Source organism: Erpetoichthys calabaricus, chromosome 3, assembly GCF_900747795.2.
Source record: "Erpetoichthys calabaricus chromosome 3, fErpCal1.3, whole genome shotgun sequence".
Classification (NCBI taxonomy): domain Eukaryota; kingdom Metazoa; phylum Chordata; class Cladistia; order Polypteriformes; family Polypteridae; genus Erpetoichthys; species Erpetoichthys calabaricus.
In genome coordinates, this window is record NC_041396.2 from 268,452,987 (window position 1) to 268,522,878 (window position 69,892).

The 69,892-nt window shown below is 37.2% G+C and overlaps 1 protein-coding gene across 1 annotated transcript; it reads left to right on the forward strand.

Annotated features, from left to right (window-relative positions):
* Positions 1-830: 830 nt before the first annotated feature.
* Positions 831-36,721, forward strand: LOC114648910 (polyunsaturated fatty acid lipoxygenase ALOX8-like). Its single transcript, XM_051925254.1, has 14 exons — positions 831-994; positions 2,219-2,423; positions 2,992-3,073; positions 3,522-3,644; positions 7,107-7,210; positions 8,151-8,324; positions 18,355-18,494; positions 19,944-20,147; positions 21,038-21,124; positions 24,567-24,736; positions 25,737-25,858; positions 27,640-27,740; positions 34,583-34,753; positions 35,782-36,721. Exons 1-14 carry the CDS (start codon positions 839-841, stop codon positions 35,959-35,961), a joined length of 2,019 nt encoding a protein of 672 aa, XP_051781214.1. The 5' UTR covers positions 831-838; the 3' UTR covers positions 35,962-36,721.
* Positions 36,722-69,892: the final 33,171 nt, after the last annotated feature.

The window sequence follows — 69,892 nt, forward strand, 5'->3', positions numbered from 1 at the left end:
TAACCTGCATGTCTTTGGACTGTGGGAGGAAACCGGAGCTCCCGGAGGAAACCCACACAGACAACATGCAAACTCCACACAGGGAGGACCCGGGAAGCGAACCCAGATCCCCAGGTGTCCCAACTGCGAGGCAGCAGCGCTACCCACTGCGCCACCGTGCCGCCCTAAAAATTAGAAACAGCATTTTGGCTATTTAGCCACCTTCAGGTGTTTGTTTGAACTTTCTCCTTTTCTCCGTTTTATAATATTCTTTGTATCATATATCAGCAGTATTAAAAGAATGTGCTGATCAGATTTAGTTAGCTGTACCTAAATTAGCAATTAGCTTTTATAGGGACAAATAGCATATCATACTGCCTTAATCAGAAAATACGCTGACTGGGAATGAAAAAAAGATGCTGAGAAACATATCAAATCATGCCACAGCTGCCAACTTGTTGCTAGTCTAAATGTCACGGAAATGTTATGGCCAAAACTATTGCCTTAAGATTACTGGCAAGATGTTGACACTGATCTTTCTGTTCCTCTCCCAGTTAAACACTCTATTAAATCAGAATGGTAACAATAGTTTGTACTATAAAAATGACAAATACAGTTACATGATTTTTAATCATCAAGGTTTTCTTTTCTGAATTGTATATACACACACCTTCACTATAAAGTCGAGATCAAAAATAAAACAGCCTTTTACGGTATCTGTAGGCAGTGCCTCGTGCACAGCCCCGGAAAAAGGAGGTGCCAAAGCACGTTATTCGGATTAAAACAAGCCCGAGGTTACAAAGACTTCAAAGCCAAAGAAACTGAATGCTTAGAGGCTGCTGCGAATCAGCGCATCACGATGCCAGCCCTAGCTAAGTACAATGTTCAGGTGACCACGGGAGACTTCCCTCACGCTGGCACACTTGACAAAATATCAATAATTCTGTTTGGGACGAAAGGAGAAAGCAACAAAACTACTCTGTTCAATCTAGGAAAGATGCTTTACCCTGGAACAGTGAGTAATCTGTCAGAAAAGTGAATATGTCCTGGACAAAATGTAAATGCAACAAATAGGAACGATCAACAAACTATACCTGCATTCGTTCTTTTATGTTAAAATTAATTGTACAAGCCAAAACAGTTAGAAAGCGTAATATTAATGAAAGGCGATTATTTATGTATGTATGCATTTATTTATTTACGTACTCAATACTATTATTTATTTATTTATTACTTATTTGAGTTATTCTTTAACAATATGAAAAGTTTAGATCGAGGCGGCGTGTTTAAATTAATTAACCTTGAGAACATATTTCTAAGCGTTGATGGTGTGATTTTAAGAACATAATATTCTGTGACAAGGGGAAAGTTCAAACAAACAGTTGAAGGTATTAAAATAGCTGAAACGCTGTTTCCATATTTTTTTGTTCATATATGCATAATATAGATATGCATTATATATTAAGAAATTACTCCAAATCATTACCTGTTTTCACCATTTTTTGTCTACATCAATTATCTTAGGTTAGTTTCACATGGAAATCGACCGAGCTTCTTAAGCATTTTCAATATCTTGACAGTTCTTCCGAAGACTTTGGCTTTGTATCAGTTCTTTTAGGCATAGCCACGGTACAGTTTTCTTGAACTGGACTCTGGTGCTTCGTGCAATACTCATATGCCAGGTAGCCTGCTTTCCACTACCGAAAAGGCAGTAACCTTAAAGTAAGACACTTTTAACTTGTATATTGGGAGTGAAATTATCCACAACTTAAAATATTTGATAAGGTAAATTGGTATTGATAATCAATCTTCAAAACTGTCTCCAGGTTAAGATGGACATTTTATTTGGCTGTATACAGAGCCCGGAAAACATATTTAAAATTAGGGGAAAATAAAAGAAAAAATACACTGCTCCGTGGCGGAGAACAACCGCTGCCGGCGGGTTCGCGTCCCATGCCCTCAGTTTCGTGCAGGCAGTGTGTTGTAGTGGTTAAGGCTTCGGAGTTCAATGGCTGAGGTTGTGCCTTCAAATCCCGTTACTGACGCTGTGTGACCCTGAGAAAGTCACTTGACCTGCCTCTGCTCCAATTGGAAGAAATGTAACCAATTGTATCATAAATGTTGTACGTCGCCTTAATTGGATAAAGGCGTCAGCAGAATAAGTTAATGTAAGCAATTTTAAACGCAATGGAATGAAATTTGATATGTTTCATTTATTTTTATGTGGGCTTCTTCTTAGACCTGCTCCTTTCAAGTGCCTTGTTATACCGATCTTGGTGATATTCTGCTGATCAGGCTCTTCAAGGAAAAGCACGTCTTCTTCCCCAGTGATGACTGGTTCTGCTCAAATGTTTTGGTAAAAGACCACACCGGGAAAAGGTTCCAGTTCCCTTGTTACCAGTGGATAGTAGAGAATGGACGTTTTGACCTTATAGAGGGTAAAGGTTAGTTCTACAGCCATTTAAAATCAGCAATGGAAATATTATTTCGAATTCTATTATTTCTATTTATTCATTTAATTTTTTCCAAAACTCTGATCTGCCATGACTATAAAACCTGTTTAGTAAATGAAGGGAACTACCAAATATCTTAAGTCAATAAGCACATCTGCCAAGCTCAAAAGAAAGATTGAACAAATGTTTAACTGTATGTTTATTGTATATTGAAATTGTTTTATAGTAAAGACCAAAAATCAAAATATAGCAATAGAATGTAAACATGATGGGAATTTGAATTCCCTAGACAGGATGACTCCACAATAAAAGGAGTATTGTCCAAGGTGTTGATAACATGCAAGCTGCAGTATCACATTGTTTTGACTGTGCATAAAAATGATGACAATGCTTACATATTTTGTAAAGCAATATCTGAAATATTAGTTGAAACATCATTTACATTCATTGTCTTCAGTCCATTGGCAGATTACAAATTTAAGTCATTCTTGAAATGCGCAGATCCATGTTGTGTTCATTAAAAAAGTACGCTAAGGTTGATCTTACAATCATGTTTCAGGTACATTTTTTGCTGATGTGGAAAATAACCTTCAGATAAAGCACTGTCAAAACAGACTAGAAGCACACAGGAAAAATTTAAGGTATGAGTCAAAAATGAAAGTATTTATGTAGAAAATGGAAATATAGGCATAGTATTTATTAACTTCTGGTATTTTTTTGGAAAGCACATTATACATTACTTATTTTTTATGCCATTTGCCTTTTTCCAAAGACTGGGATAAATAAAATGTGTGTGAGGGGTTATCAAAAAGTGACTCCAGGATTTTTGATTATCACTTTGATTGAGACATCCAAGGTTAGTCAATATTATATAGGGCCATTCTTCTGGCCCAGATTCTTACCTAATGACACATTGTTTCAGAACATGATATTCCTCCATAGCTTGCACTAATAATATAGCAGTTCTTTTAGATTTAGATTATTGCTAATAAGTTAATATATTTTACGTATTTCTGCTTGTCTGAATACAGCAGCAATTGATAAAGAAGACGGAAAAAGCTTTTTAAGATTGGTTTTCTGTTTCACCAGGTGGACCACTTTCGCAGAGGGTATACCAAGATGTGTGGATATCCAAGATCCAAATCAGTTACCCGCAGAGCTAAGATTTTCATTTACAAAGAACATTGAGCTGGGGTTCACATTTGCCACTGCGTAAGTTTATATAATTTTGCATTTAACTTAAGTACTACTATGTGAAATTGCTTTAGGCTTACACATTTCCAAATTCCGCATGGGACAATAAACCTGTCTCCTTTTGCTTTCTATACCCCACCCTGCCCTTCATTCTTTAGGCACTAGGTCTCATTCTATATTATAATATTTAAGAACAAAGTATTTGTTACATGATCAAACTTGGTAGGCTTGCATATAGGACTGATACAGATTTCTGTTATGGAGGACAAGGGCTTCATGAGCCATTCTTTTTTTATCATAATATTATGCCTACAGAATGTGTTTAAGAAATGCAATAATACTGTACTGTTACATATATTTGGTTAAATATTTTGGGGGGGGGGGGGGGGAATAATCCAGAGCTGCAATTCAGTTGGTGACTGGAGTAACTTTGAGTAGTGAGAAAAGCGCTATATAAATGTAAAGAATTATTATTATTAATTATTATGAAGGTACACTGTGCAGTGGAGTATTGTTTGTAACTGTTGTGAAACAGAGTCACAAACATGACAAAACAGGTGTGTGAGGGTCCCAAAAGACTAGCAGGCCAGGAACTTCAACGTCCTGCTCAGGACAGACTCACTCAAAATTCAGCAAACCTCCAACTGCAACAAGCAGGCAGATGCCTACATTGGCCCCAAAATGTAGGAAAAGCCTTTTAAAGTTCACAAACACGTTACAAAGTCTCAAAGATATATCAAGAAATACCATACAAGGGAGAGGACGGGCATAATCATCCAGCTTGAACAAAAGGCAACAAAAATCTTTATAAAATTAAACTATTTTAACCAAATAGAATTCAAGAAAATGCTTAACAGAACAGGAATGGGTTTGCGTAAAAGGCAATCCAGAGTGAACAAATAAAAATGATCAGCAAAACTGAAAAACACAGAATGCAAATAACACAAACTATAATAAAACTGACAATATATGTTGACAGGGGAAAAAAACACCCTGCCTGTAATATAACAATAACCCTGAAGACAAGAAGATGTTATGTTAAGTAATTTGGTCTTCAAAGCTTACCTGCTTATTTGTTATTTCCACAATTTCAAGTTTCAATGAGTAAAAGATGAATGTCCAGATAAACTTAGACAGTTGTTTAGGGCCAACTGTGTTGCTGAACCAACCAATAATGTACCAGTTTTTTAAATGTCTTTTAAATAAATCTGAGATAATACATTATAATAGGAAACTTGTTTCAGTCTACATCTTGCCTGAAGAAGGGGCCTGAGTTGCCTCAAAAGCTGCATATTGTAATCTTTTTAGTTAGCCAATAAAAGGTGTCATTTTGCTTGATTTTTCAGTATAAATGGAAAAAAATAAAATATTGTCCCACAGATACAAGAAATAAGCCATGAGGCAAGAAATTAAATCTGTTTTTACAGTTTTCACAGACATTCAGTAATCTTACATATCGGAATGTTAAATTCTAACATTACTGGAATATATACATATACTGTATATAAAAGATTGAAGCATATCAGCAAAATCAATATGTTGTGATGGACGGCCGGCGTTTCAGTCCGGCCGGGACGTCCCTCAACAGAAGAAACCAGCCTTTTCAGGACATTACATCCCCTGGGACGCTAGATGGCAGCTCCCCTGGATGGAAATGGTTCCTCGGATTTCCGCAGGGCAGTATGGGATATGGAGTCTGTCTCTTCAGCCCTGTTGGGTGCCATGGGTGCCGCCAGGGGGAGCTCACCAAGAACCCGGGGAATATTACTGTGATGCTAACCCGGAAGTACTTCGGAGTCACAAGGACGGAAACCCGCAGTACTTCTGGGATGCTTGAAGAAGGCGCTTGACCCAGAGAAGGAATACTTCCGGGTCATGGACTTTAAAAGGATTGTGGGAAGCCCAGCAGAGAGAGCCGGAGTTGGGTGGGAGTGTGATGGAGCTGCTGGGAGTGGAGGATTGGTTATTGTTTATTTGTATTATTGATTGTTGGAGAATTGTGGAGTGTGCAGTGTTTTGTGCACTGATATTGAAAAATATTATTAAATAAATTATTCTTGGTGTTTTAAACGTGTGTCCTGGATGTCTGTCTGGTGGGTTCAACGGGGCAACAGCGCCTCTAGCATCCACAATGCACAAATGCGGTGAAAAGAAATCCTGCCTGAGGAAGCAAGAAAAAGTAAACCTGACCACTAGTAATATCAAAAGGAGCTTTTCAGATTAAAATATTGGTAGATTCACGTTCAACTGTGAAGAACTATATGTGGCAAAGTTAAAGTTATGTTAAATAATAAATGTATAAATTTAGGATAGAGTTTTCACAGTTAGCAGCGCAAGTTAGCATAGTATCCGTATATAGACATTGCAGTGTAGTACTATTTCATTAAATATTCCAAGTTTAAACTATTTTCAAATGTGTCTTACAGTTTAAATAGTATGAAATGCAACTCTTTACATCATTATGCATCATTACCAGTTTTATTTTTTGGCATAATGTATTTGCATATCACTTCCAGAAACTTAGTTATTTGTGTAAACAGTTTCTATTTCCATTACTGAAATGAAACAGAGCAGAGCAGACCTTTCCTTTTTTCAAATGCAAGTACATAAATTCATGTAATCATGGGGATTATTTGGCCAGTGCCATATTAGCACCGCCATGCTGTCAGCAGTTAAAATGACAAAATTGGAGCAGGGAGTGATCCCTTACCTATTCAAGGCAGAACAAATAATAACATGAAGTTACATGGGGAGTTACATGAAGCTGGAAACATCTACATTTCTCTATTCAAAATACTTAAAGTGTAAAACTCAATTGAAAATATTTACAACCAGAACACAGGATTTTTAACATGAATCCCTGAGTGATTCATTACCATGAGCTCACCATTTCTTCTGGCCTTGAGAGATCTGGTTTTAGCCATTGCTGTATATCTTGCCAACATGTCAAAAAAAAAAAATTGTTATTGTGATGTAAAGGAGAATATTCTATCAAAGTGACTTTTACACATGATACATATTCTTTGGTTGCTTCTAATCAACAGAACTACTGTGTTCAGAACTCTTTAGTTTTGCTTGTTGTGAGAATTGGTGGTAGATAAGGTGTCAAGGACCTTGTTTGGATTGTGTTGCATGCCATATATGTACAGTTTGCATGTTTTACCCAGTGCTCATTATAGTTTTCTCAAAATACTTCATTTTCTTCCCAAATCCCAAAGATATGCATGATCATTTGATTGTGGTGACTTAGGTAGCCTGATATAAATGAACATAGGAGTACACAACAACATGGTTTCTTGCTCTTTGCTTTTTGCCAGAATAGACTTGACTCCTGCAACTCTGTAATGGGATTTGGGAAATATACTTGTATGAGAAAGATGGGTGCTGCATGAACATAATTGCACTTTTTATAATGGAAGTTTCAAACTAAATTAGGGTTATAAAATCTACAAATTAATTGTCTGTATTTTCATTTTACAGAGTGACAGAACTAAAGCTGAAGGGCTTAACTGATATGTGTGAACCCTGGGAAAATTTGGATGATCTCAGTCATGTGTTCTGCTTTAAGAAGACATATTTGTCTGGTATTGTTAATTAAACTATTCAACTTGTTTCAAATGTTTGAGTATCTCTTGAGAAACATGAAAGTACATATTCATCCATCCATTTTCCAACCCACTGAATCCGAACACAGGGTCACAGGGGTCTGCTGGAGCCAATTCCAGCCAACACAGGGTGCAAGGCAGGGAACCAATCCCGGGCAGGGCACAAACCCACCGCAGGACACACACACAAACACCCACACACCAAGCACACACTAGGGCCAATTTAGAATCGCCAATCGACCTAACCTGCATGTCTTTGGACTGTGGGAGGAAACCCACGCAGACACGGGGAGACCATGCAAACACCACGCAGTGAGGACCCGGGAAGCGAACCCAGGTCTCCTTACTGCGAGGCAGCAGCGCTACCACTGCGCCACCGTGCCGCCCCTGTGCATATTCATCATGTCTTTATCTTGGTGCTTGACTTTTGTAGACACTGGCATTAAGGTTTTCTTGAGCCCTGCCCCTTCGGTTCCAGCCTAAAAGCACTACTCCAGATTTGTTTCAAGTTCCAATTAAAATCAAATAATGCTTTTAGTGGATCACTCCCTGCAGCACTTTTATCATTTTAAGTGTTGCTAGCAAGAGTTAAATTTCCTATAGAGGTAACCATAAAAGAATTTTCCTTACAATGTTATGATTTAATTGAGCAAAGCAAGGTATTACCAATGATAGTATGATCATTATTGGATATGTTTTTGCTCTTACAAATCCAACGTTCAGGAGAACTTACCCTTATCAAATTGAATTTTGATAAAGGTGCTTGGAAGAAAACGTGTTTTAAAACCTGTTTCTTCTGATTGCAATAAGACATCTCTGAGGCCCTATATTATAGAGTGAGTGAAGCAAACAGGGTACTTGCCCTTTAAGTTTAAATTTTAAGTATTCTAATGAGTTTTACTGTTTATTTCCCAAACAGAATATACCCATCATCACTGGACAGAAGATTCATTCTTTGGTTATCAGTATCTCAATGGCTGCAACCCAATAATAATCCAGAAATGCATTCAAATTCCAAAGAACTTCCCTGTTACTAATAGTATGGTTTCTCAGTTCCTTAATGGAGGATCACTGGATAAGGAAATAAAGGCAAGTAATAGTAGTCACATTACTAAGTATCATTATAAAGCTGAAATAAATCCCTATCTCATCTAACATAAGCAATAATGGAAACTAATAAGATTAAAGCAAGTAAATAAGTGTCTTCAAACAGAATTGCTTATTCACATATGAATACTGTTAGTATCCTAGCATGTTCATAATCAAAGGGGGCCATGCAAACACGGTATAAACAGCAAACTCCACACGGAAATAATTTGTCTTGGGATTATAACCCACGATGTTGGATCTGTGAAGCACACACATGCTAACCATTGGACCACCATTTCTTTTAGTTTTGAATTCTTTTACTTTAGATAGATAGATAGAGCAAAACATAGGAAACATAAGAAATATTGGAGTCTCGGGTGGGAAAGTCTTATTTAACCTTAATGATTTGGGATTTTGAATAAGTAAGAGGGTGCATTAGCACACCACCTACAATAATTATTGCACTTACTCTTTCAAACAAACAAAATTTTGTACTCCAGTCATATATGTTAAGTGTCTGGATAAAGGGATCTTTTATAGTGAAAGGCAGAGCCATTTGTCTGAGGAAATATGCTATGGTTTCTACCTTTACCCATTAGGCTTGAATGATAATGATAATGATGTCATTCACTGTTTAACATACATGATATCTTTGAAAATGTTGAAGACTACATCCTGTCATGGCATGGCAAGGAGATATCACCTGCTGTCTGATCCACTTGTAATGATACGGGTATTATAATTATACATCCTTTTCATTACTCGGACGCTTTCTGTTTATGTTTTAATTACAGTTATAGACGTGTGTGTGGAAGAAATTAACTTTTTTTTTCTTACTACCCTAAAAGAGACTGTTTAACATCATACCCTTGGTTTATTGTTATTATTGCATTAAGACTTACTATGCTTATCCTGGACCACTTTCTAACACCATCCCCTGGGTTTATTATCTTATTACTTTAAGATTACTGAAGATTATATTATATATTTTATGCTTATAGTTTGTTAATGATTATATATAATCATTATATATAATCATAGTTTGTTAATGATTATATTTTAGGCATATAGTATTTAGACTATTTTGGCAATAGATATCTCCACTTTATAATCCTAAAACGCCGCTGCGTGGGGGCTTGTTTTGCTTTGGACATGCTCTATTTCTAGGTATGTCAGAGGACCGAGACCTTGTGAAGTGGGGTCCAGCCTCATGTGGTGAGGCAAACTGGGATGGAATAAGGGGGGGGGGGGGGGGGAAAGACAGTAGGTTATATCTAATCTATCCTTTTAATCCTTATAATTATAACTACCAACATAACAATAGGCTGCATGGCAATAACTCTTGGGGAAATAGGAAATTAAGGTTAAAGCTGTCTCACTTCCAGTTCAGACTATAAAATGACATCTAAAACTCAGAATCAATATCTCCATGATGGGACAGTTAACTTTGTGAGCTGGAATGTTAAAGGCCTGAATCACAAATTAAAGAGAAAGAAGTACTCTCTCACCTAACAGGTTTAAACACTAAAATAGTATTTTTACAGGAGACCCACTTACTAAGCAAGGATCAGTTCCGTCTGCAAAAGGACTGGGCTGGCCAAATGTTCCATTCTAGCTTTACAAAGAAAACTAGATCTGTGGGAATTCTCATACATAGAACAGTCTCATTTGTAGCATCAGATGTAGTATCTGATCCGGAAGGGAGATATGTGATGGTCATGGGCAACTTATTTAACTGTAAAATGATTTTGATAAATGTTTATGCACCTAATGTCGATGATAAGGAATTCATACAAAATGTATTTGCATCCATCCTCAATGTGAACACTCATAAAATTATAATGGCTGGGGTCTTTAATTGTGTTTTAAATCCACTCCTGTCACAGGGGGGATGACATCTAACACTGCAAAGATAATTACACAGTTTGTAACTGACTATAACTTATCAGACCCCTGGAGGTTTCTAAACCAAAACTCAAGAGCAATATACTTTCTACTCACCAGTACATCATTGCTACTCAAGAATAGATTATTTCTTTATAGATAATAATTTCTTGCCTATGATTAAATCTTGCAAGTACAATGCTATTGTTTATTTCCGACCATGCACCTCTGATCTTGGAGCTAAAATCACTATGCCAGACACACTCACCTCATAGATGGCATCTTAACCCGCTTCTGTTAGCAGACGAGAACTACAGTATACAGAATTTATATCCAAACAAATCAGTTTCTTCCTAGAGACAAATACATCCTCAGAGGTTTCTGCAGGAATACTCTGGGAAACTCTAAAGGCCTTCTTAAGAGGACAGATTATTTCATATCTTTCCCACAGGAATAAATTAGAAACCAAGAAAGTATCAGAACTAAAGAGTGAAATTACTAGAATAGATGAAGAACATGCCAGGCTTCCAAGCGAGGCTCTACATAGGAAAAGGCAGGATCTGCATTCAGAACTCAACCTCTTGACAACTAAAGAAACTGAACAACTAATTTATAAATCCAGACATCATTACTATGAACATGGAGAGAAAGCTAATAAGCTTTTAGCTCAACAAATCCACAAGCAAGAAGTTCGCAATGCAGTCCCAGTAATCACCAACATGAATGGAGACAAAATCATTGACCATAAAAAAATAATGCACACATTTAGAGACTACTATAAATCATTATATTCTACTGAGTTTAAAGAAGACAACACACAATCTAACACATTTTTGGATACATTACAGTTACCACAAATAGATACTTTTAGTGCACAGGAACTGGATAAACCTCTGGCGCTATCAGAATTACTAGATGCTATAAAGTCACTTCAAGGCGGGAAAGCAGCAGGCCCTGATGGCTACCCTGCAGAATTTTATAAGAAATTCTCCGCTCAGCTAACTCCCCTCCTATTAGCAACATTTACAGAAGCTAGAGACAATCAAATTCTACCTCAAACTTTTTGCCAAGCATTAATCACCGTCTTTCCTAAACAAAATAAGGACTTATTACAATGTGCATCATACAGATCAATTTCACTTCTGAATAATGATGTTAAGATACTCTCAAAAATCATAGCTAGAAGGATGGAAAAAGTGTTGCCTTCGGTAATCACAAGATCAAACTGGATTTATCAAGGGTCGACACTTATCCTCCAATCTTCAACACCTATTTAATGTAATATACACACAAAACAAAGTCAAACACCCCAGAAATATTATTATCATTGGATGCAGAAAAAGCATTTGACATGATTGAATGGAAATACCTTTTCACTACATTAGAGAAATTTGGGTTTGGCCCGAACATTTGTGCATGGATCAAACTACTGTATACCAATCCAGAAGCTTCAGTTTGTATTAATAATATTTGTTCAGACTACTTTAAACTAGAACTAGAACGCCCCTTGTCACCACTGCTATTTGCAATCGCCATTGAACCACTGGCGGTTCACTGTCGAAATGCTAATCAGATAAATGGGATTATCAGGGACTAGAACAGAAAATTTCTGTATATGCAGATGATATGGTACTGTATATATCAGACCCACAAAATTCTATGCGTGCTGTCTTAACAGCACTTACGGAATTTCAAAAGATCTCTGGTCTCAGAATTAATCTGAATAAAAGTGTACTCTTTCCAGTGAATTCTCAAGCATATAATATTAGATTAGACACCCTACCTTTTATCATTGCAGATCAGTTTAAATACCTAGGGGTAAACATCACAAGTAAACACAAAGCTCTTTATCAACAAAATTTCGCCGTCCGTATGGAAAAAATTAAGCAAGACTTGCATAGATGGTCAACCCTTCATCTCACTCTAGCTGGAAGAATTAACATTGTTAAGATGAATATTCTTCCTAAACTTCTTTTTTTATTTCAAAACATTCCAATATACATCAATATATCATTTTTTAAGCAATTAGATTCAACAATGACCTCATTTATTTGGAACTCAAAACATCCTCATATCCAAAGAGCAACCCTACAATTACCTAAGGCAAAAGTTGGCGTGGCTCTACCTAACTTTCAGTTTTATTACTGGGCAGCAAACATACAAGCTATTAAAACCTGGACACAAATAGATGAACATACGCAGGCCTGGTCCGCAATAGAAGTAAAATCCTGCAGTACTTCTTTATATTCCCTGGTTTGTGCCCCAGTAAATGCAAGGTATCAGCAATATACTAATAACCCAATTGTGATACACTCACTCAGAATATGGAACCAATGTAGAAAGCATTTTAAGATGGAGAAGCTTTTATCTGTGGCACCTCTGCAAGAGAACCATCTCTTTCAACCCTCGCAAACATATGCAGTTTTTAATATCTGGAAAAAATTTGGGATTAAAATACTCAGAGATCTTTATATAGACAACATCTTTGCATCCTACGAACAATTACATTCCAAATTTAACTTTCCAGCTACACATTTCTTTCACTATCTTCAAATTAGGAACTTTGTTAAACAGAACTGCCCGATTTTCCTCATCTTGCACCCTCATCATTGCTAGAAAAAATATTGCTCAATTTCAAGGACTTAGACACCATCTCTACAATATGTAAAATTATTTTACAGTCCCTCCCTTTCAAAGATCCAAGAGGACAATGGGAAAAGGATCTCTTAATCAATATATCAGAAAGGGAGTGGAAAGTAGCAATGCAGAGACTTCACTCAAGCTCCATATGCGCAAAGCATACAATTATTCAACTCAAAGTTATATATCGAGCACATCTGTCTCGCCTAAAACTGTCCAAAATGTTTCCAGGGCAAGATCCAACTTGCGAACGCTGCAATCAAGTCTCAGCCTCACTGGGTCACATGTTTTGCGCCTGCGCCAAATTAACATCATTTTGGACCAAAATTTTTAAGTGCCTTTCAGACAGCCTTGGTGTCACAATCCCTCCTAACCCATTAAAAGCTGTGTTTGGTGTTCTTCCAGATGGGTTTAAAGTGGAGAAGGACAAACAAACTGTGATTGCATTCACAACACTTTTGGCATGCAGACTTATTTTGCTAAACTGGAAGAATCCTAACTCTCCTCTTTTAAGTCAGTGGGTAACCGATGTTTGATACTATTTGAAATAGGAAAATATCTAATATTCAGTTAGAGGATCTGTACAGAATTTTTTTAAAACCTGGCAGGATATAATCAATAAAATTTTAGAATAAGCTCTTAAAGCACCGAGGAAGCAATTATCTCCGCATTTCTTTTTCTTCTCCATTCATCTCTACTGGCCTATTAAACTCATCAATTTAGGTATGTTTACAAGCCTTAAGTTTTAGCCCGTTGGCCATGCTCTCTCTCTCAGGGGTGGGGGTCGACTTGTTTTTCAGTCCTATTTTTTGTAAAAATTGATTGATTTGTATGAATGATTACAATAAAATTAATAAAATTAAAAAAAAAATGTTGAAGACTGGATTAGGTTGCCATAGCCTTCTCTTATTAGGGTTTAAGAGATTTAGCTCTCTTAGCTTGTTGGATTATAAAGCACATGTTCATCAATTCAGTGAAGTGATTGACTGCTGTTACCTGAATTACCTTTATTGCTGCTATGTTTATGTTTGCACAATTTCTAAAATTACAAACTGTTCTTCAGATGCAGATTCACTATTACTCTATTTACACGTAGTTTGATATTTTAATCCCTTTTTATTAAATGTAACCAGTGACTTTCATGATAGGGTAGCCCCTTAAAACTGAATTCTGTCTTGATTACTAACAAAGAGTCATTTCAAACTGGGCTTTCTTTCATGTTGTTAATTTGGGATATTCAATTTATTATCAGTTGCAGACTTCCAAAACTCAAACAGGCTTCACCTTCAAAACTAGAACTCAAAAACTCTGAGATGGCCTCTAAACATACAGTAGGCCTGATCCTAAAACTCAAAAGCATGCATATAGCCTACACACTCTCAAAAACATGGCCAAACGTACACATTCAAAAAGTGAGAGAGAGGAACCAACAGATCCCAGCTCAAAACAGCGTATAACATCTTCGTCGTCTGTTCTTATATAATTATATACTAAATATATAAACTGTATATTAAACTGGCTACTCAGCACTCTTCTGCTTGGTTCATGATTTTTGATTCTCCATCTATTTCATTAAGAGGACTACATCTTTAAAGTCTGCTTTATTTCTTTCGGTTTGGCTAAGACCTTAATACTCAGACACTGCTATCAAGCCAAACTCAAAAATAAATGGCAAGGAGTATTTTAAGAACTATCTTAGGTTAGGTTGAGAATGGAGGAATGTTATGCTAGGATAGCAAAGTTACAAATAAAGTAGGCATAAATATATATTAATAGATGGCGTGGAGGACAGTAACTTAATTGTGAATAAACCATACGTCTTGTTTGTTTTGGTTAATTTTATATAATGTAGCCATTTTTAAGTTGTGAGTTGGTTCTTGATTCTAGCTAGTTTCTAGCTCTATTTGACAATGAAGTTGAATGGATTTTAAGAAGACTGGATACATTTTAAAAGTGACTACCATTACCATAAATCTAAGGCTATGTCCACACTACTACAATTTTGTGTATAGACACAGACATTAGTCTCTGTTTTTGCCTTTCGTCCACACATCCCCAGCATTTTTAAACCCAGAAAGCAGAAACTATCCCAAAACTCACTCCAGAGCTGTATATGTATGAAAACGCTGGTTTGCCATTGCAATGCGAATGGATGAAAACACAGACCTTTGAAAACGCAGACTAATCGCTCCCTGATGTGTTCATGCTTATTAGGTAGTCCTTCCCTGATTGGATCCTGAACTTTACAGAATTTAATTCCCTGACTGATCACCCTACATGGACAAAAAAATATTCCAACATAGTAGACATGAAAGAGTTGATTCCCATTGTACTTGATGTGTTATTTACCTACTTCTTCTTTAAACTGCTCCCATTAGGGGTTGCCACAATGGAAACTTCTTTTCCTAATCTTCCTGTCCTCTGCATCTTGCTCTGTTACACCCATCACCTGCATGTCTTCTCTCACCACATTCATAAACCTTCTCTTAGGCCTTCCTCTTTTCCTCTTATCTGGCAGCTCTATCTTTAACATCCTTTTCCCGATATACCCAGCATCTCTCCTCTGCACATGTCCAAACCAACACAATCTCGCCTCTCTGACTTTGTCTCCAAACCGCCCAGCCTGAGCTGACACTCTAATGTACTCATTTCTAATCCCGTCTAATCCTCGTCACACCAAGTGCAAATCTTAACATCTCTGTCACCTCCAGCTCTGTCTCCTGTTTTTTGGTCAGTGCCACCATCTACAACTCATATAACATAGCTGGTCTCACTACCATCCTATAGACCTTCCCTTTCACTCTTGCTGATACACATCTGTCACAAATTACTCCTGACACACTTCTCCACACATTCCACGCTGCCTGCATTCTCATTCATGACCATCATTCCTCTCCTTTCTAGAGAATATCTCCACCTTTCTAGGGTCTCCTCAATCTGCTCCCTACACTCGCTACAGATCACAATGTCATCAGCAAACATCACAGTCCAAAGCCGATCCCCTATATAATCCCACCTACATCTTGAATGCTTCTATCACTCCTACTACAAACCTTACCACTGTCACACTTTCCTCGTACATATCCTCTACAAATCTTACATACTTCTTTGCCACTCCCAATTTCCTCATACAATACCACAACTCCTTGTGAGGCACCCTTTCATATGCTTTCTAAAGGTCCACAAAGATGCAATGCATCTCCTTCAGGTCTTCTCTATACTTCTCCATCAACAACCTCAGAGCAAATATCTGTGGTGCTCTTTCCTGGCATGAAACCATACTGCTGCTCACTAACCATCACTCCCTTCTTAACCTAGCTTTCACACTCTTTCCCATAACTTCATGCTGTGGTTCATTTAATTTTCCTACTTCCTCTGTCCAGATGTCATGCCAAGCACTCTTATTGATGAAACCCTTACTGCTTCTGCTGTAGTTGCCCAGCTATCTGGCAACTCTTCACTGCCACCCAGTGCCTGTCTTACATCCTCCATGAACTTAACCTTGCAGTCTTCCTTTTTCAACTTCCACCATTTGATCCTTGGCTCTGCCCTCACTTTCCTCTTCTTCTTGATCTCCAACGTCATCCTACAGAGCACCACCCTATACCTAACTTCACTTTCCCCCGCCACAACTTTGCAGTCTTCAATCTCTTTCAGATTGACCCTCTTGCATTATATCCTATCCTATCCTATCCTATCCTCTTGCATAGGATATAACCTACCTGTGTGCACCTTCCTCCACTTTTGTACATCACCCTATGTTCCTCCCTTTTCTTAAAATACATATTCACCACAGCCATATCCATCCATTTTGCAAAATCCACTATCATCTGACCTTCATTCCTCTCCTTGACACCATACCTACCCATCACCTCCTCATCCCCTCTGTTCCCTTCACCAACATGTCCATTGAAATCTGCTCCAATCACCAATCTCTGCACCTTGGGCACACTGTCCATCACTTAATCCAGCTCACTCCAGAAATATTCATTCTCATCCATTGCACACCCAACTTGCAGGGCATATGCACTAACAACATTCATCATCACAACTTCAACTTGCAGTCTAATAATCATCACTCTGTCTGACACTCTTTTTACCTCCAAAACACTCTTGACATATTGTTCCTTCAGAATAACCCCTAACCCATTTCTCCTCCTATCCACACCATGACAGAACAATTTGAATCCATCTCTGGACCACCTGGCCTTACTCCCTTTCCATTTAGTCTCTTAAACACAAAAGATATCAACCTTCCTTCTCTCCATTACATCAGCTAGCTCTCTCCCATTAAAAGTCATACTTCCAACATTCAAAGTTATTACCCTCAGTTCCATTCAATTTACCTTCCTCCTCTCCTCCTGCTTCTGGATGTTGTCTTATTTTAATTTCTTATTTTGTCTTTTATTTTTCTTCTCTTCATTATGTAAAGCACTTTGAGCTACTTTTTGTATGAAAATGTGCTATATAAATAAATGTTGTTGTTGTTGTTGTTGGAAACATCTTCCCCCTCCTCTTCTCCTTCTTCAGCCAACAGTAGCCCAAGTAACCGGGGTTTCAACCAATCTGGTATGGAAATCTGTACTGTTGTCCGCTTATTGATCTGGCAAAATTTTACACTGGATGCCCTTCCTGATGTAACTCTTCCCATTTATCTGGGCTTGGGACTGGCACAAAGAAACACACTGGTTTGTGCATCCCCTGTGGCTGAATTGTTATGTTGTGTTTCTTACTTGTATGTATCTAAATTGAATTTAGTACAGTTTGAATGCTGCATTCATGCTCAAAAGGCAAAAAAATTACTGGTCAATGTAGTTTTGCAACAAATGCTGTGGCCAGCGACATTACAATCCTTTCAAGGATTTTTCCATTGATGCGCGCATGCCCATTGTAAAATTAACTTCTGTGTCATATGCGTTTTTGGTTGTTTTAGTGTTGACGGGCATACTTTCATAAAAAATGTGAAAATGTTAGTGTGGATTGAGAAAGATCCATCCATCCATCCATTTTCCAACCCGCTGAATCCGAACGCAGGGTCACGGGGGTCTGCTGGAGCCAATCCCAGCCAACACAGGGCACAAGGCAGGAAACAATCCCGGGAAGGGTGCCAACCCACCGCAGGACACACACAAACACACCCACACACCAAGCACACACTAGGGACAATTTAGATTCACCAATCCACCTAACCTGCATGTCTTTGGACTGTGGGAGGAAACCGGAGCGCCCGGAGGAAACCCACGCAGACACGGGGAGAACATGCAAACTCCACGCAGGGAGGACCCAGGAATCGAACCCAGGTCCCCAGATTTCCCAACTGCGATCTAATTTTAAATCACAATACAGTTGTGTGAATCTAGCCTCAGTTTGTGTGCATAGCAAAGTATCCTGTGGCATTTACTAAATAAAGTACTGCTAACAATTCATTGTTTTTTTTCCTTTTGAATAGGACTACTTTGTTCAGGCTTATAATACAGTATCTATTCTTTCCATCTTATTTTCACAGAAAGGAAACATTTTTTTGGTGGACTACAAATTACTAGATAATGTGCCCCCAAATGTGATCGATGGGGTACAGCAATATTTACCAGCACCACTCTGTCTGCTGTACAAGGACAAACAAGACCAGTTGCTTCCTATTGCCATACAGGTATGTGTCTATTTTGCATGTATTCACAGTAGCAGAAAAGAGAAAAGGAAACATACAATATGAGCATCAGTAATGTGATCAAAGCAATGCTTCACAATGCAAATGTACTGAGAACCGCAAATATGTGTAATACATTAGCCAACAGTGTAGCAGATTGTAGCACTTTGGAGACCTTCAAAATGAATTATTTATGTCAATAATTCTTTCATGGCCATAATGCCATAACTCCCTCACAATACAGGTAATGTGCCTCATTCGGGACTCTGCGAGCAACCACTCATTTGACAAAAAGCCATACCAGCAGTACCAATGATTCTCTGAAGAGACACAGTACCAAAGGAGTCCAGTCTTCATCTCAGGTCACTAGATAGCATCCATGTTTCACAACCATATAGCAAAATAGGAAGCACCAGGACTCTAAAGACCTGGAAAATCATTCTTTTGCAAAGATATCAGGGTGTACCACACACCCCTTTCCAGCGACCTCGTGATCCCCCGTGCTCTCCCAATTTGTTTACTGACTTCATAGGAAGCGTCACCAGAGACATGAACGTCACTGCAATGGTAAATAAATTTCTTGACACGGTCAATACTCTCTCTGCAAACAGACACACTGCTGATGGCTGTACCCAAGAGCAGGGCCACCTTACCAGCATTATAGGCCCCCCAGGCAAAGTACTGTGCTGGAGCCCCTGTTTTATAACAAAAAAGAAACATACATAGGCAGGAGATCATTAAAGGCCTGGATCTTGGTTTTTATCCAGGACACTCACAAGCCCAGATACTCAGACTTACCACTCTTGTCTCTTGTGAGCCCCAATCAGTGCCTCCATTGACTCCATGAAGATCATACCATTGTCGGCAAAGTCAAGATCAGAACAGATGCCCCACCGCCACTTAGTTTAGTTTAGTTTAAGAATATCTGAAGAATATTTGAACACTAACATACATTCATTCCTTCTCAAATTTAAATAATTCAGTGCAGGGTAAACAAGAACAAAAATGAGAAACAACCTTCACACTCTCGCTTACAAAGGATCAATTTGAAAGTACAAATTAACTTCAAATTACCTCACTTGCACATCTTTAGGAACATAAGAGGTACTCCAGTGTACCCAGTTTAAAATCCACACAGATTGGAGGAGGCTAATAAAGAATCTGTATAGACAACCTGCCACAAGATTTGTGGACACAGTAGATGCTGCCCTTCAATCGGAATAGTAGGAGAAAATATTAAAATACAAATGTGTTCTGAAAAATATTTTTTGTGTGCCAATCACAGAAACGTCAGACTATGCTCTAACATATATGAAAACAAACTACGCATTAAATGATTCATGTTATCTTAAACTGTATAGAAATCCAATGAAACATTTTTTACATTAATTATTATGAAACTTGCCAACAAAGTCAGACTACAGGCTTATGATATTTTATTTTATGCATCAGCTGAAACAGAAGTCTGGCCCTGAGAACCCAATTTTTTTGCCATCTGACCTCAAGTATGACTGGTTGCTGGCAAAGACATATGTTCGTTCAGCGGATTTCAACTATCATCAGCTGGTGTCCCATTTGCTGCGAACTCACCTAATGGCAGAGGTCTTCTGCATGGCAACATACCGTCAATTGCCATCTATTCACCCACTTTTTAAGGTAACTAAAAACTGGCTTTTAATTTAAATTCCGGCTGCTGTCTTCTATCTTCTCTTTTGATAAATGGCTGTGAATGTAGACATTTCAAGTCTAGTTAAAAATTACAGCCACAACATATTTCCATTTATATGTAAATCTGTTGTGACCAGTAGGGGGTGTTGCATCACCCTAAATCCAAAACAACTACACTATACAAAGCCCCGGGTTCAAATAAAACAGGTTTACTAACCAAAACCCTTACAATATTGTTCTTATACATTGGTTCTTCACAGATATTCTGTTCTCCTCTTTCTTTCTGTTATTATTACTACTCCTCCAAGTTGGGTGGCTTCCAGCTGGATGAGGTTAAGCAGCTTCTTTTATCTTAGACCTGGGAATACTTCTGGTGCTAGGCTGTAGCTTGATGGAAGCACTTCTGGGTTTAGCGGAAGTCCCCAAAAGTAGGAATCATAAACCTTCACAGCACCCTATGGCGGTACCTCCAGAACCCAACAACACTGCCCCATAGGACTACAGTCCCCAGAATTCCGTCTGGGTGTCCATACAGGTAGCATCACCCAGAGATGCTGCCACCTAACATATCTGGGGAGCATGCAGCCCTGACCAGTTGTCTCCCCTGATTCTTCTATCACACTCGCCTTCCAGCTGGGTATTATTCCTCAATCTGACCCTGCCGGTATGCAAACATTCCTAGTTCCAAACTGGCATCTTCTGCTATCTTCTTAGCTAGGGTACGGAACACCCTCCTTTCCTCTTGAGCTTCCAATGGGCTGGCCTCCCATCCAGGTAAGGTACCTTGAACCATCCTGGCCGGGATGCCTGCACTGGTGCGTCGTCCTTTACACTGTTATTTATTTATTAATTCTCTCATTCTCTTTTTCTTAATACAGCTCCTGGTAAATCACATGAGGTACACTCTGCAAATCAACATCATGGCAAGAAATATTTTGCTTGCAAAAGATGGCATTTTTGATAAGGTTAGACCCTGAAGTTCACATGCCTGCCTAAATTTGCTTCGGCAAGACAGATTGAAAGTGAATTAACCAAGAAACTAGCATTTCTGCTTGCTTGATTTTTCTTTTTTCTATTTTTTTTGTTGTTGTTATTCATCATTCCCATGTTATGCCTTTTGACATATAACGTTAAACAGAATATTACTATAAAACATATCCTTTGTAGAATTTAATAAACAGTATTTTTGGTCTCCTTTAAGCAAATGTAAAACAACCAGAAAAATTTTAATAATGACTAGGGGGTTCTGCTCTCTGCTCGCTTCGCTAGGTAACCCCAGTCACCCACTATCTCGCGGCTGAGCCACATGAAGGGCATCGGGGTGCTTGTCCATCAGGAAAAGTGATTGTATTTAAAGAGATAGTATATAGAAGAGTATGTGGGGCACAGGAGGAAGACAGTTTGGTCCTTAGTTATTACAGATAGAAGATCAGTTACTTGTGTATTTCACTACAACTGTCTATTTTAAATACCAATGACTAATAAAATGTAAAAAGTAAAAGTAAAAAAGTAAAAGTAGAAGTAAAAAAAAGTAAAACATAATTAAACACAATAAAAAGTAAATAAAAAATTAAATTACACTAACACCTCATCAAAAACAATATTATGAAATACTTTATCCTCTAACTTGCATTCGTGTTTGCATATAGTTCAGGATATTTTTCTCTTTTTCGTTTATTGCATGATTCTCTTGATTTTTATTATGTTCAGCTGTTTTTGTTCATTTTCTTTTTCCATGTTCATTATCAGCTCTTGCTGCTCTTTTTCTATAGCGATCTAAAATTCAATGTTCATGAATAGATAATTTGCTTTTCTGCCTTGCCATTATAACCAACTGTATTGATGGGTGAGTTAGCACTGATTTCCAGCAGTCATGGAGTGGTACGGAGAAAGGATGTGTGCAGTAGGAGTAATGATTGGGTGAGTGGTGTGGAGAGGCGTGGTCAAGGCTGAATAATGTGGACATGATGGAAAACTTTTTGTAATATAATAGAGAGGAAAAAAAATGTTAAAGTTAATTATTAATCTGAGGCTGGTTTGCAGATTCAGCCCAGTGGCCCTGCAGTAGAATAAACAGATTATTGAAATGGTATGATTTGAAAAAATCGCTTGACAGGTTATTATGCTAGTGTAATATGCAAGGCCATTAAATGTCCAAAGAACTATAAGTTACTCACTGCTGTCATTTCACAACACTAGAAAATTTGTAAGAAACTGGCTACTAATGTCTATCATATAACCAGCTGTATATAAATTCTGCTGTAGGGGAATGTCTTTTAAATGGTTGAAAATCTAAAATTCTTTTAACTCTGTAAGTTTGTCTCTTCTGTAAATTATTAATGTTTTTTGCTTAAATACTTCCTCTAACACACACACAAACACAAGCCTTTTCTAAACCCACTTAGAGAATTTCGGGCTAAAAGAAAATAAGACCCTAACTCAGCTCAATTGGGCAGAGGTTGGAGCCAACGCTAAATAGAAGACCCTGTTACAAGGTGTCCAATCTCTCCCATGCAAACTCTCACTTATATGAAGAAAATTTATTGTAACCCTTTACTCTATCATCATGTGTTTAGGATGTTGGGATAAAACTAGAATACCAGAACACCCACAAAAGAGAACCGACAAACTTAACCCCTAATGGCTGGGAGCAGAATCAAATACAAATCCCTGGAGCTGTGCGGTGGCAGTAACACAAACCAATGTGCTGATATCATTCAAAGATCTAATATAGCTAATCGTTTATATAAAAAAGTGTTCTCCCACAATTTTACTTTTATGAAAAAATGTTTAATTGTTGTTTTAATCATTAGAAAAGCAATGCTTTACGATAGCTATTCCTCATTGGGAAATATGAACAGACAGGGTTGTTCATTTCCTTTATCTAATTAAGGTTAATATAACTTAAAATAATCGTGTTTTTTTTTTATATTACTGTATACATTTTTCTAGTTACTGTGACATCTTTTTATGTGTCATATGAACAGAATTAAATCATGTTGAAACAAACAATTGAATTAAGTTGATTTAACTTAAAGTAAACAAGTTTTATGTATAAAACTATCCTATATTTGCACAAAGAGCAGCTCCTTTTGTTGCATTGCGGTCCAAGGGATCTCCACAGCTTTCTACAGTGGGAAAGAAAGTTAAAAACTTTTAGTTATGTCATATTTTCCAAAGGCCGTGAGTTCTGTGTGGTTGTGGAAGCTGATACACAGGCAAATTTGTTGTCCTACATTAGAAAAGCAGCCTTTTCTTTCCCTACTATAAAACAGAATGATTAATATTAAAATTACACAAAGTATAATCAATCAAAATAAATAAAGTCTCATATTTTCTTAACTACTTGTGTTTATGTATTGATAGTATATTATTAACATAGTAGATATTGTATTAACTGAATACTAATTACGTCCAAGACCTGCACATGCAAGCCATTTTCATGGAGTGTAAAAAGAAAGTTTATAAAAATGGTAATGCATCAAGTTTAATAGATCAACTAAATAGGTTATAGTTAAATAGCTCAAAAATGTGCATTATTTTTTTTAAAAAAAAAAGGTTACAAAAAATGTTAAATATTATGTTTTATTTACATGAGTCATGTTAGTTTATCATTGTCATTTTTTAACCTGCTTAATCCAAAACAGGGTTGTGGTGGGGCTGGAGCCTATCCCAGCTAGCATAGTGTGCAGGAACAAACCCTCAAAAGGGCACCAATCCATCGCAGGGCAAACATCCGCACATCAGTCACACACTAGGGACAATTAAGTGTCACCAATTCATCTAACTTGCATGTCTTTGCACAGTGGGAGGAAACCAGAGCACCCGCAGGAAACCCACACAGACATGGGGAGAACATACAAACTCCACTGTGCTGCCCCCCCTCGCCATGTTGGTTTAACATAATATAATTAATTTAACAGAACATAACAAATCATTTGTTTTACATAAACATATTAAGTTCTTTCAGCATAGACTTAGTATATTAAGTATAATTCAATCATTTTTGATTAAAACCATTTTATTATGTGCAACCGATGTACAGGTTTTTTATTCTAATCTAACATGCTTTTTAAGTGTGTGTCCTCTTGGAATATACTTCTGCTACCAGTTTTAGCTTAAACATCTCTTAATCAACTTTCACTTGTTTAAAGGTATATAGTTTCTGTAAATTTGGTCTTGCAATGTAGGAACAAACAAATATGTGATTGTTTTTATCATTTTTTCTGTTGTGAATGTTGACATGGAGAAGCTCGTGTGGACTTAACTGTTAATTTTCAACTTATATTATGTAATGGTCACAGTGAAAATCCACCTACATTCAAACATTTTTCAATTGTCAATTTTTCATTTTTTACCGTGGTTTAAAGACTATTAGATATAAAAACAGACTTACATATTTTTTAGGCTGCAAGCACAGGAGGTGGGGGATTTGTTGTTATACTGCAGAGAGCCTTGGATTCTCTGACCTACAGCTCCCTCTGTCTTCCGGAGAACATCAAAGCTCGTGGAATGGAAAATATCCCCAATTATTACTACAGAGATGATGGAATTCAGCTGTGGAAAATCATTAACCGGTTTGGCATTTTACAAGAAACTGCATATTCATTTTCGAATCCACTTTTATTTTTCCTTTTGATGTCATGGGGAACTAAACCCTGGCCAAAGCAGAGCATTTGGGATACCCTAGTAAACCCTGTGGAACATGTTACTGTGTTATAAATTACTCAGTGCCAAGTACTGAGTTTGTGAGAATATATTGTAGAACAGTGCAGAGAGCTCTTTACTGGTAAAACTGGAAGGCAACTGTCTGAAAGTGCTTCACAGGCTGAAAGGGGTGAGATGAGAGTGTGGCAGGAGGCTGACAGGGGCTGGATGTCTGACTTTCAGCAGTTCACCAGCAAGGAAGAAGAGCACATACTTTAAATCAGGAAGATTTGATAAAGAGGGTGGAAACTTTCTTAGGAAATGAATAAATCAGAACCCCATACAAGTTTGTCTGTATGGTGTATCATCTCAGTGGTAATGATGAAGAGTGCAGCAGCAATTGCTGATATTGACGTACTGACAATGTTCAGTATAGGCCAGCTTTATCGTGTTCACAGGTCATCTCAGTTTTGGAGGCATTTCCTGTAAAAGTGAAAGTGAAACCATCAATCTTGTTAGGCTTCTAGAGTGTAATACTGTTGTATATTGTTGTTCAATAAACAAGCCTGTTATTGGAATTAATTTGTGGCAGTGCTACCAATACAACTTCAAATCCCAAAAGTGAGCAGGAATGAACTGGGGCTGAAGGGAGGGAGTTAGCATTCAGAGGGAAATGGTCTGAACAGATCTCCAGCAATCTTTGATAGGCAATTTCTAAGTGCATATTGGTCATTAAAAGTAGCCTTTCTCCACATTGCTTGAATAGTATTTGTTTGCAGACTTCCTATCTATGTATAATGCAATTCATCTACTTAAGATATGCATATATCAGCTGATGGGACCCAAATAGACCATCCCCACCGGGTAGCAAACACTGCCAACCAGGTTTCACTTTCTAGATTGACTTAAACTTGGTTGATTTCCTTTCAGGTATGTGAAGAAGTTTATAACATTCTACTATAAGAAAGATAAGAAAGTCAAAGATGACCAGGAGTTACAGAGGTGGATAAAAGAGATTTTCACTGAAGGGTTCCTAGGAAAGACCAGCACAGGTAAGTAAATGTATTTATTACTACTATGCTTGACTTTTGAGGCCATGATGTAATAGACCATACGATGATTCTCCCTACAAACACTGTCCAAGGCTTTTGGTTTTATAATGTATACTTGATTATATATTATATACTTTGACTATTTTTATGCCTCTTTACATCCTATACTTTATTGAGATAGAACTTTTTATTTAGATTTTTTTCTTCAAATGACAAGTTGAGTTTAAGCTGACAAACACACATAGGGAAGAGAAAGGAAGGCAAAGAAATTCCACAGCAATAAATATATGGTCAGGCTCCTGTCTAGAGCATATAATATATACAAAGAGCATCTAACTTTTACACTGTATGATCAATTCCACCACTAGGCCAAGAGTAGATTCTAAACCATTAGGCCACATTACCACTGATGGAAAATGAGTGTATTACAGATTGGGTCTCTGACAATTCCAAAAAAGCCAGCCCCTTCATAAGTGTTCCCTGACTGACTTGCCTCATTACATCCAGGATGGCTTCTCTTGAGCCTTTTGCCCTACTCACTGCACACAGAGTGGATGCTGCCTTCTAACTTTTCACCTTATTATAATAGCAGATGCTAAACACTTTCATAACTCTGAAATATACTTGCTTGGAAAATTGCTCTTCTTTCGGAGACTGTTTGGGCTCCTGTACTTTTTTCTTGCATTTTTTTCTGTCATGCTGCTTTTTAAAGGCAAAAGTTGTGTATGATGTTTGTCTGCAAGAGACAGTAGATGAGAGCCCAAGCAGTGGATTAAATGGAAAATGAGGTTTTATCTTAACAAAGAATTTTTTTCTCTGCACTATGACTGAAGTTACTCTTGGCTCTTCTATTTCTTCCCATCATTAAGTTGTGCAGATGTAACTTATGGAGAAATATAACGAAAATTAGATTGTAACCAGTTCTGGAAGCATAGTCTTCCATTTCTTTGTAATGTTTTTTACCTATAAGGGGCATTGCAGCATCTCAAACCCCAGGCACAACATACAAACACAGGTCCCAGGTGCAAACAAATTAATTATTGCACAAATACTTTACAGTGCTTGCTCTTTCTTTCTTTCTTTCTTTCTTTCTTTCTTTCTTTCTTTCTTTCTTTCTTTCTTTTTTTCCACTTCTCTTAGGGGAGATTTGTCCTTTTTTTCACCTGACTCCAACTCTCCATGTGAGGAGGTGTGGCCTCCTTTAATACCAGACCCTTCCATTGCTACCACATTGTATCCAGGAAGCACTTCTGAGTTAGCTGGAACCTCTCTAAAATGAGAAAACTTCACCCCAACATCTTCCTTCTGGTGGCTCCCAAGACCCAGCAGAATCAAGACCCAGCCCAATTACCATGCAGGCCTGTAGGTGTCTATATGGGCAAATCACCAGTTAACTGCTGCCACCTTTTATACTAGGAGAGAACATGGCCCCAGGTGGCAGTCTTCTTCAACCCTTCCATTACCATTGCCAGCAAACCCTTGTCTTCTATGACAACCTCTGACAACTTCAGTTCACATTCCAGGCAACTGCCCTGGTGAGGGCTGCAACTGAAAAACACCAAGCTGAACAGATGACACTCTATTCCCAACAACCCTTCACATGCAATTCTTTTGATTAAATCATCAGTCACAGAAACAGCTGCTGACCAATATATTGTCCATGGCACAAATAATCATCCTGGTGTCCATGTATGTGTATGTATTGTAGCTAAAAAGTGAATGACCATAACAAAGTGTGATCAAAAGATTTTGTACTACTATTTTTTTCTGCTCCATTACAGGTATCCCGCAGAGCTTTAGCACTCTTCAGCAGCTCATTGGCTTTGTCACCATGGTTATATTTACCTGTTCAGCACAACATGCAGCTGTCAACAGTGGGCAGGTAAAAGCCAAACATGATTATTTTTTCCTGGTCTATCAGTGTATGTATCTTATGAAAGGATACTTTAAAACATAAAGTGTGCATTAAAAGGTAACCATCATTATTAACATAATTTATAGAGTGAAGCCTATAAAGAATGGTTTGTGTTTATTTCAAAAAAGGTCCTACAAAGGTATATTGAACTGTAATACTGGGATATCAAAGTGCTTGTGTCTCAGATTCAAATCTAGACTGGTGTACATCCCATGCTGAACTGGCATGACTCTGATTTGGATTTTATGATAAATCTCCTATTAAATACTGCCAGTTATTTCACAGTGATTATATCATTATGAGTTGCCCTTCTCCTGAATTCAAGTGCTGTGTTACATTAAACATGTTTGCCTTAAACCCACACACCATGCTGGTCATTTCATTAAAAAAGTACCCTCTGGTTCTAACATACATCTCTTGGCAACTTGGACACATTTTCAGTGATGGACCATGAGATCACTGGGTCATAGATGTGTGGGTCAATCATACACGCTCAGCCACGTGACCAGCTGAGAGTGATCAATCCCTGGTCTTTGTCCAAGTAGCTTTGAGAACCATGAATCACCCCTCCTAATTCAAAGCCATCTGGAAGCCTTTTCTGCAGCCTCTGCGGTATTCTTGATGGCCTTCTTCATGTGTGAATCTGTGATACCAAGGAACCTAAAGGTCCAATACAAGGATTATACAGCAAAGCCTCCACAGCCCATCCCAATGGGCTTACACTGAACATGCTTTTCCATTCAGTGACCAAATCTTCATACTTAGCCCTTTTCATATCTTTGGCCTCCTTCATACGGCCCTACTAGGGATACTAAGTTCCTGCATGACCAATAGTCTTGATGTTTCAGGCACCAGGACCATGGCCGGCGTGAGAGAGGTTGCTGTGATAGTATCTGAGAACCTGCGCTGCCTCCCTAGGTCGACCAGCAGCTGTCTGTCATGATTTAGGTTGAACATTGATGCTTCAAGCCTTTTTCTTTAAGAGAGGCTATGTTGTGTACAGACATCAGGGTCATGTCCCTCACTTCTAGGGCCGTGGTCTCCAGGTTTATGACCTTGACTTTAATCAACCAGCATAAAAGAGCAGCCTATCGTTAGGAATGTTATTCAATCTGTGGATACAATTTTTCATTTCACTTTAATCTATTGTGTGTTTTTTCTACTTGTATTTTGACTTATTGCCTATTCTTTGACCTTGATTTTGCCTCTCATCTGGGTTACAGTCACTGCAGTTTATTTTTATTTTCTTTGGTTTTGCCTTTTGCCCACTTCTCCTGGTTTACTCACAAAAAAATTGACTTTTATTAGTTCTCCTGGCAGTTCTCCTGTTTTCCTGCTGAGACAGGACACTGTCAGTCTTGGGCCATGGTGAGTATCCCACCTAATGTTTTCAACTGCGATTTTGACTTCCCCCCCTGCCCTCACAAACATGATGGTCTGCTTTGCTAGGTGGATCTGCTGGCTATTGGCAGTCCTGTGAAGTTGGTGTCCAAGATTGCCTTGAGCACCTGGTCATGGCACCAGAGATAACCTCCTTCTCCCAGGGTCTTTGGACAGCAGCCCTAGGTATCCTATTTTCTGGCATAATAGACATACTGATGCTTCTGCCATACCCTAGCACTAAATATTCAATGGGCTCTGCCACACATCATAGACTGACTGGACCAGGATTCGTGTGTGCTGTGGGTCAGTTCTTCACAGAATCGTCCATGAGATTTTCTGGTCCTATGCCACATCCCCACTAACCTGCTGGTGTGTGTATCTTCTATTACGGCTCATACCTCCTCCTGAACCAGGTGGTGCCATTTGTTTCCATGTGCTTTGCCATAGTGAGATTGTAGTTTGGCACCATACCCTGCTCACCTATCAGCAAGTGGTTCCATAAAGGATCTGTACCATAGCCTCGCCTTGTTCTGGTCAACCGCTGGGCCTTCAGCTTCCTTGCTTTCTGCACTTCGATTATAGCCCCAGAGACTTTGTAGTTGGTGTAGTCCTTGTACAGCTGCACTTCTCTTGCCAGGGTCACCATGAACTCCTCCATTAAGCCGATGAAGGTAAGTTACAGCCTGTTACTGTATCCATATGCAGTGATACTAATCAAGCTTTGTGGCATCCCTAACATCTGCAAAGGAAGAGGCTGATCTTCTTCTCAAGCTTCTCAACTGTAGTCATTGGAATCTCATAAACTAACAGTGGTCAGATTAGTTAGGATAGAATGTCATGTTGATATATACAAGCCTTCAATTTGCCTGTCAATGCCAATTTGTCTACTGTGATCAGCCATCCTTCTGGTTGCATGTCATGCAGCAGTGTTATTCAATGAGCAATTGAACACCTTGCCCAAACTCTTCACAAGTTTTTCTGTAATTGAGAGTATCTGGATGCCTCCACGATGGAAACGGAACTTATCAGTCACTTCCCCGTTCTCACAATCAAGTACCTGGATTCCTCTAGCATGAACTTTAATCTAGCCCATGAAGTGATATTTTTTCAGGCCTGCAAAGATCTACCTGCACCCATGTACAGATGTTGTTGTGACTGTGAAGTCATTAATAAAAGCCCTGATGGGTGGCTGAGGAATGCCAGATTTGGTGAGGGGCCCTCAACACACATTTTCTGCTGACTTGACTAGCATATTCATGGCCAGGGAGAAGAGGATCACTGATTTGGTGCATCCCACTACAATCCCCTTCTCCAGTGAGTGCCAAGATGATGTAATAGTTCCAGAGGTGACTCTTAGACTGAAACTGTTACAATAATTCAGAATGAGGTCACTAATCTTACCTAGAATGTGGTGCCAATCTAGTGAGATTTCCCCCAGTTTATGCAGTATTGGTCCTTATATACTGGTGACAAAAAGCCAGAGCACAGCTAGATCCCTTTTAAACTCCTATGCTTATCTGATCAGCATGGTGATTAAACTTGTATGTTCTAGGCATCCTGGAACTTTGGGAACTTCAACGTTTTGCACTGTAGGGTATTTGTAGTTATTCCTTAGAAGGAATTCTGTCAGGCACAGGACAACAAAACTAAAGTATATTTTACACTCGATGCTGAGCAATGCAATGGTCCTAAATTGTTTGATTTTGAGGGGGTTCTCTTCTTTGGAGATCTAAACACCCTCAGCAAACCTCTATTGTTGAGCAACCTTACCACTCAACCAGATGACTTTAATGACAATCCATAGGTTCCTTAGTGCCGGTGTTTTGGGTACCTTATATACAATTTATATATTACTCCACTAGGGCTGGGTGATGAACCTGTCAATGTGGCTCTAGTAACTTCCTGGACCTCTATCAAAATAAGCACTTTGCTGTTGAACTTGATGGTGGTTTCTGGAGAGGAAATCAAGGCCCTGCAGTCTCCCAGGTCTTGTTCCCTAGCCTTATCTCTGTAGGCATGATGTAGATGATGATCAGTGTCCTCCATGGTAAATCCAAAGGGGTTTGTGATGAAGATTGTTCATTTCCTGGATCTTTCCCTGACCCTTCTTCTGTGTTATTCTGCCTGGTGAATGGTGATGAGCTTCTTCTTTAAAATGTTCTGAAGGTCTGGTAGTGCCACCTTATTGTCGCTGCCTGCTACCTTGTCGCCTCAAAGTCTTAATGTTCTACCTCAGCTGTCTGATTCTTGCCTCCTGATGGTTTGTTACACCAGTGTTCTTGGTGTCCTGGTATTCCTTTATGCCAAACCATTCAGCTGCAAAGGTGATAATAATCTTGATTGTTATCTGTAGCTTCTGACTCACCTTACCTTTAGTTATGTTCTTCAAGATTCTATCAACATTATCTTCCAACTGCCAGTCTCTCTTCTTATTAGCATGGGGCACCTGATCCGGCGTTGCTCTAGAGAAAGCTTCCTGAACAAACTTGAGCTGCTTGAAGCTGCTGAGTAATGTGTTTTGCCTGACTACTTCTGTATCCACCAGTAGGATGGCACATATAAAATGTTGCTTTTCTGTGTTTATATTTCAGCATGCACATTTTACTTTCTATGAATTTAAGATGCATGCTGCAAAACACACACAATAAAACAGCTTAATGACGTTCTAATCAGTTTTTAATATCACTTCAATATTTTCTTTAAATTACTGGAGGAATGGTTGTGTACTTTTCTAAATCATCACTAATAAAAAGGAAGTTATTTGAAGAAACCTGTAATACATTTAAACATATTAACTATGCAGTGGGTGTATCTGTAAAATCCATATATTATGGTTAAACATGGTAACATACTGTAGTTTTTAAGGACTAATTATAATATTAAGCCAGCTAAATCAAATTACCATTTAGAGATATATATTAATTTAATGATATCTTCAAATGATTTGAAGATATCTCACTTAAAGATATCTACAGTATATATAATTTAAAGATTTATTTAAATCCAATGCATCAGTATATTGTACATTAAATAGAAGATATCTCTATTGTAATTGACAATATTTGGATATATATAAATGAGTAAGATATATATTTAAACTACGGGGGAAAGCCGCCTTGGAGCATTCAGCGCCTAACCCCCCACCCCAGCACCTTTAGCACCTCAACCTTCAGCTAACTAAATCACCTAAATACAAACATTGGTGTTATGAATAGATAATTTTTGTAATAGTTTGTTCTTGTGAAAGAACATTTACTCGATCAAAAATAAAAACTACGACTTTCTTGATATTAAAAACCATGCCTTTCTTGATATTTTAGTTTATAATTTCAAAACGGAATAAGAATCTGAAAATACAACAACATCACATTAAAGTTTGATAAATTCTGAAAAGAATAACACCAAACATATATATGTAGGTTTTAAAATAAGCCTGACTGAAAGCATAACAAAAAACATCACATAAAAACATCACATAAAATCTTTGCACAAAATCGTTGCACTTTTAGGCTTAGGATTTTATATATAGAGAGTAGATGTACTTAAAGAAATTTCTAAATAATCATTTGACTTGCCATAAATATTCAAAATATAATTTTCATATGCATTGGGATATTTTAATACTGTGGGCAGTTTTGATTACTGCCCTAAAATATATTAACAGTAATGTAAATTTTTCCAGGAAAAATAAGCAAGCAATTCCTAGATTCAGGCTTAAAGACCATTTTTAACTTTTTGAAATTTTCCAACATATCTATAAAATAAATGTAGTACTATTCTTCCAGTTGCCTGTGTCATTCAATATACAAACATCTGTTAAAGACTGAAGTTAGGCAAATCCACTTATATTGACATAGATGACCTCACATTATTTTTCAAAAATGACAGGGAACATGCTCCTAAGTGAGCAAGACAGAATGTAGGATCTCTTCAGATTTGACAGTTTATTGAGCAGAAAATAAGCTAAGCATGTGATATAGTGCAAATTAACAAGGGTTCACCCTGAATATTAATTCTGTTTCTTGAAGCCTTTGATATTATTGGTAACTTTCTTGATTTACATGTCCTTTTCAACTAGCTCACTAACCAGAATCAAGATTAGAGCAATGTGTCTCATTAGCTTTGGTCTACAATGGGGTCCTGTTGGGGTCCATACAGTAAAAGGACTATGACTTGTTCTGATCTTTAATGAACTCAGGACACAGTGAGAAAATGTGTGAAATTTGCAGATGAGGAACAAGCAGCAAATATTGATGAGGCCCTGCGGTGGGCTGGCACCCTGCCCGGGGTTTGTTTCCTACCTTATGCCCTGTGTTGGCTGGGATTGACTCCAGCAGACCCCCGTGACCCTGTAGTTAGGTAGCGGGTTGGATGATGGATGGATGGATGAAGATGGACAATGTTGGTAGGAATCAAACTTTTAAACAATGTGCTTGAGTTGGCACAACATTATCATTGGAGGTAAAGCAAGGAATGAATTTAAATGGGAATAAAACATTGGGGGTGACACTGTGGTGCAGTGGTAGCGCTGCTGCCTCGCAGTAAGGAGACCTGGGTTTGCTTCCTCCCTGCATGGAGTTTGCATGTTCTCCCCATGTCTGCATGGGTTTTCTCCCACCGTCCAAAGACATGCAGGTTAGGTGCATTGGTGATACTAAATTATCCCTAGTGTGTGTTTGGTGTGTGGGTGGTGTGTGTGCCCTGCGGTGGGCTGGCGCCCTACCCAGGGTTTGCTTCCTGCCTTGCGCCCTGTGTTGGCTGGGATTGGCTCCAGAAGACCCCCGTGACCCTGTAGTTAGGATGTAGCGGGTTGGATTAAGGATGGATGGATAAAACATTGGTGATATAGAAGAAATACTGAATAGTGTTACAGGGAAGCCCTGTTCAAATGTCATAATATGCTAGGGAGATCACAATCGCAGTACTATCTGCATGGTCAACATGCTATAATAAAGTAGCTGACGAGAGCATCCTATTTAATCTTTACACCAAAGAGCATTCCCTATTTGTCAAAAGTTTAAGACATTCATATGACCTCTTAGACTAGGACCTCATCCATCTCTCACATTTCCTAAAAAGTATGCAGGCAGTGTGGTGTAGTGGTTAAGGCTTTGGACTACTTTAGTAAGTCACTTCACCTGCCTGTATTCCAATTGAAGAAACCCAAAAGAAATTAAACCAAAGTTGGTTCAGCAGAACTCTTTTTTTAAGGAGTATATTGTTTACCATCACACAATGAAAATTCAGAGAACAGTATTCAAAACAAAAAGTGAATTTAAACAATCTGCAAAATGATATATTTGAAATGGTGTACTTCAGGGTTCATGTGATCTATGAGCTAACCAAATATTCTTGTCTTGTTTGAATAAGATATATCACAGAAGTATATGGTGTTTAATAAATTTAAACTTTGGGATGTTTTGCAGTTTGATTTTTATGGATGGATGCCCAATGGCCCCTCAACTATGACCAGGCCTCCTCCAACCAATAAGGGACGTACCACCATGCCAGATCTACTGCAGAGCATGAGTGATGTGAAGAATACCTGCAGAGCCATGTCTGCCGTTTGGCTACTCAGCCGCCAGTCCAGTGACTTTGTGAGTAGGAAGTTTCATTTGTATTCACAATCACCATAATGCAAAGCTTACTATGTTAACAGCTACAAAATATAATTTAGAATTTTGTAAGTAATAAATTACTTTAGTGTGATGTAAACTAAAGATCTCCCATATGCACTGTACACAATTAGAGGCTTATTTTGCAAAATAGTAATGGGAGACCTAGAAGCCTGTATGAAAACAATGCAATATGCAAAGTTAAATCAAAAATAGGATACTAGGCACACTTGGTTTCTTTTGTGTTTTTGCTCTATCCTCAGGCATTGTAAAATTTAAGTTTCTATTTTCTGAAAGGCATGTCCTATTTTTGTTCTTATCTGGGACAGTGAGTAAATAAACCATATTAGTTAAGATTAAGTAATGCTTAGAATAGCTTTCTGGTGTCTTCGGGGACATAAGTTCAATTTCTGATCTTTCAAGAAAAAGTTTCCGCATTCTCCCCATATGTTCCATATCTGTTTAATTAGTTTAGCTCTTTGTCCTACACTATGAGATGCACCAGTCAGAGTAATGAACAAGTCTGCATTGGCAATGCTATATGTGTATGGGTGCAAAACTTTGTTTTGTATTGGACTGGTAGACTAGAATCCCAGCAAAGTTTGGATCTCACCTTGCAATAGGAATAGGAAAGGCTGGAAGGATCAAAACAACAGAACAGTCTCAGATCTAATTAATCCAGAGATCGTCCTATCAGCATGTGGCTTAAGAAAATAATGCCTGGATAGGGAGCCAGACATTACAGGAGATAATAGATTATAAAGATCCAGTTTTTCTGATCTGCAGTTCCTTGGGGGCATGGGAGGAAATTGAAGAATTTGGAAAACCTACAAGGACACATCGAACATTCAAACTCCATAGTGACAAGCAGAAATTTAAAATTAGCACTCTGTATCTGCCTGTGAAGAAGCACTCTGTGTTTTAAATAGTTTAAACATGTTTCTTATATACTGATTTGCTGCTTTTAACATGTTCCTTTTCACCAACCTGACTGATTCCTTTGCCTTTAGGTTATGCTCGGCCACAGTTCTAGCATTTATTCCACTGAAGAAAAACCACTGGGTTTCCTTGAAGAATTCAGAGAAGACTTGAAAAATCTAGCCTCCGAAATTAGAAAAAGAAATAAAGGGAAGCAAATACCTTACAACTATTTGTTGCCAGATGAGATTGAATCCAGTGTGGCCATCTGAACATTATCCCCACCGCGCTAGAGTGCTGCATTTCTAAAAGGAATTTTGACTGTTTCGCAACATTTTAATATGTTAAAATTGTTATAAATCACTTCTCTGCTTTGAGTCTTTAAAAGAGGACAAAGTCTGATTAATCTTTTTGCAGAAAGTGGCACAAGGCAAACTGTACTAAACAGTATTAACACTGCATATTTTATAAGAATTCTAAATATTCCTGAAAATACTAACATAACAGTCATGTTAGACTCCCTCTTACAATTTGTTGTTTTGTTTTGTTTTGTCTTATACTGTTTGTTTTTATCATTATACCAGACTCTATCTTATTCTGTTCTTTTCCTCCCTGGTCACTATTCTGTACAGTATCTTACATGGGCACCAAAATATTGTTAATGACAATGACCCAACCTGTGATGTCATCGCTTACACAATATAAAGATAACAGTAACCATCTCATAGCAGCATGGAAAAGGTGTTATATAAATGTATCATTATTAAAATGTCCAAGCTTTGGAATATACTGTATCTTACAACTCAAAAAATGTGAATTGCAGGTTATATCAAAGGCAAAAATGTTTTTTTTTAATTATTGGTTTAGTTCTGTTTATTTTGATTTAGTTTCAAGCCTGTTTTGACCACATTTAGCAGAAAGTCCTTTCCTTTTAATCTGTCTCTTGCAAATGTAAAATTCTGATCAACTTTATCACCTTGATCACTACAGTCCTTTTCCAAATGGAAGAATAAACATTTTATTTTAATCATACCTCTTGAAATGCATATCAGTTATTTACTAAAACCTCCATCCATCCATTCATCCATTTTCCAACCCACTGAATCCAAACACAGGGTCACGGGGTCTGCTGGAGCCAATCCAAGCCAATATAGGGTACAAGGCAGGAACCAACCCCGGGCAGGGCACCAACCCACCGCAGGACACACACACACACACACACACACCAAGCACACACACACACACCAAGCACACACTAGGGACAATTTAGAATCGCCAATCCACCTAACCTGCAAGACTTTGGACTGTGGGAGGAAACGGTGACTTTTTATCCTTCCAGTTTGGGATGTACTGTATGGGATACAAATTATTAGCATAAGGAGGCAACAATATGTTCTCTCTAATCATTCATTATCTGTTTAATCCATCTCAGGGATGCTTAACAAGTGATTCATGTTGAAACAAAATTTGTTATGTAGGTCCACATTATAAATGAACTGAAAAAACAGTTATGTATTTAATTGCGATATGCTCTATAATTTGAATTTTTCAAAGATGTATATATATTTTTTTGATATGGACAGTTGCAAACTAAATTAGATTTTACTTTTACAGACAGTGATCTGTGTATGCTAATAGAGAAATGTTAATTTAAAAAGTTATTTAAAAGGAAATTGTATGTGTTTTCAAAGCAATATTGGTTGTCTTGTTAACTTAATGGGAGACACAGGCACATAGCCTGGGGCACAATGTTTAGTGGTGCTGCCTCACAAGAGGCCGAACTGAAGTCACGGCCCTGTCGCTCAATGTATGCACACGTACCCTGTGGGTTTTTCTGCTGGCTATTAGAGACCCCAAAGACACTTCGGTTGGGTCAACTGGTAACTCAAGCTCCATGCAAATGAGTGTGGAATGCAAGTGAGAGGTTCTAAGGATAGTGATGGCCTTGGTAGCTGATGTTGCTGGATGGGCATTTGTCTCCTTTAATCCTAAATTCATGCAAATTTGTCCAAAAATGAATAGATCTGAGATAGTAGAACTATCAATTTAAAAATATATTTAAAGATTATGTAAAGTTTTCATAAAAGTGTATAAATTTAATCTACATTAAATACACTTCCTCACTTGCATCTAAAATTTTGTATGTGAATATATTAATTTTTGTCATTTAAATAGATAAACTTAAAAAATTAGGATGTTATAAATGTAATTTATTTCCAATAAAAAAGGTCATTTGTGCGTGAGTTGTGTGTTTTCTCCTATTTGCATGGTAACATCTTCATTAGTTATTTATGACATTCTGCGAGTTGTACCTTTGCATCTGAAAGGTTCTGATTTCAAGCGGCCAGTCGTTTAACGAAGGGGGCAGTGCCTGCATTGAGCGTCCAGATGCTGCCAATTAACGAAAGTGGCGCCCTGCCGAGAGGCTCTGTTTGCCATTGAATGGGAGCTCGGGTAGCTGTATGAACCATTCTCTTAAAGAGCTCCTATATCAGAAAATTTTAAAACAAAAATCTAAACCAGACTAACGTAGAATACATCGCTATGGTTATACACCCTTAACTTCAACTTAATTTGGTCAGCTATAGCTAGATCCATCAAGTTATTTCGCATTTGCTTCAATACCTGACGCAACTGTATCGTGTATTGTTTTACTATTAACCACTAAAATCTACTTTGAAAAGTCTTTCCATCAACTCTCCCAGCTAGCGCTTATCGTGTCTGAGTGATGGTATTGCCTTCCTAAGCCTTTTCCACATGCTTTACAAATACAATAAGTACAGCCTCGACGCATCTATCAATTTAGTCAGGTAAAAATGTAAACTTCTCAAATATGATCTGGGCTTTATTTTCAAAATCATTAACCCTACTTAAATAACGTTGCTTGATCAATCTGAGCCAATAGACGTATAGTTACTTGTATATTGTGGCCCCTCATGAGGGGCAAGGTTCACCTGCCCAGTCTCAGTCAGAGTGTGCCAAAAAAAACAAGAAGGCACCCTGCATAGTGAAAGGGCATGAGCAAGAAATGGTATTACCCACTGCGTATACGGCGAAATAGCAAGAAAACACGCACTTCGGCTGTCACTTCCATTATAAGAGCTGTGCCCAACGCTTCTACTAAAACAAGAACCTAGGCGGAAGAGACAGGGAAACTCTACCCGGGATAAGAGATGTGACAATGACTCAACAATTTATTGTTTTTACATAAAACATGCAAATCGCTGCATCTTCGTGTCTCTATGCAAACGTTCTTGCAGTTAGGGTGCGTCGGGACTCCTAAAACTCTTCTAAAAAAGATGATAAATCGATAAGTCCAAAGTGTGTCTTCGGATGTTAAACCGAAAAGAAAAATATAAAAAATGTGTATCAGTAATTGTTTATTTGGAATTATTACAATTAACTGAGAGACAGACACAAAGAAAGCGATAGAGAGATTTATCATGAGTGGTCCACTCGGAGTCCTATGAGACTGCTGAATCTGTTTCTCTTTGGCTACTGATTAGAGTTAAGCGCTTATCCATTGTATTCGCCAGCTATCATACATTGTTCATGATGACAGAATTTAGGTAGGGTTTATTCGCTGAGCCGGGATCTCTTTCCTTGACGTCTACACAACAGCTCTGCTGGCCTCCCGGCGATTAGCTTCGGCGCTGTGGGAAACAAAGAGCGCGGGTCCAGCAGTTATTGTAGAGTGTCCTAGCTTCATCACAGCTTCTCTTATCCAAGTTCTCAAAAAAGGTAACAATTAGCAAGCACTAGCAAACAACAACGAAGAGAAACAAACGCAGGACCTGCTGCACCAGGTAGCGCTCGTGGCATCGGCGGAATATATTTAATAACAATAAATACATAACAGTAGGCTTAAACCTACGGATGGACAAGGGTAAGCCTGGGCTAAGCAAATCTTAAACTTATAGATGAAAAGTTTATTAGCCATTTTTTTCCTCAAGGGTTAACTGAAAGCTAATAAAACCTTTAAAATTATTTGTTTTTATTATGTGAGTTTGTTTACCTCAGAATATACTGTGTCTGTTGCGCCTGCCACATCTGCTGAGGAGGGGGGACGTAGGACAATGCACGAAGGGACAACAGAGGCACATGGTGAGGTCATTTGAGAGACCCAGATACATCAAGTTTGTGTGGATAACACAGTTCCCACAAGCACTGTTTTTGTAGCAACAAGCCATGCATCACAGAAGACCTGAAAACCTGAATAAGAAGAACAGATCCTTCAGGTTTGGAGATAGGGAGGAAATTAAGTGGGAGCAGCCTTAACAGAGAGTTCGGGGAGAGCCCACCACAGACACAAACCTGAGCACAAGTTACAGCAGAACAACATCAAGGAAATGTGGAACGGAATGAAGGCTATATCACTGGCTTTAAGCAGGCTGTAAAACCTGCAGAAGGGAACAAGAACTGAACCAATGAAGTGAACCAGTTCTTCAACAGGTGTGACCTTACCCAAGGTCACACCTGTGGTCTCCAGCCTCTTTCTAGTTCCTGTACTGTCCTTGGAGAGAACGTCAGTCCACAGCAGAGAAGAAAATACTTTTCTAAAAAACATCGATTTTAAGCTCGGCAATGAACGTGTTTCGTCAATCAGACTACAGTAATCATACTATATTCAAAAACCCACAGATTGCACACGGTACAATTAGCCGTGTTAAATGAACTCTTTTAATGTTAAAGTAAGCGTTTAAGAGTTGACCCATATTTACAGTTGAAATGTTTATTTAACACTATTTCACTATGCACGTAAAACTTCTTGACGCAGTGTTATATTTACAGTACTGTAAAACATGAACTTGTTTGATGCAAGTTAGAAGAACTGAAAACAGGCACAAGAAGAAAGTCCTTTCAGCAGTTTACTTTTGCAACCGCGCACTCACCTTAACGGCCCAATAATATAAAGCTCCCTTTGTCATTTTCCGTCTCCTTAGTTTTCCCACATCTCTCACACAGCTGATCACAATATAGAAGCCGCTATACTGTTAGGTTGAGGCCACTCGTTTTAAATACAAAGAACATTCAGATATTAAACCTACAAATTTGTAACCACTGCATTTTTTAATTAACGGTTCATCTGTAAAATATGATTCTATGCTTAAAGTGTTTTTGCTGTACACATAGCGTAGTGCTTATGGGGAACTCATTCCTTGTGCCTGTGGGAGATCCCCACACTGTAAAAAAATATAGGCTATTTTAACTTAAAAACTCAAGTTTCCCTGCTGCCTTGAAATTTTAAGTCCAGTAAATATATGTATATTCATTATGTCCACTAATCATTTTCAGGTAGAACACTTGAAACAACCTAGCCTTGTTCGTTGTTTCAAATTACAGATAGAAGTGTTGCAAGTTAATGAATGCAAAAGATTAATCTTTTCAACATTGCAATCTTTGTTGAAAAAACACATTATTGAATGTCATATACTCGTTTCCACTTGTCCTTCATTGCTGTTTCCACTTACTGATTTCAGTTAAAAGAACAATCTCGGCTTGACATTATTTATCTTTTCAAGACCATATGACTAATCCATATTTAATGGTTAAACTCATGGATTGTAATAATCACAACAAACACAATTCTTTGTTTTAAACTATGACTCAAAGTTTATTTGCTGCTCTGAAATGTGTTGCTTAAAGTCAAAAAATCATTTTAATTCTACCCATTAAACAAAATTACCTTGTTTCCTGAAATTTCACATAAATTCAACTGTCATTCAAATATTCTCTCATGACATTTCTAAAAACATTAACTAAAACAAATTTCAGAAATAATATGTACGAAGCAACTTCAATTACTCTGTAATACAGTAATGATATGAATTTTCTCAGTGTCAGTACTCAGACAGCATTAAAGTCTAAACTTGAGCTTCCTTTGCCATAGTCACTTGCACTATTGTTGTTTAAATTTGAACCCAACATCCAAAATAAAAAGCTAACATCTGAATTGTCTCCCACGCAAATCAGCACTTGGCTCGGCCCATCTAATACAAAGAATACTGAAACTGAAAAAACTGATAACAGTGTGCTTTTCAACTATACCAAAATCAGTCCAACAATGCAAGTGACCATCTGTTACCACATGTTAAACACAATAATAAAACAAAAATACAATATATGAAATGCTTTCTAAACATGAATGTGCTTATGTGTTGAAAGGAAGAGCTATATCTATGAGGCATACATGTGGCAAATGTGTCATCAATGTGTGAAATAATGTCTTACAGAAAAGTAAATGAAACCCTGAGTTAACCTTCAGTCAAAAAAGATAAAGAAATATTAAATTAAAATGAAAATTGACTACAAATTGTTATTTGAACAATATGATATGATCATGAATACACAGCTTGGCAACAAATTTCCATCACAATCTTCACATGCTTGTAACAAGAAAGATAAACAAAGAAATCCAAGCAAATTTCTCTCTCTTAAAATTCAATAAAAGAAGAATATAAATTAAAGTTCCAACATATTCATAGTGTTTGACTCTGAAAGGAATTATGATTTTTTTTACATCAGTGTCTACACTCTGTATCTCAGCAGTTTATTTCTCAGGCCATGTATCCTTGCAGAGCCTTGATCTGGCTTAATCTGCATAACCACTCTCTGCAGAAACTCAAAAGTGTATTTCATCTTTTGTGGATATTCCAGATTAAAACAATAGATGATGCCCATTAGCATGGCAAAGCCCTCTGGCACAATTTGGAGGCTGTGTAAAATGATGGTCTCCTCCACCACAACTGCCACATTGAAGACCTCATGTGGGAATGTATCCTGAAGTACACCTTCATGGCCAATCAGGAGTCCTACTTGCATCCCCTTCATAATCACATCCAGCTGTTCGCCATGGGCCTACAGAGGAAAAAAAAATTAGAAACTGTGCCCTTGCCTATGTTTTTAGCTTTTAAAAGTAAAATGATTCTAAAAGGCTAATCTTGTGAGGACACATGAAATTAAGAAAATGACCATAACTGAGTTGATAGCAAGTGTCACTTAGTTTGTCATTATCTGTATACGACAGGTAAAAACTAGCAGTTGGGTCCTGCCCATGACTACATGCAAACACTAACTCCCTAGTTGCCCTGGTCTGAAAAAAACAGTCTATTTCCTAAGTATTTTACAGGATGCACAACCATCACAGTATTTAACAGAGCAAATACTGGTTGTTAAAAAAATGACTTAAAACTGTGGTTATATCACTCAAGAAGTAAAGAGTTAAAAGAACTGTTTTCATACATCACACATCTTGATAATGCCTGATGGATCTTCAGATATGTAGTATGGTAGACCAAGCAGTGCAGCAGTTCTTCTCTTCTGGTTTGTGTCCTACAAGAGGGGAACAGAAAAATCAGACAAAAGAAAATACTACAAATCTGCACAATAAATAATAACATTGTATCTATACACTGATCACTTTTACTACTTACATCTTTCTCAAGACACTACAAAATACTTTTGAGTGACAGCTTTCTGCCAGACATTGCTGCTGCTTTATACACTTCAAGAAGTCTTGGAATCAGACCATCTAATCCTTCAAGAAATGGCTGCAAAAGGTCTGTAGTGACGATCCTTTTGAACTCTGCACTTATCTGGGGGGAGAGAGAAAGAATTTAATGTGAGATGACTTAGGTGGCAACACACCTGAACCTCAAATAATGTTTAAACATGTTGAGGACTTTATTTATAATTAAGTCTAGTATGTGTCCAGTTACCTGTCTTTCAGTAAACAGTGCTGGCCATCTGTTAAAGATTTCAGAAATTAGTGGTTCACCACCAACTATTTCCTTCCTCCGCTGTGAAAATGTGGAGATCATCAGTTCATCCACAACCTGTAGATCAGGTTCTTTTTTCTGCATTTCAGTCACAATGAGTTTTCGCTTCTCCTCCGTGTCCTCTGCACTTTGTCATTCAGGTGGATCTGGCAAATAATGTATTTCACCCTTTTTGGATTTCTTGACACACTTGCCTTTATAATCTGCTCTTTTCCTTTTGTTTACAACAACCTCTGGGCATCCAGCAGCACTCAGACTCTGGCGGTAATTACCCATCTTAAATTTTAGGCTGTACACCCAGCAATGCCATCCTTTGCCAGATCCTGGCTCCTTGAGACAAGGATGCCTTTCAACAAGAGCTTTAGCGACACGGTCATACTGATCTTTACTTGGGTAGGCAGTAATCTTTGACATTAAATCTGCTAGTTTGTCTAGTATTTCACTCTTAACACTCTTGGAAATCACCATTACAGATCCATCTTTAACATAAGCATCATTTGCCTCCTTTAGCTGGAGTTCAACATCATGGGAGAAACGTGGAATTTCAAAAGGATCAGGCCAATCTAAAGACTCTCCACTACAGGAAGATGGCAGGCTGCCGGTATCCAAAGTTGAATCTGAGCAGACTAATTCAGAAGGGGTAAACAAAACCTTTAAAGTCACCCGCTCTCTCGGAAGATCTTTGATATCTGTCAAATTACACAACTCGTTTCCAAATTCTGGATCTTCAAATTGTAAGATAAAGCTCCCTCTCAGTCCAATCTTGTTTCGCAATAGCTGACACAGTTCCTCAACTGATGGGGGGGGTGTTCTCAATGGAGAGGCGTCTTATTTCATTTGCTGACACAATGACATGAAGCAGCATTTTTGATTAGAAACTATTAGCTGAAAAGGAGAAAAATTATCAAATTAAAAAAATATTCCAATACAGGCCGCCTGTCACCTGCCTCTCTCCCTCAGACACATATAATTCCTATAGATTTTGCCAACTCTTTGATGAATTATATCGTGCCACTATAAACTTAAAACTTGAACAGTTGAACAAATAAAACCCTAATTTAAAGTTTTAACACACAATCCTTCAAAGTTATAAACATGTTTTTAAACATAAAAACATTTCGATATTTTCAAGTATCAGGCTGAACTTTAACAAACACCACTTACCTTAACGTAACAAGAATGTTCTTGGAGTGACTAGCAGCTGTCCCTCAACAAGGTAGGACACCAGTGGGACGTGGTCATTCAGGTCCTCTGGTTTGGTGACCAGTGTTTCCACAGGGCTTTTTCTGAAAAGTCAGTAACACCTAAGATGCTCCAAGAAACATGCTGAAAAAGTTTCAACAAAGAATGATATTTGGCCAGCCACAATACATATTTCCAGTATTTTTGCAAAATCTGGAAGTCCACTTGTGCTTCCAACAGAAAGAATCATTCCTTTAGAAGGCCATGTTCCATTTACATTAGCATTGGAGGTAAGCCCAACAGTGTCAACATCACTAAACCTACTCAGAATGGCCTGTCTGATATTACCATCTAAAATGTGTAGGTGCACAGCAGACACCTTCCCAGTCTCAACTTCTGGCTTGAAAATGTTTGGCATTTCAAGATAGTATGCCAGCATAAGTTGATGTCTTGTGGACAGGGTAAGCAAAATATTTTTGAAATTGCGGGCATCATGAACTACCTTTTTTAAAAAAAAAATGTTTTGCCTCAAATCTAATTGTCCAAAGGTAGATTAGGGGTCCAAACTTCTTTGTAAGTTCAGGATAATGCTCCACAAAGTGATGTTTGGGACGCAACTTGAATTTAGGGAACACCTCTAAAAGCGACTGCCTATGATCAGAAATTTTAGATTGCAAATAACAGAGTGTTTCTGAAGAAAAAGAGGGCGTAGATAATAATTCCACCAAGTCTTTTAACTCAAGAATGATTTCCCATGTTTGATCACCTTCTGGAATAAGGTGGCCAATAATTAACGGAAGGAACCTTATAAGAGTCCAATTTTCATGTCCATTACCACCTATAGTTCCACTTTGTTGAAAAGTTGATGGTATTCTCTGAGGATGATTTTGTTTGTCAGCAAATTTAAAAGGAAAGCATTGTATTCTACTATTAAGCTCATCCAATGTTAAATATTTTTTAGAAATCAAATCTGAAAGACATAGGCTCAGCTCTACAGGTACAATTCCTTCCAGTACATCATGTAGAAAATCAGGTGGAAAGCCTTTACAAACATGAAAGTATGCCAGCCTGTTTAGAGGACAGTCTTTTTTTACACCATCAACACACAACAGTCCATTTTGCTTAAGCACATTTACAGCCTTATCAAACACTTCAGGTGTTCTTAGAGCAAAGGTCCCACTTCTGACGTCACAGGTCTGTATGTTTCCACAATCTGCCAGACAAAATCTGCACAACTTTTGTACATTAAAGGACTCCTGGAATCCACCTAGAGAGTGTGCAGCCAAGTTGTCAGCAGCCACATATAACACTGTCCCTTTAACATAAGAACCAAGTTTCTCAATGAACACACCTTCTCTTTCTAGCTGCTCAGTGTCTTTAAGCAGTGGCTCTAAAAGTGGCTCGTACCCATAGGCTTTGATATGTTCAGTCTTACTCAGCACAGCAAGGTAGATTGATAATAATGATGATCTGTATTTTACAGGTAAATTGGCTATAACCCAGTAAACACCGCAGAGTTTGTGTTTTTTTTTTGTTGTACCTAAAGGATTACAGATCTCAAAATCATCAATGTACAATCCAATAGAAACACTTATATCTTTACCTGATAGAAGCTGGTTTTCTTTGAAGTATTCACCATCTTGAAATGATTTATACCGGCCAGATTGTATGACAGGAATATTTACTTGTAATACCTTCAGTACCTCATCTCTTTTTAAAAGTTCACTTAATAAGTTAGTAATAGGAATATAAACAAAAGTATGGGTTCTTTCATATGCATTGAAAATGTATTCAACAGGCTCAATAACTGTGAAGTTCTGTTTGTTAAATAATTGCCTTTTGTGCTCTGTGCCTAGAGGTCCTTCCCTTGCAAGCAGATTAAGTGGATTTGAACTTTGCAGGGCATCTGCCAATGCATCAACAACACATTTCTCAGATGTAAAATCATGTGCCTTTAAAATATTTTCAATTGAAACTTTAGTTATTTGTCCAGCAAATTCTCCAATGTCAAACAGCTCATCTATTATTTCCTGAATTGCAGACTGTGACACATGCAGGACTACTTGCATTCGAAGCAAAAGAGATGCTACTCGGCGTCGAACTGACTCGTTTTCCAGCTGAGGTTCAAGCTCTGGCACACTCAGATCTATAGGCGTTAAGTCCACGGTGTCTGACTGGGTGTGACTTGTAGACGTCTGATAGCTGCAACTTACAATAAGTGCAGGTCGGAAATTTTGTAAAGTGGAAGACTGGTGATAACGACTTCTATGAGCAGTAAATGTAGAAACCACGCTAGATTTAAAATAGCAATCACCAAATGGGCAATTAACAATCTCTTTGTTCCTCAAATGTCTTTTCAAATGAAGAAAATATTTTTGGATGGTGCTTGGCTCTGAAAATGTGCATAGTTCACAGCGAATTTTAGCAACTAGTGAAATAGACGTCTCTTTCCTGTGCTCTTTTAAATGATTTTTAAGTTCCACGTGGGACTGAAAGATAGTTAAGCAGTCTTTGTAAATACAGTTAAAACCCCTTCTGTGATGTCCGTGATTGTTTTTGTAGTGGTGAAGGGTTTTCTTTTCATTACTAGAGGAAAAATTGCAAAACTTACAGTCCCACTTCATGTGGCGTCTGAAAAATCTCACAGTAATAAAAATTATGACTGTTAATCGATGCAGTTATTAACAAAAATAAAGTCTTTGCTCCGGTTCCCAATTGCGGTGCCGCTTTACACTTCGTGCAGTAGTCAAAATGGACGAAGCGGTCCACACCTAAGCACGATACTCAGTATACAACAAAAATTCATTGACTATACTAGAAATAAAAACTAGAAAACACTTTCAAACTCTGTACCGAGTACTCATATTTTAAATAAAGTAAAAATAACAAACGTCGATAATTGTGTCTTTTGGTATAATAAAGTACACTCACCTTTCTCAACCTGTCGCATATACCAAATATCTTTTTATTTAGCGCGTAATGACACAAGCACTTAGAGATGACAGGCTGTGCAACGTGATTCTTTTACGCCAGTCATTGTAGTTCGTGGATTATTCCACTACCAGATCTCAATAAATCGACACTGTCCTCGCTGCTGCTGAACACGTGTAAAATACTTAAGGAAAGAAGAATGAAAATGGTTTGGTTTGTAATGGTGTGTCACTAACATTCATCTCCTCCGGAAACATACCCCGTCCGAGGACTGCAGTGAGGGGACAAACGAGAGACCCCGTAAATATTAAAATTAACTTTAGCTAGCAATGCGGATAAGAAAATTATTATGTTTATGCAAAATCATTTTGTCAATGTACAGCACATTTTCCTTCTTCACTTGTATTTATCAGCTTTCACAAAAAGGAAGTGTTTCACTCGGTTATGTTATCTATAACTTGCAATTTTAAGTTAATTACACTTACCCGGTCATTGTTAATTGTCTTGAAGTTACATTAAAGAATAATTTCGAGTTGAACTATTCTTAAACTCTTGAAATTAAATTAAATTTATCCAATTTATTGTGCTGAGTTCAATGAATGAAAATACATAAGTGTAAATAACAAAGAGGGGCTAACATTTTTTACAGTGCAGTATGGTAAAAAGACTGAGACAGGGAGCAATGAAACCTTGTTTACTTTTTAGCGGACTTTGGAGTCTTATCAAAACTTTTTAATATTTCAACTTTACTTTCTTTGTAAATATATTTTATATACTTTTTTGCCTTAAACCGGAAAGATTCAACCCTTCAAATGACTGTCACCTCATCTCCTGAGCCAGTGAGCACTTCGATTCTCACGCGCACATTCGTGAGGGGCACTCATTTCGAGAAAGCCAGCGAGGGTCTCGCAAGCTCTTTTCGTCTGTTTAAGTTAATTCTCACCGGTGAAAGCCATTCGCTAAACCTGCCATGCAACTTATTTAATTGCAAAACCACTTTAAAGAAGAAAATGAAGGACAAACGAGAATGAAGTAAAGCTACCTGACTCTAGAGAGAGGAAATGCTGAAATTAAGTTAATGACAATGGATTTTGTATTGTTATTTTTTAAATCATTTTATTGTGAAACAACCCATACCGAACGAAACACTTAGCAATTGTAATACTATAGTTTGAAAGCATTCCTTTAGGACTCTTAAAAATAAAAGTGTCAGAGAGGTTCTGCTGAGCGATGCAGCAGAAATATTTTTGGTTCCCAAAAGACCCATCCTCATGAAAGTTCCATAAAGACCCTTTACTTACTGTATTTAGATTCGTAACAGGCTCCATACAGTAAATAACCCATTAATACATTGTAACAGTTTTGTGAAATGAGTCATGATTTTAAAAAGAGTCCTCCTGCATACAATAGCACAGGCTAATTTCAGGTTTTGTACTGTCCTTATAGGTAGCCTACCATACATTAGAGATTTCTGCTTTTTTCTTGTTTGTTTTTTTGTTGTTGTTGTTGTTGTTGTTTTTGCTTTTTCTCTCTCTCTCTCTCTCTCCCTGCATGCCCCCCCACCCCCCCCCCCCCCCCCCCCCCCCCCCCCCCTACATGTTGGGAAATTTTTCAAACCACAAAGAACCACTTTAATATCAAAGAACCATTCCCAAAATGAAATTGTGATTTGTCAAGCAATGTTTAGAGGAACCACACAAGCCAATAAAGAACCATAAAATGCCATTAAAGAACCGTTATTTTTAAGAATCCACTGTGTTTTTTTCCCTCTTCTCTTTCACAATAGAATATAATTGGGTGAGTTTGCATGGGCAGGAGGGAAATCTTTCTACCAAGTTTATTTATTTTTGTTTTTTTCTGTCCAAGGTTGAGCAGAGGATTGAGAGATAGTTTTTAGGAATTTGTAATGTTCATATATTGGGTTCTGTCAGCACCGACTCCGACAGGACTGGATTTTATGATGAAGTAAGCTAGTTAGGAGGAATTAATGGTTGAAGAGCAGAAAACGAACACGAGCCTAACAGTTTAATGAAGTATTTTTTTTCTCAGGGAGGGGTTGCAGCATAGTGCTTAGGCTTTTTGGTTGCTAGAGTGTTGTAGTCGATATTCATTTGTCTTCCTCCTGGTACTTCTGTTCCATTTTACTTCACAGACTGACGACCCTATAGCTTACGTATTTTAAAGACCATAATAACGACTGAAAAATCAGATTTTTTTTCTTTATTAATTTAGAAGACATTCTTGTTGATTCTAACTTATATGTGTTCTCGCGTTTCTTCTTCTCTCGATGAAGTTGACACGTAGACATTGACAAGCCGCAATATAAGGAAAACACGGTTTAGAAAATTGGTTGATAAAATGTAAAGTAGTAATACCAAATATATAAATTTGAATTTGAATTGCATCAGTTAAAGACATGTTTTAGAAAACTTACTAAAATCAACAGAATCTCGTGTCTTGTCAACAATTTAGGTATTTCCTGTCCTGTCACCCTTTATCTTCTTGTAATGAGTCCTTCAAAACACACGAGCATAAATACCAGGCTTGAAAAAACGTTGAAGCATTTTTCGCTGTTTAACAAAAGAAAACTTCAAAATACTGCGGTGGGCTAGCGCCCTGCCCGGGGTTTGTTTCCTGCCTTGTGCCCTGTGTTGGCTGGGATTGGCTCCAGCAGACCCCCGTGACCCTGTAGTTAGGATATAGCGGGTTGGATGACGGATGGATGGATGACGGATGGATGGATGGATGGATGGAAACTTCAAAATATTGTACAACTAAACATCTTCAGTAAATCTATACAGTAAACGCACGATTTCATTTTAAACGAATAACGTATGCCAACTCAAGATTATGTATAATTGGGCTTTTTGTCAGTCAGGAAATTAGAAAATAAGGTAGGCAACACACAGGAGGCGCTTTTGATAACTGCTATTTTCAGTTAAAATACGAATATCATTTTTTTTTTCGACTGGAGTCGAAAATTTGAAGCACGACCATCCTGTTTCAAAGTAGCCGTTTATAACACTTGTTGGATATCCCGCACAGTTTCTCAAGTTTATTATCTGTGAAGACCTTGGGTAGCTCAGTGAGATCAAAGCTTTCAGGAAAACTGATTTGCTTTGTTCTGTCACAGCCCAGAGGCTCTTCGCACATTGATTTTCTACAGATCTTCCCAAACACGCGTCAGTCACCTTTCAGTATTCCTGAAAAAACTCTGGTTCTGTGTTGGTACATTACAGCGTTATGTGGTACATCTTAGAAGCTCTGCTTGGCAAACAAATATTTCATTCTAGAGGAAGGGGTCTTTGCATAAGAAATGTGTTCTTTGGTCTTTGAAATGGTCCCTAATATGTTGACAAAACAGAAATATTTTCTATATTATAGTACTATAGTGGGCTACCTGGCAGGATACCAAAGATTAAGAAAACCTGACTTAGCTTTTGTTATTGTATGTCACAAGTGTCCTTTTAAAAGCAGGATTTAAACAAATGAAGGTTTGTACTGCAGAACGTTCGCAGTGCTTTTAAGAACGAAAAAAATGGTTCCCCTATGGCACTGAAGAACCACTCTGGCACTTTTATTTTTAAGTGTGTACTTGGTTAAAACTGAAGCCATGCATTTTAAAGCTACATCCGAAAGACCTAAATTAAGATTGTAAGATGTTGAATGAGCAGAGAATGGCACACTGTGTCAAAAGCCGTTGAAAGATCCAGGACTATTAGAAAAGAAAGAATGAAATAACTTTTGGATTTGATTCTACATAACAAGCATTTAGGCATAAGGAATAAAATAATTCCGTAATGCCCGTCTAATGCCGAATCAGGCCTAAGTGGACAAAATTACGGCTCCGAATGACCTCAAAATGGAATCAAGTCGGTTCAGATGCGTGAATGAATGGGTTCTGGATTCGGCCAACGTGCCGTGCTGTCTCTCTTTCTTTTGTTCTTTTGCTACTACAATTTCACTACATATTCATTAAAAAATGTATAGATGGATATTATAATTCAGGTATATTTTAGATGGCATGCCTTTTCCTACCACAAAAGTATGCAACAGAGATAATAAAGTTAAAAATGCACTACACAATTACACTAATTCAACTAAGCATTTTGGGTTCTTAAGCTTCATAATAATTGATTTGGGGTACATGTTAAAGAGATTTAGATACATTAAGGGAAAAGACAACATAACTCCAATTTATACAAACGATGCAAAAAATCTCTTGGGGCCTATTACTGTTGAGAAAGGAAAATGTCAAAATCTATGAAGTACTGAAGACTATCTGCCTATCACTTTGTTGGACATAAAATCCATTAAGCTCTGCAGTATACAATTTTGATGCAAACATTTGGTTTTACATTATGACATGATTACGGTGACATTTCACTGGCTACTATAGAGGAATTACAATATCATCTTTTCTGTTTTCAATAAATAGAATGGAATCGATGCTTTCCGGAGCACAATAATGTTTGACAGTTTTTTAAAAAATTAAAATAATTCCGAATTTGCCAGCCCTGAAAAATAAACGAATAAACATTTTTTATGAAAATATGGGTTGCTCGAAAGATTACATGCGTATTTAAAACTGCCATTGTGTAATTATAAAAATATCTTAAAGAACAATTTTCTTTGCACAATTCCTTATTTAATTAGAGGATGAGACATAACGCGTGTACGCTACCCCTTTTCACACCTTGATGTAACATGTGCGGCAAATTTACACTACAAAGTTGCAGCTGACGAAGGTTGTAAAAACTCTTAAGTATCCGACTGCTTCTTTTTCCCACGCGCTCAAGAAAACCGTCCAACTGGATCTTGTCATAAAGTGGGCGGGTGTTCATTGTTCAATAGCAGCGCAGAGCTTGACAGTTCAGGCAGCTGGGCGGAGACTATTGTGTTTCAGACCATTTAACTTCTGGCCTGGATCGACGCTGCGCAAAACATTGAGCAATTGCTTACGGTGAAGATTTAATGTGTTTCTGACTATACCGACAAGCACAATCATGAAAATAAAACCGACAAGGCAAGCAGATTATTTTAATAGAAGCAAAAAGGTGAGCTTTTTTAAATGGAAAAATAAATAAACTGTGCCTCATCCACGTTATAAGCTGGAGAGCTTTTTGCTGATATATTTAATAATATAATGAATTTATACTGGTTGTTTTCATTCTTTAGGATCTAAAACCCTTCATTGAAAAGCGAAGACGAGATCGAATGAATCAAAGTCTAGAGGCACTGAGAGTTTTGCTGCTTGGCAATGAGGACATGAAGGTGAGACTTGAATCTATTCCATTGCGCGATCTTTTGTGAGAACTTTGTTATGCATAGGGCATCTGCTTGTTAAACAGATACCACCAACCAGCAGACTGAGATTTAACCTTAGACAATCGTCAAAAACGACGTGAAGTATATGCCAATGTTTGTTTTACTAATTCGTGCAGTACATTTCATTACTAGATGTTCGCTGATTTAATGAACGGTTTAGTTATAATCGTTAATACTTACCTGGTATGCATGTTTTTTTTGGTTAAGCAATGTATCATAACACTACTTGTTAAAATTGGATAATGATAGTTTTATGATTAACGTGCTTTTTATTTTGTATTTTTCCAAAAGAAGCTCGCAAACCCCCGAGCTGAAAAGGCAGAGATTTTGGAGAGCACCGTGAAATTTCTCAAGGAACACCTCCGAGGCACGCAACTCACAATTTCATATTCAGATCCTGTGTACGAAGATGGATTTAAAGCCTGCCTTGACAGAGCGGTCAGTTTTCTTCAAAAGAACAGCAAAGTGGATTACTCCTCAAGTGAAAACGCAAGCGTCAGACAGCCAGATCTCGCTTTGACTTTTTCTCGGTGCATAATGTCGAGGGTTTACATAAAAACTAACTGCAGCCGGGCGATAGCACCGAAGACTCAGGAGGTAGCTAACCAGAAAATGAACTGCCCAAACAAAGCTGTGGAAACAAAAGTCGGAATCTCAGGATTACACAATACATCTGTGATATCTGGCGGCAATCGGACTAAAACAGAAAACCTTGAGGTTTGTGATTCTCAGAAGAAACTCAGTGATGCGATAATGCAACGTCACTGTGGCAAAGCAGGGGTTCAAATGACCCTTGACAAGCTACCCACGAGCAATAAACAACCCCAAAGACTACACAGCTTCACTTGTACGCAGAGATTAATCGAGAGTACTCAGAGTCAAAGTAGTTCAGTATGGAGACCCTGGCCCTAACTTCATATTAACTGTTAGCTCAAAAATGAAAATATTTATTTTAATTAAACTACTGCAGAGAAAACTGCATATTTTTGTACTGCATGAGTAAAAAGGTCTGCTGTGAATATTTTATAAAGTAAATATGTAAATAATATTCAGTTACTAATAGTGTATTTAAAGTGTATATAAAAATAATTTTGCCCCAACCACAATTACGTTATAGAAAGAAAATGTGTTTTCTTGCATATATATTATAATACAGAGAGCAAAATATAATGAATTTTACCATGTTAACATAAAATATTAACTTGTATTTCTCTTAACAAATGCTTATATTTTTGTATTTTTGTCTGGATGCGCAGACACGTGTTTAAGAAAAATGTATTTATAAAGATCAGAAACAAATTAATTCTGTGGCTGTCTGTTTTTTATATATTTTTTGTTTCTTGTTTTTTTTTTTTTTACTCGTATAATTTCGTTAACTTAGAAATTATTTAGTAAATTTATGGATGGATATTATAATTCAGTTCAGTTTTAGTTGGTATGCAATACATCCTTTCCCTAAAACAAGCTCAAAGCATGGCACTGTTACAAATAACGGTTCTTTAATTATCAGAATCAGCATATCTGTATTGTCATTGTAACAAATACACAAATTACACTTTATGGTTCTTTACTTGGTTCTTCATAGAACCGTTGCTTGACAAGGCACCATTTCATTCTGGGAAGGGTTCTTTGAATATGAAGTTGGTTCTTTGTGCTTTGAAAAACTTCGTAATGTGCACTAAAAACTGAAATCTTTAATGTATGATAGGAAGCCAGTAGGAAGCTAACAACTTAAGGAAACGTGGATTTCGTCTGATTGTAAGCAGCAAGACTCCTTTTAAAATCATGACTCATTGGTATTTCACAAACCTTTTATTATCTAAGGTCATGTGAAAGGACAATTTCCCTTCAGAGACTAACAAAGTATATCAAATCAAAAAAAAAAATCTATTAGTGGATATTTATTATAAGGAGTCTGATACTTATCTAAATAAAGATTCCTTTCTGCAACTTTCATGTGAATATATCTTTAGAGAACCAAAAATAGCTCACCTATGGCATTGCTCTATAAATAACCACTCTGGAACCTTTATTTTTAAGTGTTCAAATATAATGTAGTGAAAATGCACACTAATTCAACTCTTCCAGCCCTTTGGGTTCTTAAGCTTCATAATAATGGCATTGATGTAAATTTTAATGTAATTTATAAATTAAGGGGAAAGACTATAATTCCAATTTTATACAGATGTTGCAGAAACAAATCTATCTGGCCCATAGCTTTTGAGAAAGGAAAAGGTCAATATCTACTTGAACTACTGAAGGTTATCTACCTATCACTTTCTTGAGCATAGATTTAATTGAGGTGTACCCTACTATATATAATTTGATGCAAAAATATAATTCTGCTTTTGTGAGACTGCCACCTGTATTTTGTATTCCATCCTTTCTGGGCCTCAAATTGCTGTAACTTAATCAAATAGTGACAGTGAGTGCGGTGACACAACACAGATAATAAAATGTGAAAGAGCTAATAATAGATGTTCAAAATAATTGCCACCATTATATATAACAACAATAATAATAAAGTAAAAACACTAGCACAGTTGTCAACAGAGTAGCACAGCAGTGTGATGTTACCTGCTGTTTCACCAAGTCAGTGTCCTTGGTTTGAATCTGGTGCCCAGGGCCGGTGCCACCATTAATGCGAATTAGGCATTTGTCTATAGGGTGCATATCATAAGTGGGGGGAAACCCAGCTGCACATGTTAGCTACTGAATACTCGGTTGGTGCATTAATAAATTTGGCCTAGGGCACAAAATAATCTAGCATCAGCACTGCATGCACCTGCTGTTTTGTCCATGTGGAGTCTGCACAGTCTCTTTGTTTTTGTGTGGCTTTTTCACTGGAAACTGTGATCTTCCTCCTACACCTCCTTAGCCTCCTAGCTTAAGTTAGTTAACAATTAGCCATGTGTAAGCATGTGTGAGGATGCGTGAGCAAACCCTTGGGTGGACTGGCATCCTGCTTTTCCTTCCCAGCGTCCAATGCTGTTTGAATCATCTCTGCTTGCCTGTGACCTTGATTTGGATAACAAGACTATGATTGACTGACTGACTATTATTAAAGTCAGAATTAAAGTATTTCCTTAAGATTTGTTTCAAAGATACGACTGATAGGGCCCATTGCACTTGCAAGCAAATCATACCTATTTTGATGGCACTGTGGCTGAAGTCTGTACTTTTTACCAAAGCTTTATTTTTCCATTTTCAGGAAGGCATACAATTTGTTGGTCATAGAATTCTGAAAATAAAAAAGAGAGGAGGAAGTGATAAAGCCTTTCAAGAATTCTGAAAAAATACTTGGAATTTAACTAGGAAACAATGTAGGTATAAAAATGAAATGGTGTAATGTGAGCATATTAATTTTTGGCATGATTATTTTTGCTGAAGAATTCAGAATTAACTGCAGTTAAAAAGAAATCTAATGCTACAGAAAACCAATGCAGTACTCACTGCTTCTTGATGTGAATAAAAAAAAGCTTTTATATGTTGTATTTTTAAAACAAATCTCTATTTTTCTTTATAATTGAGCTTAATAAATATGGACCTTAAAAACGTTGAGAAGGTTGTGGATGCCACTGGAGAAAAGTTCAGTTTAAGTATCTGATTTACTATCTGAGTAAAGCTAGGTCTGTATCAATTTTCTTCTTATAGAATTTCTACTAAGTAATTAAATTCTACTGTACATCTTTATATCACTAATAGTAACATGTTTCAGATTTATTGATAAGCAAGAATGAGTATCTTCTGCATATAAATAAATCAGAATTACAGCTCCTAATGGTACCACATAAATAAAATATATTTGGTCACTGCACTGAAACATGAATGGCATGAATTTCACACATCAATAAAGAGAAAAGCCAAGCAAAATGACACCTTTTATTGGCTAACTAGAAAGATTACAATATGCAAGCTTTCGAGGCAACTCAGGCCCCTTCTTCAGGCAAGATGATTACATCTTGCCTGAAGAAGGGGCCTGAGTTGCCTCGAAAGCTTGCATATTGTAATCTTTCTAGTTAGCCAATAAAAGGTGTCATTTTGCTTGGCTTTTCTCTACATTCATAATGGCTAACACGGTACAACACCCTAGTACTACACATCAATAAAGAAATACTTTTTGCAGCATTACTCACATCCATTATCCAACTCGCTATATCCTAACACAGGGTCACTGGGGTCTGCTGGAGCCAATCCCAACCAACACAGGGTGCAAGGCAGGAACAAACCCTGGGCAGGGCACCAGCCCACCGCAGGGCACACACACCAAGCACACACTACACAATTTAGGATTGCTAATGCACCTAACCTGCATGTCTCTGGACTGTGGGAGGAAACTGGAGCACCCGGAGGAAACCCACGCAGACATTGGGAGAACATGCAAAATCAACACAGCGAGGACCCGGGAAGCAAACCCAGGTCTCCTTACTGCAAGGCAGCAGCGCTACCGCTGCGCCACCGTGCCGCCCATTACTCACATTATGAAAATAAAAATTATTTGAAAGGTAAGAAGTAGGTTAAGCTTTGATCCATTCACTTTCTAATCTGCTCATCCAGTTCATGTTCATGGGGTACTTATCCCAACATCATTGGACCAAAGACAAGAAACCACTCTGAACAGAAAGACAGAGCAGCGCCTTGGGCAGAAATCAGTAGATTGATGAATGGATGGCTAGATGGAGGGGTGGGTGGATAGACGTGTAGAGTATTAAAATGGCTTAAAGTTAGCTGTGCCTGACCACTTTATGTATGGCCATAAAATGGAATAATATAACAAATTGGTTGGCTGGCTGGCCTCATTGTCTAAAGATATTTCAGAACATCTTGTACTGTAATTGAATGTTATGATCAATCACCTTAAAAGCTGTGATTCATTTAAACAATAGATTGTAGAAGACATTTCAGAAAATCCAAACATCATTGACACATATTAATAAATGCTGTTTTCTTTTCCTCAACCTGGAGTAAATGGAGTGCTGAAAATGATCATTAATAAAACACAACTGGAGTGTTCAGAATTACTTTTTCTTAAATGTTTAGGAAAAAAGAAAAAAATTAATCAGTCCATATTTCTTTAGAGCAAATATTTTGAGTATGGCCTACTGGATATGGCAAAATGTCAAGATGTATTACTTACACAGTATGACCATTGAAAGTGAGCTGCAAGTCCACAGGAGCTTGCACTAAGTGAAAAAGAGTGGAAAAAAATGTATTTTTTTTATTAACTAAGAATTTTTTAATGATATGATTTAAGTGGAATCATGCTGTCATTAGCATTACTACTTACATGTTCAGGGACTTAATTAATTAATAATTTAATTCCTATTTAGCTTCTTATCTGTGTGGAATTTGTGCATTCGTAAAGTGTTTGCATGATTTTCATCAGGTACTTCAGTCTTCCTGCATCAAAAAGACATTTACTTCAACCTAACTAGTGACTTTTATACTGCTTTACCACCATCATGAGAAACTATGTTTAGATGTTTTTATGCAAAATAATTTACTTAAAAAAAGAAGTGTGTTAAAAGCTTATTTTACTTAAAAAAAACCTGCCAAAAATTGCACTAAACTACATAAGTTACCTTTCACATTTAATTTTTCCACAAATGAGGCAAGTAAGTTAAATTCCAATTTTGGTGCATTTTGTTTAATACATTTAATTGTTTATTACAGCTCCCCGTGTCTGCGTGGGTTTCCTCTGGGCGCTCTGGTTTCCTCCCACAGTCCAAAGACATGCAGGTTAGGTGGATTGGCGATTCTAAATTGGCCCTAGTGTGTGCTTGGTGTGTGTGTGTGTGTGTGTCTTGAGGTGGGTTGGCACCCTGCCCAGGATTGGTTCCTGCCTTGTGCACTGTGTTGGCTGGGATTGGCTCCAGCAGACCCCCGTGACCCTGTGTTTGGATTCAGCGGGTTGGAAAATGGATGGATGGAGTATATAAACAAATTATATCCCTCCAACCCAAATTTTCAGTAAACATTACATGGAGAAGTCCATAATATTAACAACAACACATTACACTGATATCCATTTACTCCAATTCAGACCATCCCTGCAGCACTGGGTGCATGGCAGGAATCAACCCTGGATGCAGTGCTTGTCTATCTCAGAAACCCAAAAATGATCAATTTAAAATCTACAGTTAATCTAACAAATATGCACACTCACACACAGTCTTTGAGAAGTACTGAGAAATCCAGAACATCAGAATTTGCCATCAACACACCAAGCAGCCCACTAGCTGGCTAAAAATGTAGGGTGGTAAAGACATTCACAATATTAGCTGGGCTGGTTTTATTTTTTCAGAGAGTATAAATACGAGTTGGGCCACATTGTTGTTAAACTGTGAATGTTTTGTTGATAATACTGTAGGCGACTCGATGGAAAAACTAGCAGTTTTTGGTTTATACAATGAAAAAAAAATTAATAAAACTAACTTTGGACCAAGCTTTTTAAATGCCTTTCAGACAGCCTTGGTGTCACAATCCCTCCTAATCCACTAACAGCCGTGTTTGGTGTACTTCCAGAGGGGCTTAAAGTGGAGAAGGACAAACAAACTGTGATTGCCTTTACTAAACTATTGGCAAGTAGACTTATTTTGCTCAACTGGAAGAATATTAACTCTCCCCTTTTAAGTCAATGGGTAATGTTATATATTATTTGAAATTGGAAAAAATAAAATTCCCACTTAGAGGATCTGTGCAGAATTTTTTCCAAACCTGCATGGCAGGATCTAATCAATAACATTCTAGAATAAGCTTTTAAAGCACTGAGGAAGCAAGTTCTCTCCCTTTTTTTTGTCTTCTTCATTTATCTGTATTCACGTATTACTCTGTCTATTTGCTTATTTTTACTAGGTTTAAGTTTTATTCTGCTGGCCATGCTCTCTTTCTCAGGGGTGGGGGTTGATTTGTTTTCAATCCCATTCTTGTAAAATTGATGTACTTGTATGGAATGTTGTGTGATTTCAATGAAATCAATAAATATTAAAAAAAAAAAAAAAAAACTAACTAAAAGATTTTCATCTATTAGTTTACTTTGGAGGGATTGACACTTCGGACAGTCAAAGAGGTTCCTGTAATACTTCATCCTCTTTAGAACTATTGGTCTTAAAAATTCCAACACGGAAACAGTTGAAAATTTTAAAAGAGAATGTATATTTGTAACCCTGGGGCCATTTTTGAAACAGCGCCATTTGATATGTATTATAATAGGAACCCCAGTGGGAGGGCGATCATGTCAATTGTATTCATAGTTAGGACCCGCACCAGTTCACAAATAAAGTGAAACATCAAATGCAGAAATGTTTTCGGTATTACACTGCCAGTACTATATGCAAATATGTTGCAAACATCCCGAAGAGTATCTAACAGTTATACCTCCAGTAGTTTATTGTTTATTTATTTATGTATATGTACTAATTTATTTTTCATGATACTGTATTTGCCTAAATGAGGTTGGGAGCATGAGCTGATATGGCGTTGCCGCCCCAACCACACAACGAACCACCTGGATTGGGACCCGACTGCAGGGGGTAGCACCTTAACACCACTCTGGAACAGTGGGAGTTTTTTACGGTGGCTGGAGTGCCAATCCTGCCACCAACCACAAGGCTTTACCCGTAAGCTGGAGGACCTGCTTGCCTAAACCTACTGCAATTTTACATCTTGCACCCGGTAACCATGTAAATATCACATAGAAGAAGACGTAACAGCTACAGTATATGCTAACGTGGAAAAAGGAGAATGTAAATAAGCAGTTACGAATAGACAAAATAATTAATATACAGTAAAACCTGCATCCAGACTTTTACTTGAACTTTATTCTGCGTCTTAACTAAATGATATACATAAACGGTTCACGTTTTATTAGTTATTCACTGTCTGTATGGAAATACGGGTATATCTATATTTTTTCATCTTTGCGTGGGATGTTTAAAAATGTAGATGGTCAATACACACAAAAAATGTCTCCTTGCGAGCCAGTGGTTTAACTATCCAAACTTCTATTTTCTAACCAGTAACTGTGCCTGGCACTGATGTGCAAGGTTTATTTTTTATTTCATTTTATTTTTTGTAACACTTCAATTTATCTGTCTTATAACAAGTCATCTTAATTTTGATTTTAAAACACAATGATTTCCTTTTTCTGTTGATGTTGATTTTAGTGTGTTTATTTGCTCAGGAATTTTATCGACGTGATAGCTGCAAATCTGTATCAGCACTCATAAATACTGGTTCTTTAATGGCATCTTATGGTTCTTTACTGGGTTGTGTGGTTCCTCATAGAGCCATTACTTGACAAAGGGCAATTTCATTTATGTTCTCTGAAGCTGGTTCTTTGTACGAAATCTTTAATGTATGGCATAAGCTATAGGACCATAACAAATAAGAACACGTGGACTTAAACTGCGTAAGAGTCCTTTTCAATTTTATGACTTATTGGCAATTCAGAAATCTGTTTCCATCGATTATTTACTGTATAGGGCGTGTTGTGAATCTAAATAAATGAAGGTTATTTTGGGGACCTTCGTGTGGATAGATCTTTTGGAAACCAAACATTGTTCCCCTATGGCATCGCTCTGAAAGACCACTCTAGCACCTTTATTTTCAAGAGTAAACTTCCGAGGTGGTGCGAAGACACTCCAGTTTTCTTTTAAGGCAGCTCGCCATTTGGATTTACAGAAAACCAGTGACGTTCTTGCAAATTGCCTCCATCGACGTAAATTCATTTTTGCCAAATCAAAGTAGCCCGCGAATGCCCCCACTCCCTCGCGATCTTGCAGATTCAAAAAACGGATAATAGGATACGAAAAAAGTCATTTGTTCAGCTCATTTGGATAACACCTGGAAGTAGCTGATAAAACGAGCGCTATTTCACATCTAAAAACGCAATTCACTAAAATACAATATATACTCGATAGTAAACCACTGTATTAACGTTGGTTTACATGCTAATACCAATTATAAAGTCGGAGATGTACCTCTGGTTTTTGACAGTCCAGTTTAAATTGGTTAATGCATACGACTCTCTACCTATTTCTATAATAAAGCAACTTTTATAATTCAAAAGAGGACTGCGGAGTGAATTGGAAGATGCATTGCAGTTCTCAAGTAAGGCAACTAACCTTTTGTCTTGTTAATTTGTGTAATGGCCTTGACAGACAATAAACATGTTTGGGAAGGAGGGTGTTGGCTATCTAAGAGTAATCTTTTCTCATGAAAAAACTACCAGAAAGGTAATGATTCAATGACGAAAGATATATAAATCAAGCAGTATCTTAATGGGTGCAAGAGAATATCAAATTTATATATAATCCAAATGAATTTTATGCAGTTGTTCTGTTACAAAACTTAAAAGTTGACTTTCTTTTATATTAATGATACAGTTTGACATATACGTTACATTTAAATATACGTTTACTTTCGGTTTCCGGTGAGACGCGAGAACCTCACACAGGTGAAACGTAACTTCCAAAAAAAAAACCTCGATGGGTCTTGATAAACGTCGCAGCTTAAAATAGTTCGATGTGAAGCAATGCAAAATGAATTATTAAATAATGAGGGCATTCGAAATATCAATGTTATTGAAAAAATGCAATTAAAAGGCAGGTATGAAAAGCACGAAAATTAAAGCTCGAACTCTAGAGGAAAGTCTGAACTTCACCAAAAAAAAAAACACAAATGCAATGAAGTAATGTAAATATCATTCACTTTCGTAACATATTGTCAAACGTGTAAAAATAAATTACAGCAGGAGAATACATATATAGCAATGGTGCAGACAGAATTGAAAAGACCGGGGATACCTTAAGTTAAAAATATTCAGGAGATGTCAACGAGACCACGAAAAATGACCGATTAAGTACTCGGAAAATACTCTAGGGCAGCACCTGTCTGATGTAAAGCTCTGAGGCCAAAGTCCACTTCCCGACAATGTTGCTAATAATGAGCTTGAAGTCAAATATAATTGTTTTTTTTATTAGATTCGTGGGTCACAGAGTGGGGATTTAATTATAATGTCTATATTTGGAAAATTATACAGTGTTTAAAAAGCTATTCTTCAATTAAAGTAACCATCAAAAGTGTATGATTTGACCCATATACAGTACTTAAAGTGTTGATTTAACAGCAGTGATGTTACTGTTTATGAAAACATTATTGGACTGTCTGTGGACCATAAAGGTTTGATGCACGTGTCGGAAAACAGACGAGAGCAGAAAGTCTTCTCAGCAGTTTATTGTTGTTGCCTCACTTTCACCTTGCACGCCCAAAACACTTTTAATTTAATTTTCCATCCCATTCTTCTTCTGCAGCCCTCGCACAGTCAATCACAATAGAGACATACTTTTATAAATGTATACATAGATATACAGTACCTTTTGTTAATTTCCCCTTGGGATTAATAAAGTATCTATATATCTATCTATCTTTTAAAGTGAAATCTATAGATGCAGCTTTAAAACACAACTACACACTTTAAATATTAAATATGGAAATGTATATTAACTACATAAATTATTTAAATTATCAGTTTATTTGTAATATGTAACCCTACATTATGATAAAAATGTCTGTAAAGGCACTGCACATATTTGTCATTGAGGGGTTTACTGACGAAGAACTTAATCCTTTTTATCTATCTATCGTATAAACAGCACTGACAGCAGCGTGTTAGTGATCGGGACTTGCATCTCTTTGATGGTTCTTTACTGGGTCGTGCAGTTCCACACACAATGATTGCTTGACAAAGAACCATTTAATTCCTGGGAAGATATTTTACATATGAAATTTATTTATTTGTTTGTTTGTTTGTTTGTTTGTCTTTTGCTTTGTTCTTTAGTCTTTCAGAGGGTCCTAAGCTGTGAACAAAACAGGAATCTATAATGTAGACTATAGGCACGTAGCACAGTTGTCACAGATCAAGTAAACCTGCTTAGCCTCTGCTATTACTTGACTATGTAATTACATTTATATACCCAAAGAGCTTTACATAGACAGTGGAGAACCACCGATGTGAAGCACCCACCTTGCGACGACAGACTTTCTTGTGCCAGTATGCGCTCACCACACACATACATCTTTTATAACCACAGAGAGTCTAGACCTCGGTTTTACACGGCGCCAACTTTACAGCACAGCGTCCCAGTCGATACACTGGGGCATTGGTGTAAAGGATAAAGCAAAGGTGTAAAGGATAAAGCAAAGACACACTCAGAAGTAGGTTTCTAATTCAGTTTATTAACCCCATTCAACTACGTTCAACAGTCTGAGTTCTTCCAGGAAACTTTAATATGGATGGGTCTTTGGGGAATCAAAAATGGATGCCTTATGGCAAAGATTTGAAGAACCATTTTGACAACTTTATTTTTAGGAATACGGAAAGGGCCATACCACCTTGTTATATATTGAAGTGTAAATGTCTTTTTTAAACAGTACTTCTTAGTATTTTCACTTTATTTTATTTTATTCACATTGTTTTAAGTGCTCTTTCGTCTTCCGTTCGCTTATGGTGTGTCTTTGTCTCTGTTAAACACACTTCGGTGTTTTAAGAAGACGGCATGTAGCGGTACTATGAAAACCTTATACAGTAATTCAACTGTTCGAAAGCGGAGATAACATATACCGATTCTTTCCGTTGTAAGACTTACGACAAATTGACCGCATAGACTTTATCGCTGCAATAATTGGAAGAAAGGATAGCAGTACTATAATGTTTTTTCTATATTTATGCTTAATGTGGAGCGTAGGTCTACTCTATACCACACATTCGTTTTCAAATGATATTGCAATTATATGCATATTTAAAATCAAACTGATTCCACTTTAAGGGACATCTTGCTGTCTTCCGGAATACAGCTGTGAGATCTGACAGTTCTTCGAGGTGATATGTTAAACACCTTATGAACAGACACGAGTTGACACCTCACAGACAATTTGTTTGGGATGACATCAAAACAGTCGCGTGGAGAGCAGGCACACTTCACCCTTTGGCTTGGCGTGTCTTAAAGCGGATGTTTAAGTGTGTGAAAAAAAGCATGTGCGGTACCAAACGGCACAATAGGTTAGCATTACTCCAAATGTGTGAACATTCAGGATATCAATTACTGAAACTTCAAGTTAAAAATATAGAAATGCTTTAAAAGCTTGTTAAATACAAAAGATTCAATGCTTTCCTTAAATAACCCACCCTAGTTCGTTGCATTTATTTTCTTCGAGTTTAAATTGGATACCCTTGAACCTTCACGCGCTTAAATGAACTGCTTAAAAAACGTTGTTGTTTCGGAAGGAATTATTTCTCAACTGTAGTGTTACATTACTACTATAAAATGGAGGTTATAAGATTATTCCCACACTAAAAAGAAGAATCTGTGGCTTTAAACAACATTTTGGATGTGTACCGTTTGTGGGCTATAGAACGTTTCCATTTTTCATTTAAAGATGCAAGTTGACGCAGCCATTCACTAGTTTATAAGTCCGATTTTCTTGGTTGTAAAAAACTGCCGACGTTTTCGCCATTTACGAATGGGAAAAAAAGTATTCCGCTTAGAGTGAAGTAAAGTGCGCTTCTCTGTTATATTGATTATTCACAGCTGTTTTCATGTACGTGAGCATCATAATAGATCACTTCCCATGAGTTTTCCAACATTGTGCAGTGTCATTAACAAAATGTTACACAAGGCGAACTAGAAAAGAAATAAGATTACAGTAACCAATGTTACTTTTTCAATGATTTCACAATCGTAAGACGTGCCAATTAGTATTAGTTTCTAGACTCACTCTTAAAAATGTGAGTTCTGTAAAGGCATTTCAGTGGGTTGTTTGGTTCTTCGCAGAACCACTATGTGATTAAGAACCATTTAATTCTGAGAAGGGCTCTTTTTATATGATTTTAAAGGTATGCGGACAAACACAAATCTTGAATGCACAGTAGGCTATAAAACAAGAAAACGTGAACTAAGCCTGAGTTATTCTATATGCAGCAAAAGTCCTTTTAAAATCAGTAACTCATTAGTATTTGACAAATGTGGTATCATCAGTTCATGGTTATTTATCGAGTTTTTTAGGGATCTAAATACAAAAAGATTCTTAGATCCTTCAAGTGCATGGTTCTTTTGAGAACAAAAAATGGTTACCCTATGGCATTACTCTGAAGAAACACTTTGGCACCTTTATTTTTAAGAGTGTAGGCAAAACAGTCTATATACACTTATTATTATTATTATTATTATTATTATTATTATTATTATTATTATTATTATTATTATTATTATATAAATGTTCCCTTAATTTTTCTTTTCAATCTAAGCTTACGACACAGCTATTCGTTGTCAGGGACATCATATCATTCCATACAAAGACGATATAAGATCTGTTAACCTTCTGCCTATAGTATTTCAAGGCGTTTAATGTTTTTTTCCGCAGTAACGGCCATTTTCTGGCGAATTAATATCCGTGAACTGCGGTGCATCATGTTGAAATACTCACCGAACCGTCAAGGAACTTGACATAAATATTGTTCTAAGTTTTATGTTTAATGTTTAACTTTGTACAGAATGTGTCTTTCCGCTGGTTCAAATAATTAAGGAGGAGCAGAGTAAGTCACTGACTACAGTATACACTTAAATAAAATACATTCATACAACAGAGCTAACTTATTATACATGTAATATTAGCGTGACAGTTCTTACATTAACTAGTTTCAAGGAAAAAGTAAATATCTAAATTACAGTGTTTTACTTCGAAATTTAGTAGCACATAAACAACATTAGGGTTATCATAAATTTTTAAACCCACTCACTCCACAGTCGTGCAGTGATTTATACTGCTGTCTCATGAACCTGGACACTTCTGTATCCCATAAGGCACAGTTATTGTTCTGTGGAGGTTTAACGTTTTTTTTTTTCTTCCTCTTCATCCATATATTGACTGGTACTTCAGTATAGTCATTCCATCATTCAATAGACATTACATTCCTATCAAGTAAATATTTAATGTAAATCCGTTCTGTTTTTCTAAAAACAGACATTTCTAAAATGGGTTCACGTGTTTTAGAATGATAGCATTACTGAAAAATTGTTTTACCACCTCACGCACATCAGAGGAAATCTCCGATAAGAGACACACCTTTAAATAATCACATTCAAAATGGAAAGTCAAGCAAAGTTACACCCTTTACTGGCCAACTAAAAAGATTACAATATGCAAGCTTTAGATCTTGCTTGAAGAAGGGTCCTGAGCTGCATCGAAAGCTTGCATATTGGAATCTTTTTAGTTAGCCAGTAAAATGTGTAATTTTGTAGACTTCTCATTGCATCCATAATGGCTAACACGGTACAACATGGTACCTCATTAATAATGTATAGAACCTCATTGTGTGCAAATCACTACATTGGAGGATAGATAGATAGATAGATAGATAGATAGATAGATAGATAGATAGATAGATAGATAGATAGATAGATAGATAGATAGATAGATAGATAGATAGATAGATAGATAGATAGATAGATAGATAGATAGATAGATAGATAGATAGACTTGCACTGTGCTTTTATCACTCTTTACTTAATACTGTATTTATCAGTATGCTGCTGCTGGAGTATGTGAATTTCCCCTTGGGGATTGATAAAGTATCTATCTATCTATCTATCTATCTATCTATCTATCTATCTATCTATCTATCTATCTATCTATCTATCTATCTATCTATCTATCTATCTATCTATTTGATGGTATGATGGAACAAAGTTTACCGTTAAAAATAGTCTCAGAAAGCATCATATCCTGCAACAGCAAGAAACTGCAGACATTTGAATTGTATGTTCAACCTTGTTTATTCCCTTTTAAAATGTACCTGCACTTATTAAAATAAATACCTTCTCAGTTTAGCTATACTTTCAATCTTTGAGAAACAATATCCATTAAAATTTCTTAATATATATGTAAATATTTATCTTGCTAACATGGGTGTATACAGTATAATGACTTTAGCTGCACTCTTCAAATACTCTCTGTTCAAGTTAAGTTTTTAGGCTGGAGTGAAATAAGGAATCAGTGATGGAGAATGAATGAGCATACTTTACTGTTTAACACCTAAATATTTAGAGATATGCTGTCTATCGTTATTATTGACCTTATATTGTTGACACTGAATGTTTTCAGGTCTTCAAAAAAACTGATATGCACAATAGTCACCTTGTGTCAGCATATAGCAAAATTTTAAAGTATGTAATTGATCTAATAAGTTATTTACTATCACCTGACACTGTGAAAAAGTATTATTCTGTAGCTTAATCAATCTATTTAAAGAGATGATAGCTGACTGAACACATGCAGAATTGATTACAGTCAGCCATTCTCACCCTTATCGTTAGAGTCAAGACGACCACATAAAGTTTCAGTAAGCATCTAATTGCACGATTAAAGGAATTTTTTTGGACAGATCAGAAAAAAAAATTTTGTTGACATCTGTTAGTCTGCAAAAAGTTACAAAGTAATTTTGAAGGCTCAGAAAATCCATCAAACTACAGTGTCAGTCATATAAAACAAATGGAAAGTACTTGCAACAGTTGGATATCTTCCCAAAAATGGCAGAGCTGTCAACATTACTTCATGATTGTAATGTAAATCATTAAGGAAATTACAAAAGATCTTAAAAAAACACTCAGAGAATGTCAAGCTTCTCATACCTCAAGAAAGTTTGGTGTTTATGACTTCACAATCAAAAAACCACTATAGGCTTCATTGGAAAACACTGCTAATTAAAAAAGAACACAAATGCTCGTGGCTCTCTCACCAAGACGTACCCAAGATTTAAACCCTTTGTAAAAAAATGTTCCATGGATATGGACAGATGAGAAAAAAGTGGAACTTTTTCGGCAACATGAATCTGAATGTATCCAATGTAAAGCAAACACAGCAACTGTCAGTACGAATGTAATAGTAATAGTCAATGTGGCGGTGGCAGTATGATGCTGTTGATATTTTGTTCTTTCTGGATCCGGATGAAGTGTTGTATTGAATGACCTATGAATTGTGGTCTGTATCATGAAATGCTTAAGGAATGAGTTGAGGATGAAGCATAGTTAACTATGCAGCAAGAGAATGAATCAAAGCACACAGAAGAATGTCCACATTAGCCTTGAGGGAAAAAAGAAAATTTTTAATTTTTGTATGGTCAAGTCAAAGCCAAAGTCCTTACCCATCAGAAATGCTTTGCAGGGTCTGAAACAAGCAGTTAATTTTTGAAAACCTACCCGTGTTTCTGATATGAATCAGTTTTAGGACAGACTAATATTGAATTATGTGAAGCATTTGGTGTAAAGATGGCACATGTGGCTATTGAGTGTAAGCAGACAAATAATTTTCCACACAATACATGCAACTCTGGCCATATTTCATTCTGATATCCAACAATACAAAAACCATCCTGATAGCTGAACTGTTTCCCTGGGAAGACAGGCTGGCTACATCTCAACTACAAAAGAAAGCCATCGGGACTTGATCCATGAGGTTCTTGCAAAAGGATGGCACGCGGCATTAATCCCCATCGAACTTGATTGCTGTGGATTTTCAGCAACATCAGTGGACTTTTTATTTACAGAAGTTTGGGCTGAAATCCAAACAGCAGAAGAAAGCAACCAGGGAGATTGTCTTGGAGGCTGAGACCTGCGGAAGGTGTTTATGGCTGACTGATAAACCTAGTAGCACTAAATTAGTTTTCCACAGTTCCATGTAGCATAGCATCTTTCATGTTTGCTTTACTTAAATGTTGATTCACTAAATTACACAACTAATCAAATATTATTTTTTCACTCAGGTACCTTTTCAGCATGTGCAATATGTGCAATATTACATTTGGCAGAACACAAGAAGACGGAATTATAAGAAGAGGACAACTTTTTCCAAAGCAATGTATACACATTCTGAAATCTGTTAACTCCACTTAAAGATACACTTTTAAACATTATCATTCTTTAAGGGC

Bases quoted from the DNA above. Each gene is read 5' to 3' on its own strand.
- LOC114648910 (XM_051925254.1), top strand. From the start codon at position 839: ATGCCAGCCCTAGCTAAGTACAATGTTCAGGTGACCACGGGAGACTTC. The intron at 3,074-3,521 runs GTATGAGTCAAA...CTGTTTCACCAG, and splicing joins GCACACAGGAAAAATTTAAG to GTGGACCACTTTCGCAGAGG. The intron at 3,645-7,106 runs GTAAGTTTATAT...TTCATTTTACAG, and splicing joins GGGTTCACATTTGCCACTGC to AGTGACAGAACTAAAGCTGA.